This window comes from Equus caballus, chromosome 22 (genome assembly GCF_041296265.1).
Source record: "Equus caballus isolate H_3958 breed thoroughbred chromosome 22, TB-T2T, whole genome shotgun sequence".
Taxonomy (NCBI): Eukaryota; Metazoa; Chordata; class Mammalia; order Perissodactyla; family Equidae; genus Equus; species Equus caballus.
In genome coordinates, this window is record NC_091705.1 from 7,551,822 (window position 1) to 7,622,411 (window position 70,590).

Below are 70,590 nucleotides of genomic sequence, written 5' to 3' on the forward strand. Positions count from 1 at the left end.
GCAGGGCCCTGTCCCAGCTACTCGTGACTCCCAGGGCCTGTCCTGCACCCTCGCTACCTAACAGTTCCCCTAGAGAGGCCTCCTGGGCTCCAGGAGTCCTGCCTTCTATGCAAAGGGGCAGATTTGTGTGGCCACCACCACAGTCCACACAATTGCTATTTCAGTCCATCAGCCTGACGTTTTCTCAACCGATTCCAAGCCTAGCACACCATTTTAGCTGACGTGGGTGAGTGTTTCATGGGAACAGCAGATGGATGGGATGACAAATAGCAGGATGGTGGGGACAGCTGAGAAGTGCTTTTTCCTGTGCCAGAGCTGTTAGCTGTACACGTGCTCCAACGTAGTCTAGACACGCTGCGGAAGCAGCAGCATGTGCTAGGGGACATTGGACAAGCTGGCTTCCATTTCTTTCTTTGCTGCTAAGCATCCTCATCCATATATCCAATCATCCAACTCACCAACTGTCCCAGAAGCAGACCCTGAGACAGGAGTTAATTTAACCCAGGGGGTGTGATGTGGTCCTGGGGAAGTGAACCAGGGAAGAGAAGGGAGCCAGCACAGGGTGTGCTGGTGAGCAGGTTCCTGCTGGGGCAGCTGGGCCTCCAGCCAGCTGGGGAGCTCCAGGGGGCCACGTAGAACAGGCCCCAGAGTTGTCCCCCCCCCCCCCCCCCCGAGGACTGAGGAAGCTGGGCTGTTCATCCACCAACTCCTGTGTTTCGGTGGCTAAGGGTCACCCCTAGGAGAGTCAACTCCGGGGAACTTTAGCCTGCCCTGCAGCCAGACAAAGCCTTCAGGCAGTGCTCAGGTTCTTCTAAGAAGCCATCTGTCTCAGTCAGTTGGGGCTGCTGTAACAAAGGGCCATCGACTGGGTAGTTTACAAACAACAGAAATTTATTTCTCACAGTTCTGGAGGCTAGAAGTCTGAGAGCAGAGTGCCAGCATGGCCGAGTTCTAGTGAGGGCCCTCTTCCAGGCTGCAGACTGCCGCTGACTTCTCGTATCCTCGCTTGGTGGAAAGAGGGAGCTAGCTCTCTGGCTTCTTCCTATAAGGGCACTGATCCCATTCATGAGGGCTCCATCCTCATGACCTAATCACCTCCCAAAGCTCCCCCTCCAAATACCATCACATTGGGATTAGGGCTTCCACATAGGAACTGGGGTGGGGGGCACAGGCATTCGGTCCATTGCACCATCGTTTGGAACGGCAAGTGCTGAGGGAATACGGACAGGGCAAGCCCGCATTTGCTACACTAACCAGCACTGCCAGTGCATCTGCCACAGGTCAGGCACTGAGCTAGCACTGGGGGCAGAGGAAATATCAAACCGATCCTTGCTCATAGCCCAGCTGGGGAGATGCATATACAAGCAGCCGTGGTGAATGCTAATACAGAGGCCTGTGTCCAATGCTGTGGGGGGCAGATCACCACTGAGGGTACCAGGAAGCTTTGCAGAGCAGGAACGTGAGCTGGGTCTTGAGAGCCAGACACGAGTTCAGGGTTACATACATGTAGCTAACAGTTCACACAGCTTCTGCACTGATGGTGGTGCCTTCTGATGTTGGACGGCTGGAATTCCTAACTCTGTTCATGTCCCCCAGGCATTCAGACCAGGAAGCGATACCAGAAAGAGGTGGAGGCCTCACAGTCAATTCCATGTAAAACGTGAGCACAGTTCTTAGCTCACAGGCTGTACAAAATGGGCGGCAGGTGGATTCGGTCCACGGGCTATGGTTGGCTGACCCCCGATCTAGACTACTGCAATAGCCGTCTGACCCTTCTCTGCTTCCTGCCCCCGCATTCTGCTCTCCAAGCAAGACTGATCTTTTTGAAAGGGAATCGGATGACGTTATTCCCCTGCTTATCCTGCCTTTCCCTCTTACTTAGAACAAAATCCAAAGGCCTTTCATGGCCTGTTGAGTTTGACATGACCTGGCTCCACCCCCCGGCCCTTGAGCCTGAAATTCCTTCCTTTTCCTCACTGCTTTCTTTTCTTTTTTTTTTAAAGATTTTATTTTTTCCTTTTTCTCCCCAAAGTCCCCCAGTACATAGTTGTAGATCCTTCATTGCGGGTTCTTCTAGTTGTGGCATGTGGGACGCCGCCTCAGTGTGGTTTGATGAGCAGTGCCATATCCACGCCCAGGATTCAAAGCAGCGAAAAACTGGGCCACCTGCAGCGGAGCGCACAAACTTAACCGCTCGACCACAGGGCCAGCCCCTCCTCACTGCTTTCTGACCAGCCCTGTCTTCTTGCAGTTTCCTCTCCTCTGTAAACTCTCCTTCCTACCTCTAGGCCTCCCTGATCCTTCTGCTGGGAGGCTCTTCCTGTGGCTCTACATTGCTGGCCACCTTTCATCTCTCAGGTTCCATCTTATGCGCCAGCCCTGAGGAGCCTGCCCTGACCACCCAACCCAAACTTGCAATGCCCCTCGCAGGCTCAGAGTCTTTGTTTCTTCATGGTGCCTCTCAATCTGTAATTTCCTTACTACTTTTTTCACTTGTTAGTTGTTTGCCTCTCTTCTAGACTGTAAACTCCACGTCTGTCCGTAGCCTCATGTCTTGTACAAGCTGGCACGAAACAGACACTCAATAAACATTTGTTGGGCGAAGGGGTGAATTAACCTCTAACTTAGAACCCCGTGCTTTTTGCACCATCCTGTCCTCCTCTGTATTGCCTCACAAGCCCCATTTACAAGTCTTGATTTACTGTCTGACTCCTCTAGTTCTACCTATACCTTCCAATCACTGAGCTTACAAGTGAACCCACAGCCTCTTAGCAAAGGGCTGACCAGATGTCTCTAACCATAACGTCTCTGGTGGGCCATTCTGATCCCCAGCTCTTTTTCTGCTGTTCTGGGGCAGAGTGGTTTCCCCTTTGTTGTTTGTTTTGTCCCTTCTCTTCTCTCTTAAAACTGTTTTGTGTGGCTTCTGTCTACTTCTTTAACTTTCTTGATTTTGAATTCAAGATGCACTGAATCCTCTCATCTTGGGACCACCTATACCTTGTATTGTGTTCTGTAGTTATTACCCAAGTCTTGGATTTAAAAGAACCCCATACCTTATGTGTAACTACTGATCACGGTAATGGAAAAGGAAGCATTCACATGTGGGACAGTTCAAGCAGTATATATGTATTGAATGCTTCACATTTGTTCAGCACTGGACAGACAATATACATATGTCCCATGAGCAAGGGAGAAGATACACATCTGAAATGGGTAAGCAACAGAAAAAGGTAGAATACAAATAAGAATCAACGTGGGCGGTAAAAAACGGCACCATAGGAATTCCGTGAAGGGTGGAATCATCATGTGCTGATTGCAGTGAGCTCCGAGGAGGAGGAACTCATATTTGCCCAGTGCCTATTCCATTTCCAGCACTGGAACACATTGCCCCATGTTAATTTTTCTGACATCACCGGGGTCAGTGCTATCCCCAAATTACTGGTGTGGAAACAAACCAGCCTCGGGAAGGGAAGTGACTCACCCAACATCCCAGGGCTGGGATTGAACCCGTGTCTGCCTGATTCTGAGGCTCCTGCTGTCTGCACTACGCCGTCTCATTTCCTGTGGAGAAGGTAAGACTTGAGCTGGGCATCAGGTAGGATTGGGGTTCAGGTCCAAGCACTTGGAAAATTAAGATGAGGCTGAACAAAGGGATGCAGGGGAGTTATTTTAGGCGATGGCATAGGCACAAACAGCTTAGAAATGGGCGTGAGCCTGGTGCTGCGGGACAGTCTAGGTTGGCCTGAATGGATGCTTCTATCACAGCTGACCTTTGCTTGTTGTTTAGACTTTATTCTCTTTTTTTAGTTTTTAATATCCTATTAATTTAGTGACAGTACTTATTTAAAGACACTAACATTTCAGCAACATTGCTTTTTCTACACTCTTATCTTTCATGTACAGATCTTTTAAAATGTATCTGTCTTTGATGATTAATATCTAACATTTTCACGCACTCTTTTTTTTTTTCAAAGATTTTATTTTTCCTTTTTCTCCCCAAAGCCCCCCGGTACACAGTTGTATATTTTTAGTTGTGGGTCCTTCTAGTTGTGGCATGTGGGATGCTGCCTCAGCATGGCTTGATGAGCGGTGCCACGTACATGCCCAGGATCCAAAGCGATGAAACCCTGGCCCGCTGAAGCAGAGGGCGTGAATTTAACCACTCGGCAATGGGGCTGGCCCCTCATGCACTCTTAAATCGTGTTAGACCATAGTTTTAGAAGTCTCTGCAGCAGAGAGTCCAAGCCCCTGATTTGGAAAGAAGTTAGCCAGTCCTCTGCGGTGGTTGGAGGGAATGGCCCCGATGCGTGCACTTGACCATCTCTCCACTGGAGGGTTAGGATCGCTTAAGGAAAGCCTGCCCTGCTTGGAGCCGCGCTGCCAGTTTGTAAATAGCCTCATTCCTAATTCATCTCACTCCTCTTTTTCTCTTTTCTGAGCCAGTGACCCAGATTCATTTGGCTGTAAGAGACCACACAAGGCTGTGCAGACAAGTCTCTATGTAGCTGTACTGCAAAAAGCAAGGAGAAAGTCACAGCTACCTAAACATGGGGAGACAAGAATAGAATTCTCACCCAGTTGCTTTAATTCAAACCAGACCTGGGTCAGTGACTAAAATGCCCCAATTCCCCTGAGGTACATGTAGGCCCACCCACATTTGGCTTCTGCCCCATAACTGCAGTCTACTTCTCCCACCACTAGATGGCAATCCCGTTTTAAAGCAGATTTTATTCAAGCTTTATTTATTAAGCAGACTTATTTTGCTGTTCAAAGAAGCAAATATTAACTGTTTTCACCCTGTATTGGCCAAAAAAAAAAAAAAAAAAGTCTTAAAACTCTTGTGTGAATGAATATGTGGGAAAGCAGAAAATTTCAGAAACCACTGGTGGGAGCGCAAGTTGCTATCACCTTTTGGGAGAGGAATTTGGCAGTAACGTTTGGGCTGTGCATATGCTGTGACCCAGCAGACACGTCTGGGTTTGATCATTTTATGATGATGATGATGGCTAACATCTATTTTCTTCCTACGACATGTCAGGTACTGCTCTAAGCGCTTACTTCATTTAATCCTCACAACTCTAACAAGTGGGTGCTGTTATTTCCCCCCAATTTACAAAGGAGGAAATCAGGCACAGAAAGGTCAGGTAACTTGCTCGAGCTTTGAGAGCTAGTAAGTGGCAGCGCCACGTCCATATCCCACTTCCACTGCACTGCATGTGCCTCGCGTGTGCTGGGAAACACACACAGGGTGTTTATCACTGCAGCATTGTCTGTAGTAGCAAAACACTGTTAGCCTACCAGTCCAACGGCAAGACAAGCCTGAGGGAGTCCTGCACAGCAGTTAAATGCCATGCGCTACATCTAGAAGTGGTCACCCTGGAGAGATCTCAAAAACAAATATTCAGACCAAGTGAAAACCAAAACACAGAAGCAAAACTGTATATCCTTCATGGAGACCAGCACAGGTGGTCAAACTATAAAAGGATACACCAGAAAGATACACAAATTTATGATGGTTTGTCTCAGAGGAGAGAAAAATGGGATTCTAAGTAAAGTGTTCTATTTTTTTCCCTCTCTACCCATCTCTTGAGCAAAAAGGAAAAAACTTAAATCTCACTCTAACGCAGAATATCATTTTATCATGCGATCTTCACAAATTCGTCACTCAAACCTGACAACTACTATGGTCAAGGCTCGATCAGGGGCTTGTCCCCAGAGACTCTCTCAAGCTCCCTTCTATAGTGTAAATAACCCAAGAGGGTCTGTAGGTTAGACTCCCAGCAGCAGCACGTCTCTGCCTAACCTGTGGGCCTCTGAGGCGGCGGGCCAGGGAGGCAGGTCAGGTCAGGTCTGCCTTTTCCTTAGTAATTGATTGGTTTGCTTTAAGACAACGTTCCTCTTCAGGGCACCAGCTCCAAACAGATGAAGTGTTTCTTTAAAAATAAAAGCTCCAACTATTCCCTTCTTCACTTTTTTTGTGTGTGGGGTGGGGGAGGTTATAATGAAATGTTTAATTGCTCAGGTGGAAAGACACGGTGATTAAAACAAATTCCCCCTCTCCAACTCCTGTTAAAGCCGACAGGCAAACTGGTTCCCTAGAAACACTTCTGATGAACCCTCTTCCTGTGTTTACCAGGGTCCACACATATGAAACAAGAGGTCACAGGTTGACAAGCTTTCCTAGAACTGTAATAGGTTTATAGATGTTAATGTCCTCAGATTAACAGGGGCTAATGGCTCTAAGAGGCCAGATCTGAGGGGGAAAAAAAGGCTTAAAGTTTTTGGAAACAATTAATAATTGGTTTTTAGTGCCAGCAGGGAGCTTTTGTCGGCTGCTTAATGCATGAAGAACGTGTGGAATCGCAGAAGAAAAGGACATGCAGCTAGCTTTCAGTCTAATGGAGTCTCAAATCTCCAGACGGGAAGGCTCCCTTCTGCACTTTTGTGCGGAAGCCTCCTCAGAAGAGCAATTATACCTCCTTTAAAAAATATTTTAAGCCAGCCCCGATGGCCTAGAGGTTAAAGTTCGGTGCGCTACGCTTTGGTGGCCCAGGGTTTGGTTCACAGGCACAGAACCACACCACTCACCTGTCAGCAGCCATGCTGTGGTGGCGGCTCACAAAAAACTAGAGGGACTTACAACTAGAATCTACGACTACATACTGAGGCTCTGGGGAGGAAAAAAAGAGAGAGGAAAGAGTGGCAACAGATGTTAGCTCAGAGCTAATGTTTTCCAGAAAAAAATATATATATATATATTTTTTAATTACTACCCTTAATTAGAGAATCTCTCCTGACAAATCCTGTTTCATTTCACTGGAGTTTATTACACCATATATCACACAGGGGAACAGGTGGTTTCCAAAAATTACTAAGATTGATGTTAATTCTTGAAAAGTTGTGACTCATTTAGAAACTCAAATTTGGCTCTCTCCTCTTAAGGCTTAGCAGTGAAGATAACTCAACCAGAGGATTGAGACCTCTTTAATTGGTGAGATTTAAGGAGTATCAGGACTGCAGTGAGAAACTGGTATTCCCCTGTGTGATTCAGGGAAGCCTGAACCAGGCTTTCACCTGGGATTTACCTTCATTGTCCACACACCACCTCTTCATGGTCAGACTCTGAGGGACTTCCATGGAACTCGTCACGGCACCATCAGCTTGGGAGACTCAGCACAAAGTGAAATGTCCAAGGCACATTTACATTAACCCAAGAGAACTGTCTTAAAATGAAGTCTTGCTGGGTCTAGTCTTCTAAATTCTAAGGTGAGGCTTATCAGAGCAGTGTAGCAAAATCTGCTGGTACAACTTTTAATTATCTCACTTAATTTCCAGCTTCGGAAATTACAGGCTACAGGAATATATGCTACTTGAAAAAAAAATGCGGAAGTGTATAAAGTCAATAAAAGGTCTCCCTCAATCCTCCTCCCTCCCATCTGAATCTTCCTTTCCTTGCCAGGTGACCATGGTTGAGGACACCTCCTTCTTGTATGCATTTACAAAGAACACATACCAACGCTACTGGGCCAGTGGTAAACTTCTAAATCTAAAAACAAAATCTAAACAATTCTCAGGTTTATGAAATTATTCTATAAACACAGAACTTTAAATAAAAGAAACAAAACCAAAGCCTTATTACTTTACTCACATCTTATATTTTATTTCTTATAATGGCTAATGAAAGAAAAAAGTAATCGCAGCACCCAACTTTTTTAAGACAGCAACTGTAACTAAAATGCTAACCTACTCCATAAAACAGGGACTCCCCCCACAAGGCCATGGTAGGTATTTAAGTTTTCCAAACCCAGTAACAACTAATAATTTTTATTACTTATCAAACGTACAAAAAATTATTAGATTTTGTTGTCTTCCATAGTTGAAAAAGTCTACAAATGATACATTTTCTCTAGGTACATGATTCATTGACTCAAGCCAGAATATGGCTACTAAGATACGTACAATTACGATTCTCAGATTGGAGTCTGGCTACTTCTGGGGGTTATTTGGTGGTGTGCCATGGGATACTGCCAATGACATGGTAAATAGGCTCCATCTTTCCAGACAGCAATGTTTACTTGAGTCTAAGGAATCACACACTTATTTTTCAAAAATGTTAAATGAAATTTTTTTCCCCAAATGAAGTATATAGAAAGCCCCAATATATAAAACAAGTTTTATGAAACTGCACTGGCAGTAATAGTTGGCTGATGGGAGTTCTCCCTCCACATACACCCTGGGGGTGCATGGCCCCTTCCCTCCTGGCATACCCTGGGGAAATGCTTGGCACACCAAGCCTCACTGCCCTCCAATCTCAATCAGACACTGGGCGTCCTGCCCAGGACCCAGAAAAGTCTACAGGGAAGTCCAAGAGCCACCAACACTGTGCTAATCCTGCTTGCTCTTTCTTCAGGTAAATAACAGTCAGAGGTAACACAGTTGGTCTTTTATGTGCTGAAGTCCAGCTCTTTAAATCTAAACTTTTTTGGCTTTTCAGTCCTTTTGGATGCAAGAAATTTCAACAAATTAATACTTCTGCTTATGTTAATGTAGCGCTCAGATCCTGTAGCATCTCCATTTTTAGATCACAGTAAACAGTGATATACCTTCCCAAACTGTAGGAAAGGGCTGAATGTTCTCAAACAGCATCCTGACCCTAATCTGGTTTCTGACTATTCTGCTTCTTTTCCTTCTTTGTATATTCTTCTAGTCGAAGAAGCCACTTTGCCCAGTACTGGGAACAGAGCTCAGCATCCATGAAATGTGGGTGGGCAGGGGATCCATCTTTGTAGGCCACTACAATTAAGCCACACTGAACCTAGGAAGAAACACAGGGCAATTACAGTATTTCTACAGTAAGACCAGAGTTTAGATTCATTTTCTTCTTACTCCAGGGCAAACTCAGAACAAAACAATCTATAGTAAAATCTCCTAACTCAGTTTATACGATAGGTTGATGAAAGATGGCACTAGGGCACATAAGAACACAAAGACGACAATTAAGACATTGAAGAATGGACTGTGATCACTAAGGAACTATTAACAACAACAGGAAGCCCAGGAAGAGGAGGGGGGAAGGACTTTTTAAAGTGGTAGAAGGACAAGGAACAGATTAAGCAGTAGGATACAAACAGAGCAGAAGTTATAAGGAGTTAAGTAGCTATAAAAAATCATTCAGCAAAGCTTTAAGTAAGTAGAGGCTCAGTGTCCTGACCTGAAAGCTATAGTTGGCATCATGGTTTATGGCACCAACGTATGCCACAACTTGCAGTGGGTTGTCAAATGTATTTCGGATAAAAGGTTTTGGTTTCTCTGATGTCTTCCAATCAATCACACACAGCTTGCCCCTAAAGAGAAACCAAAGGAAGTCTTTGTACATAATAATTCAAACTGAGGTTAACCCTCTTCTTACGTGGTTTACTACCTGTCACCCAATGACTGTTGCTTCTATTCTCCACTTTCCAAAAACACAGCTCCCCTGAGCTTTACTCCTTAGGACTAGAAAGGTGTGATGTTCTCTTTCCTGTGAGCCCTTTAGTCAGGTCAGTAATGAGCCTGTCAGGGGTGTGACAGAAAATGTTTCCTGAAGTGCACTGATGAGAGCTCCAGGTGCAGGCACACATGGGAGTGCTGGGAAACAACTTTTCCGAAGTTCAAGTTTCTAAACTTTGTCGAAGTTCCTTTGGCCCTCCACAGCCTCCTTTCCTTTAACAGCTGACAGGGGAACAGAAACTACATTTCTCATTATCTTAGTTGATTTTGCTTCAAATGTCTATCAGAATGAACCACAACAGACGAGTAGCAAAGTTCCTATCATGAAGGACTATACATCATGGAGCCTCAGAAATTCTCTTGCTCAGAAACCAAAGCTGGGGTTCACATCCATCAGCATTTAATAGTCATCACCTATATGCAGAAATACAAATAAGGAGACCTGGTGCATGCCCTAAAAGTTTACACACAGGGTAGGGAGTCTTACTATTAGGGATATTGGGAAAATAAAACTCCTGCCACTTTTTTAAGTCAAATTACCAGTGCATTCCTTCCCACTCCCCCCATCCTGGTGGGATTTTATACTTCCCAACTGCAGATATCAAAAGGATCATAGGGCGAGTGGACTAATAACTAGTGACTCTCAAAGGGCTCTATCTATTCAATCTGCCTTTCATGACTTCAATTTCAAAATTAGCAGTTTAGAGGGAGATTTTGTACAAAGTATGTAAGTTACCTACCTGTCACCATAACTTTAGAGTTACAACTTATGCAAGTGAATATCAGTCTAGAGTAGCACTGTCTAAAAGAAATAAAATGCGAGCTACACGTAATTTTAAATTTCTAGTAGCCACATCAAAAAAGAAAATGAAAAAGAAACAGGTGAAGTTTTAATATTTTATTTAGCCCAACACATCCAAAATATTATCACTTCAACATATAATCAATATAAAAAAGTATTTAAAGGGATATTTTATGTTCTTTTTTTGTACTAAGTCCTTGAAATCTACTTTGTATATTTACAGCATACCTCAGTTTGGACTGGCCACACTCAAGTGCTTAATGGCTGTATGTGACTAGTCGCTACTCTACTGGACAGTGCAGATCTAGAGGTAATTTTTTTATAATTGTTTTGTAATATCACAAAGTTTGACAATCTATGCAAATGAAGAGAGGGCTTGAGTAACCCCAGGGACTAGCATTCCCAGTTCTCTTCCTTGAATAAATCAAAATAAACATTTCTAAAATAAAGAGTTCTGCCATGGACCACTGTTTCTAGCAACACACTAGTAACTTGTAGAACTTAATAATGTGAAAAAAAATCTTAATAGTATAAACCCAAATTAAAACTGCAAAAGGACTGGGGCTGGCCCCGTGGCCGAGTGGTTAAGTTCGCGCGCTCCGCTGCAGGCGGCCCAGTGTTTCGTTGGTTCGAATCCTGGGCGCGGACATGGCACTGCTCATCAGACCACGCTGAGGCAGCGTCCCACATGCCACAACTAGAAGGACCCACAACGAAGAATATACAACTATGTACCGGGGGGCTTTGGGGAGAAAAAGGAAAAAAATAAAATCTTTAAAAAAAAAAAAAAAAACTGCAAAAGGACTGTTCACAATTAGCTCTTAAACAAATGAGAAGATGCTCAACCTAATTTACATGAAATGCAGACTGGAATTACAACATACAATGTTATTAAAATTATTAAATTGTGTTATTAAAGGTGTGCAAAAATAAGCACACTCATATCTGTGATAATTTAAAATGTACATACTCTTTGACCCCACAATTTCCCTTTTAGGTATGTAGCAGAGAGCAATGGTTTGATATCCTAGGTTCAAGTGACAAGCGCCTGGAAATTTAAGAAGTATTCATGTCTAGACCTACTTCAGATCAATTGAATTTATCCAAACTGCGTGTCACCCACCAAAACAAACAAATGAACCTGGGCACCTGCCTAGAGAAACTCTCACAATAGTGTACAAAGAGACATGTTCATTGCTACAGTTCGTAACTGTGAAAAACTAGAAATCTGTCTATTACAGAAATCTAGAGTCTATTTAGGGCTTGGATGGTAAATTGTGGTTAATTTTGTTCAATATTAGCTCTTAGCATGGTAGCAGCTACGCACATATTCCTGGAGCAGCTTACACACAGCTTATGGCAGTCAGAATGGACAAAAAGCATCCAGTCCTCCAAATATCAGGGATCTGTGCTCTATCACTGTTTCTGACCACAGAGGTGTAGGCAAAGAGGAGGATGGCCATTTTTGTTGCCTCTCCCCCTACTGTTGCAAGCCCTTCTTCCTCTGGCTGAAGTGACTTCCAGGGGATTTAAAAGGCTGGCACCATTTCACCCCCTGCCCCTACTTCATTTTTCTCTTTTGGAAGTCAAACTCTAAAGACTATCACATCCAAAAGCAACTGCACATTTGGAGAGAATGAGAAAATGACTGTGCATGTCCAGGGAAAGGCACTGGCTCAGAAAAGAGCTGAGAAGATCTTAAGTTTACACCTTAGGGTTGACTTTTAGCACAGAGATAGCCTACAATAAAAATCCCAAAACAATATACAAAACCCAGCAAACCTCGGGGGTACAGAGAGACGAGGATTTCCAGTGTTACCACAATATCAGATTCAAATGTCCAGTTTTCAACAAAAAATCACAAGGCATACAAAGAAAGAGGAAAGCATGGCCCATTCAAAGGAAAAAAGTAAATCAACAGAAACTGTCCCTGGAAACGTGATAGCATATGTCCTAGACAAAGGCTTTTTTAGTTTTAAAGATGCTCAACAATCTCAATAAAGGTAAATACATGGGCAATTATAAAAGCTAGTATTATTGTAACAATGGCTTGTAACTCCACTTTTTTGTTCCTATGTGATTTAAAAGAGTAATACTTTTAAAAAGTTAGTCTAAAAGCTAGTATTAATGTAACTTTGGTTTGTATTTCCATTTGTTTTCTACGTAATTTAAGAAACTAATGCATCTAAAAAATCATTAGTTTATGTTTTGGGGCACATAATATATAAACACATAATTTTGTGACATCAACAACTGAAAGGGATGGGGACGGAGCTATCGAAGGAGCAGAGTTCGTGAATGTTATTGAAGTTAAGCTGGTATAAATTCAAATTAGAGTGTTACAACTAGCATGTTAAATGTAATTCTTGTGGTCATCACAAGAAAAATAGCTATATAATATACAAAAAAAATGAGGAAGGAATTGAAACATTTCACTACAAAAAAATGAACAAAACACAGTAAAATGCAGGAAATGAGAGAGAAAAAATCTATAAGGCATACAGAAAACAAAGAGAAAAATGACAGAAGTCCCTTCTTATATCAGTAATTACTTTAAATGTAAATGGGTTAAACTTGCCAAGCCAAAGCCAGAGACTGGCAGAATGCATAAAAATACATGATCCAACCATAAGCTCTCCACAAGAGACTCACTGTATATCCAAAGATGCAAATAGATTGAAGGTGAAAGGATATAAATAGATATTCCACGCAAAGAGTAACCGAAAGAGAGTAGGGGTGGCTCTAATAGCAGACAAATTAGACTTTAAATCAAAAAAGGTGACAAGAGACAAAGAAAGACATCCTATATTAATAAAAGTTTCAACACAGCAAGAAGATAGAACAATCATGAACATTTATGCACCAAATAACAGGTCGCAAGATATATGAAGCAAAAATTGACAAAATTGATGGGGGAAATATAGTTCTACAATAATAGTTGGAGACTTTAATACACCATTCTCAATAATGGATAGAACAAGCAGACAGAAGACTTCAAGCAACACCATAAACTAACTCGATCTACTAGACGCACACAGGACACTCCCAACAACAGGATGCAGACCTTCTCAAGCGCACACAGGACACTTTCCAGGACAAACCACACGTTAGGCCACAAATTAAAAAGACGGATATCATACAAAGTATCTTCTCTGCACAATGGGATGAAATTAGAAATCAATAGCAGAAGTAAAACTGGAAAATAACAAAACTGTGGAAATCAAACACATTCTTAAACAACCAAAAAAGACATCACAAGGGAAATTAGAAAATACTTAGAGACAAATGAAAAGAAACACACAATGTACCAAAACTTATGGGACACAGTGAAAGCAGTGTTAAGGAGGAAATTTATAGCTATAAACGCTTACACTAAAAAACAAGAAAGAATCAAATCAATAACATAACCTTATAACTTAAGGAACTAGAAAATGAAGACGCAAAGCCAAAGCTTGCAGAAGGAAGAAAATAAAAAAAAATTAGAGCAGAGACAAAATAAATAGAAAACAGAAAAGTCAATGAAATCAAAAGTTGGTTCTCTGAAAAGATCAACAAAATTACAAACCTTTAGCTGGACTGACTTAGAAAAAAGAGGGAAGATTCAAATTATAAAAATCAGAAACGAATTTGGAACAAACTACTGATTCTACTGAAGAAAAAACAAAAGGTATGGGGTTGGGGGGTACCCAGCCCCATGGTCAAGTGGTTAAGTTTGTGTGCTCCACTTGGGCAGCCCGGGGTTTTGCCGGTTTGGATCCTAGGCATGGACCTAGCACTGCTCATCAGACCATGCTGGGGCAGTGTCCCACATGCCACAACTAGAAGGACCCACAACTAAAAATATACAACTATGTACCAGGGGGCTTTGGGGAGAAGAAAGAAAAAATAAAATCTTTAAAAAAAAGAGGGTAAGAGAATATCATGAAAAATTGTATGCCAAAAAGGTGGATAACGTAGATGAAATGGACAAATTCCTAGAAACACAAAACCTACCAGGACTAAACCAGGAATAAATAGAATATCTGACTACATCTATAATTAGCAAGGAAATTGAATCAGTAATCAAAAATCTCTCAAATGAAAGCCCTGGACCTGATGGCTTTACTGGTGAATTCTATCAAACATTCAAAGAAGAACTATTATCAACTCCTCTAAAACTTTTCAAAAAAGGGCATAAAATAAGGAACTCTTCCTAACTCATTCTATAAATCCAGCATTACCTTGATACCAAAGTCAGACAAAGACACTACAAGAAAATAAAACCACAGAGCAACATCCCTTATGAACACTGATGCAAAAATCCTCAACAAAATATTAGCAAGCCAAATTCAGCAGCATATTAAAAGGATTATACACTATGACCAAGTGGGATTTATTCCTGGAATGCAAGGATGGTTCAACACACAAAAATCAATCAATGTAATATACTATATTAATAGAATGAAGAAAACTACATAATTATCTCAATTGATGCAGAGAAAGCATTCAACAAAATTAAATACCCTTTAATGATAAAAACACTCAACAAACTAGGAAGAGAAAGAAACTACCTCAACAAAATAAAAGCCATATATGAAAAACCCACAGCGAACATCAGTCTCAATAGTGAAAGAGTGGAAGGTTTTCTTCTAAGATCAGCAACAAGGCAAGGCTGTCTGCTTTCAAAGCCACTTCTATTCAACAAGAGTACCAGATGTTCTAGCCAGAGCAACTGGGCAAGAGAAAGAAATAAAACACATGCAAATTGGAAAGGAAGAAGTAAAATTATCTCTGTTCACGCATGATATGATTTTACATGTTGAAAACCCGAAGGAATAAAAAAAAAAACTGGTAGAACTAATAAATGAATCCAGAAAAGTAGCAAGATATAAAGTCAACACATGAAAATCAACTTCATTTCTATACATGAATATCAAGCAACCTGAAAAGGAAATTACAAAAACAGTTTCATTTATAATTCCATCAAAATAATAAAATACTTGAGAATTAACTTAAGCAAGGAAGTGAAAGACACCTACAATGAAAACTACAAATCACTGTTGAAAGAAATTAAAGACATAAATAAATGGAAATGGAAACACATTCCATGTACATAAATTGGAAGATTTAACTGTTACAATGTTCATACTACCCAAAGCAATCTATAAATTTAATGCAATCTCTATGACAATCCCAGTGACATTTTCTGCAAAAACAGAAAAACCCATCCTAAAATCCATATGGAATCTCAAGGAACTCCAAATAGCCAAAACAATCTTAAAAAAGAACAAAGCTGGAGGATTCACACTTGCTGATTTCAAAACTTACTACAAAGCTACAGTAATTAAAATAGTGATAGTAGTATAAAGACAGACATATAGACCAATGAAACAAAATAGAGAGCCCTGAAGTAAACCCTCGTGTTGAAGCAGAGTGCGCCAACTTGACCACTGGCCATAGGGCCAGCCCCACGAAAAGGCAGTCTTTCCAACAAATGGCCAATAAGCACATGAAATGATGCTCAACACCACTAATCATTAGGGAAATGCAAATCAAAACTACAATGAGATATCACTTCACACCCATTAGGATGGCTACTATCAAAGCAACAGAAAATAACAAGTGTTAAAAAGGAGTGGCAGAGTGGTTAAGTTTGCGTGCTCTGCTTCAAGGCCCAGGGTTTCGCTGGTTCGGATCCTGGGCATGGCATGGCACCACTCATCAAGCCATGCTGAGGCGGCGTCCTGCACACCACAACTACAAGGATCCACAACTAAAAATACACAACTATGTACCAAGGGACTTTGGGGAGAAAAAGGAAAAATAAAATCTTAAAAAAAAAAAAAAAAAGATGTGGAAAAATTGGAACCCTTATACACCATTGGTGGGAATATAAAATGGTATAGCTCCTGTGGAATATAGTATGGCAGTTCCTAAACAACTTAAAAATAGAATTACCATATGAACCAGCCATTCCACTTTTGACTATACATCCAAAAAAACTGAAAGCAAGAGCCTGAAGAGGTATTTGTATACCCAGGTTTATAATAGCATTATTCATGACTAAAACATGAAAACAATCCAAGTGGCCATTGACAGATGAATAGATAAGCAAAATTCAGTACATACATACGATGGAATATTAATGAGCCTGAAAAAAATTCTGACATATGCTACAACATAGATGAAGCTTGAGGACATTATGCTGAATGAAATAGGACAGTGACAAAAAGACAAATACTGTATCATTCCACTTATATGAAGTACTTAAGAGTAGTCAAATTCATAGAAACAGAAAGTAGAATGAAAGGTTGCCAGGTGCTGGAAGTAGGGGGGAATAGAAGGGGTTCCTAGTTCATGGGTACAGAGTTTCAGTTTTATAAGATGAAAAGTGTCCTGAAGATAGATAGTGATGCTTAGACTACATTATGAATGTATTTAATACCACTGAACTGTATACTTAAAAATGGTGAATTTTATGGTAAATTTTATGTCATGTGTATTTCACCACATTAAAAATATTTTTTTTTTTAAAGAGTAGGGGTGGGAGATTTACTTCTAGTAGCTTAAATTAACCAAGTCTATATATTACCCATTAAAAACTCTTTTTAAATTTCTAAAACCTTAGTTTCAAAAATGTGCAATGTTCATATTCTCAATGTTAATGCTCTTAACCTAAAGAGCAAAAATACCAAATAAACAGCAGTACTGTGGACATATTTTATAATCCCTATGAAAAGTGTTTGGTGTCAGTAACTTCTTGTAGGCCTTAGGTATAACTGATTGTATGTCTCCCTTGGATAATCTAAAGTGGAGCCAAAAATAGAAATTTCTAGGCACACATGGCTCTTCTTGGATATGAGGTACCTATGGCAGAAAACTGTTAGGTAGCCTAAACACAGTTTCCAGACTAATAAATATTCTGTCAATTTTTTAAAAATTTAAATTTTAACTAGAGTTCCAAGGGTTAAACTCACAGACTTTCCCCCCAATTCTGTTGTATTGCTCACATTCTCTTTTTGGAATAGGGGTATCTACAGGTTATATCCACCCTTGGAATTTGGAGTAAGTGGGAAAAACAGTAACACAGCAGCAATTAGAAAACTGTAGGAAGCTTTGGTAAGCTTAAAGTTCCTATCCATGTCAAACACTGCCTGGAAGCCAGGAAAAGAATGGATTTTCAGGGCTAACATATCAAGATGCTATTTTTAGGGCAACAGGAAAGAAAGTGCAGGAATTAAATTGGGTCTTCTGGCTGGTACCTTGCTTTGAGAAGAAACATGTTGGAAAACAGGCTATCCTAGAGATATTGAAAAATTCTACCTTTTCTCCACCAAACACTGTGATTTTGGAACACAGATTTACATGGATTACGTGACTCTTCACCCTGTATCTGTCCTTACCTCCAGCCCCGTTCCCAATTCTGTTACTTATCACATAGGTTTCGACCTTTCAGAGGCTGCACCTTGAAGCAGGAGTTAAGAGGAAAAGTAGTGTTTGACAGGCACCATCTGTCCCACCCTGCATTCACTCACTTCTACACTTTGATGGAAACAATCTAATACTTACTGATACTCAGCCACACAGTCCAGCAGACCTACATACTTCAAGGTCTCATGATGAACAGCGCTTTCAACAGCTCGCACTCCACTGACATCTTTCAGAATATGCTGGACACTTTCGATGTAGCCAGACTCAAGGAGATTCTCATCACTCTCTTTTAAGTTTCCCTGGGGTGAAAGTATGCTTTCCAAGGCTTTATGGAATCGTTTTCCTTGTAAAAATATGTCTGAAAGGAAAATCAGGGGAAAAGGAAAACCAAACAAAACCAAAGCTAGCACTAAAAAACAAATACTCTAAAAAACTCTGAACAGTAAAACTAAAAATTACATAAAAGTTACCTTTAAGTATCAACCCCTAACACACCACATTTCAAACTCTTGTGAAACCTAGGAATGCACTTTGAAAACCAAAGGGACTAGAATAGTTTAGAAAATAAAAGGGATTAAAATAAAGTATTTCTGGTAGAATTAGGCCAAAACTAGAACTGAAGATCCGGGTGCGATAGAATCCCACCTAGTTTATGGTACGGTGAATTTAAGTATCCATTTTAGTAAGTTAACTGGTTCTAAGAAAGAAATTTAGGGAATTGCACTTTTGTTTATACTTCTTTTTACAACCAAAACTTAACGATGAACATAGGTGGGGGAATCCTTTTACTAAGAGGCCTAGTGACTGGCAAGAAATGAAAATCGAGGCACCTACAAATTAAAAACAAGAAAGTAGATCTTGTGGGACTTGAGCACAGGGAACTTGTGATATTCTTCCCCTGCACTATTTTTTAGGGCTAAAACAGCCTAAGACAGTTGCTCTGTTCTGAATTTATCTGCTCATACACTTTTTGAGGGCTAGACAGTGCTGCTAATTTGCCCAAAAGCAAAAAGTTGGGCAGGCAGCCTGGCACACAGTCTATGTTCATTCCACTCTACCACACAGCAGAGTGAGGGAGGCAAACTCAGGGACCATTATTTAGATACACAGAGAAAAAGAGTAGGGGGGTCAGCCCCGTGGCCGAGTGGTTAAGTTCATGTGCTCCACTTCGGCGGCTGAGGGTGTCGCAGGTTCGGATCCTGGGAGCGGACATGGCACTGCCCCTTAGGCCAGGCTGAGGCGGCGTCCCACATACCACAACTAGAATATACAACTATGTACTGGGGGGATTTGGGGAGAAAAAGAAGAAGAAAAAAAAGACTGGCAACAGTTGTTAGCTCAGGTGCCAACCTTTAAAAAAAACAAAAAGGAAAAGAAACAGAGTAGGAAATCTATTTGTTTGGAGACAGACCTACAGAAAACGAGGAAAAGAATCTCATCGAATGAGGCAGTATCAAACCATATTACTACCAAGCAAACAGACAACTCATCTCCCACTGCAGACTTAACTCCTGGGTGGATTCTTCATGTATAAGAGGCAATGACATGGGGATCTAGATTACAGGATCCTTTAGATTGTAAGGCTCAGAACATTAAAAATGATTCAATTTGTCAAAATAAATTTAAAAAGATTCAAGATTTGCAGATACCATCAAGTCAGAGTATTCACTCAATAAATTAAAGGAATGAAAGGTAAAATGTTTTCAAGTCCCAGTATATAACATCCATTAAAAAAAAATAACGAATGTCCAATATTCTGACTGACAGAACTGATAGGATGGATAATATTTTAGGATTTAAAAATCAGTGTAGCAAAAAACTGCAAAAATAAACCCCAGCCCTTTCCACTATGATCAACACTTTCTTATCCTCAGCAATATCCAAGAGGTAAACTGATGCTTGGGAAGCTGACCGAGTGTTTGAGAACGCCAGCACTGGGCACATCTCTATGCCCTGGACTTTGGCAAGACCAGGCAGAAAAAAAATCTATCAGTCTAGTATTTTTAAAACTGCCACTCCTGACTCATTAATCAATTTTGTAGGTTATGAAACGCTCTTTGTCTTTCTTTCTTCTCCTTCCTTTTTTTGGGCCACAACACTAATCTGTAGGTGAGTGCCCCCTTATGGAAAAAAAAACCAAACCATGATTCTGCCTGTTTCTTAAGGTTGATCCTGAGTTAACTGCGAAACACATCAGAGTAGTAATCTAGATCAACAGTTGACTCTGGAAAACAACCATAGTTTTCTCTCTGCCTGGGATAGTGGGGCTAATTCATATTCCAAACAGAAACTCCTCTCCTTTATCAAAGGGGCCACCATTTCTTTATTTTGGGTGAAGAGCTACAGACCTAGGTTCCCACATGTGCCAACAGGTTTCTGCCTTTACATTTCTTAGAGTCCCACAAGCTGTGACATTCCTGGTTTAAGGAAAATCAAAAGAATTTCTCATGGGGAAATAATGTCCATTCTAAAATCTAGTTGTACAGAGAAAAAACTTAAGCTGTCATTAAAAGATTTTTTTTCATGTTGCTTGTTTAGAAAACAGAATAGTTTGGTCGTTGTCACTAATTAACTATCTTAAGAAGGCAGTTAGACCCCTGCATATACTCCTTGCCCCAAACAGCTGAGGAATGTTATAAGGGGCTAGGGCCTTGACCATTTTTGCCATATCCAGATGCCCTGCCACCTATACAGTTTTTTTCTTTAAAACACATGTGACCAGGTTTAATGTGTTATGCACACACATACAGTTTTTCTAAAAATACTTCAAAATAAGTACATTACTCTTAAAATTAAAAATAAAAGTGCTTGTGTACCACTAGGGGTACAGACACTGCTCTCTGGGAGGCACAGGTTAAGGGATGATCACAGCAAAACAACTTTAACAAAAGACAACTATATAATCCTGATAGGGACGAGCTAATTCACCAACGCCAATGTTTTTCTTTCATCTTGTTTTTGAACGAATCTGTTTTTTTTTTAAATTTTATTTTTTTTCCCTTTTTCTCCCCAAAACCCCCCAGTACATAGTTGTATATTCTTCGTTGTGGATCCTTCTAGTTGTGGCATGTGGGACGTTGCCTCAATGTGGTTTGATGAGCAGTGCCATGTCCTCGCCCAGGATTCGAACACAACGAAACACTGGGCCGCCTGCAGCGGAGCGCACGAACTTAACCACTTGGCCACGGGGCCTGCCCCTGAATGAATCTGTTTTAAGGAAGTTATTCTCACTTGTCTAAGAAGTTAGTAAGTTAGGAGTTGAAGGCTAAAGTTTATTTATTCCCAGTTCCTAATCAAGAGCATTTGATTATCTCAATTTACCAAGATCTAGATACAGATCATGTGTTCTGGTTTCTTGTTTACAAGTCAGTCTATGCTGATCAGTAGAGCAAGGCAGTATTTACTAGATTCTGAACAGAATGCTTAGCAAACAACTAGAATTCTATCATCTGGCTATTGACTCTTTTCCATAATCAAAGAAAACATGCAATTCTAATACTTAAGTTTGTAGTTACAAAATAAATGAATCTTATACATCATTTAGTCAGAGAACTTGATCTCTGTGCTTCAGTTTCATCTGTGAAAGGGGGATGATAGCATCCATGCTTCATGAGGTTGTCATGAGGATTAAGTGACTTAATACACATAAAGTGCTGTTTAATGCTAATTATTGTCATTCGAAAGTAGTTCCTCACTAGTTAAAAGTTAAAAAAAAAACCAAAACTCATTCTTTTGACACTGGTGTTCTATACTCTAGAAAACATAGTAAATCATATGGAACCAGGATTGAGGTAATTACTTGAAGTATATTCTGCAAAGCCATCCTCTCCCAGTTCCAGAATCATCCGCTGTTTCCACCTCTCCAAATAGAACAGCTGTTCCGATGTCATGGTCTGCTGAAGGATGCGGGTCACACTGGGAATCACAGTCCTTTGCAGAGGGATTTTCAAAGGGATTGCAGGATCACTTGCGGCGTGTGGGCTCAGCCCCCTCTCCGGACTGAAGAGAGGAAACCAGTTCTGCGGCGCTCCCGCTTCCCCACCGCGCTCTGGGGGCTTCCCCTTACTCACAGGCCCGTAGAGGAGAGCGTCTTCCTCGAACAAGGATTCCGGAGTCTGCGCGCGAGCTCTGGACGACAAGACGGACTGCACTAAATCAGAGTACTTCCCTTGGTCCACGTTTCCGTAAGGATTCACTGTTTTCTTCCGGCCCCACGAGCACGAGGAAGCGGAGAAGGCCGCGCTCGGGGCTGGCTCTGCAGGAGACCCGGGCGAGCGGCTCAGCCGCCTGCAGAGGCTCTGAAAGGCCTTCATCTCCAGATGCTTTTCACTTCCCTCTAGCCCACTTCAGCGCCGAGGGTCTTTTTAATTCGTGTCCCTAGAAAGAGAAAAGTGGTGTTAGATCCCAAACGTGTTGCACCCGCGAATCGTAGAGGTGAAGGCCGCACACGAAGACCGTATGCAGTAAGCTTTCCCAACATGTCCGGGCAAAGCGCTTTCAAAGACAGCCTCTGGGCAATACCAGAAGGACCGCGCTTATTGTTTTTTAAGATCGGCTCTGAGCTAACATCTACCGCCAAACTCTTTCTTTTCTTCTCCCCAAGGCGCCCCCCCCCCCGTCCCCCCGCCCCCACAGTTGTATATTCTAGCTGTGGGTCCTTCTGATGAGGATTATTTTAGGCTGGTTACTTTTAAAAAAATGCAGATGAGGAGGCTCTGAGGAGTGGAATTTGCTTGCCCTCTGATGAGACATTTGCATTTGTGAAGGAAGTCTCCCTCTGTGGGGGGGTGTCGCACTCTCTGCACCAGGAGGGAAGGGGGATGACCTTATCTCTGGAAACGCTTCCTGGGGAAGGCAAGGACTTAAGTTGTTTACTGTCTGGTAACCTCAAGTAAGTGACCCCCCCCAACATTCTCCTTTGTCTTTAGCTGAAGATAATATTTAAGGTGGCGTCTTCTGCCATTTACTTAATCCGGTTTGATTCTTATCTAAAAGTTATAAGACCACCCAATAACAAGACCCCACCTGCACTGATACCATTTTAATGACTTTTTTACATATTCTTTCCTTTGTCTTGTAAAGAGATAACTCACACACCTACACCTTAAATTTAGCCCTACTCTCAACCCGTGTTTGCAGGGGCAGCAGCAGCTCCTCCTGCCAGTGGGTCCTGTCCCCATGCAGCAGCAGCAGCTCTGACTGCCCATGGGTCCTATCCGCAAGCAGCAGCAGCAGCAGCTCTGACTGCCCATGGGTCCTGTCCCCATGCAGCAGCAGCAGCAGCTCTGACTGCCCATGGGTCCTGTCCCCATGCAGCAGCAGCAGCTCTGACTGCCCATGGCTCCTGTCCCCGTGCTATTCCACACTATTCTCTAAATAAAAGAGCACTACTGCCAGACCTTGAAAGTCCAAGAAATCTTTCTTTCGACTCTTCAGCTCACCGACCCGCATCATTTCTAGTTGTAGTATGTGGGACGCCACCTCAGCCGGGCCTGACGAGCGGCGCCATGTCCGATCCCGGGATCCCAACCGGGAAACCCGGGGCCCCGCAGCCAAGCGCGCGAACCCAACCACGCGGGCCCTGGACTGGCGCTTAACTGACGAAGAGCAGACAACTTGGGGCAGGCGCCGCAACACTCAACGTGCAGGACAGGACGCATCGGGAGGGAGACAGGGAACAAACGGAAAGCGCGCGCACAGCGGCCATTACGGGCAGTCACCCGTTACCCGCCGACCCCTGAACGCCGGGTTCCGTGCAGGGCATCCCGTGCGGAGACCTCTCCTGCAACCCACACGCTCTCCGGTGGGTACTACTGCGACCCCATGTAACAGCCGGCGGACCCGAGCTTCGGAAGGGACGTCAGGCCCGAGCCAGTAAGCGGCGGTCGGCAGGGCCCACCGCCGTGATCCCCAGAAGGCAGCCTCGCGGGCCGCCATGCGTGTGGAACCAAGGTGAGGACAGGACGGCTGTGGCCCCTCAGGTGGGAGTCAGGATTAAGGAAGCGACGGTTTAAAGAGAAGCCCGGCCAACGGCAGGGGTAGGTACCTCAGAAGCCACCACGCTTCGCTTAACTTCCAGAACGACAACACCCTCCCTGGACCTTACTTTCCTTAGTCCCGCGCTTTGGGCTCGAGTTAGGCCCCGCCCCAGAACGGCGGTCCCAGCACGCACTGCGGCGCTCACGCCCCACCCCTAGCTTCCGATCACCTTCATAGACTGGCGATCCTTGGGGAGTCCCTCCCCTCGGGCGGAAGCGCGGGAACTTTCAAATCGCGCCCTTTCGCTCTCGCGAGATCTTATTACGTCACAGCTCGCCGCCATCTTGGATTCTGGCTGAGCAATAAATTCCCCCACGCTACCGCGTAGTCTTTCTTGAAACGCTCCTCGTTGGCAGTGTCCGTAGCTCCGCGTCGCCGTGGTGCCCCTGCGGTCGGCGGTTTCCGCGTGGCCCGGAGCGAGGGTAGGCCCCGCGTAGCTTCTTTGCCCGGCTCCAAGATGACGGCCGCGGGGACGGGGGAGGCCGCTCTGGGGGAGCACGTGGCGTGCCGCTCGCCTTTCCCGGGGCTGCTGGGATGGTGGCGGAGTCCCGAGGCCTCCCACCGCCGTCGGGCAGGGAGGCTAGCGGAGGCGGGGCCGCAGCCGCCCCTGAGAGGCGCCCTGACGGCGGCCGCGGCCCAGCCTCTTCTTTCCTCGCGCAGCCAGACGGCCCCCGCTCGAGGCCCGCGTCGCCATGGCCGCGGTTCCCGAGTTGCTGCAGCAGCAGGAGGAGGACCGCAGCAAGGTGAGGCCCTCCCCGCCCTCAGGCACCAGGACAGGCGGTCCCGCAGCCCCCATTCCTTCCGCGACCCTGGGGGTTCTGGGGCTGCTCGTGCACCCGCCGGACCCCGAGCGCAGAGAGCTGCCCCCGGTCTCCCCGAGGAGAGCCGCGGACGCGGGGCCCAGCACCGAGCGGCCGCGTGGCGAGCCTCCGGCGCTCGTCTCAGGAGACCTGAGACTGTTCTTGGAAAAAGTTACCAAAACTTCGCTTGGTTTCGTGCAGACTGGACGGTGAACGGGAAGTTCACGTAAATGCAACAAACGGCCGAGTTTGGTTTTGTTGCCTCCAAACTGTCCCTTCCCCCCTTTGAGAAAAAACTTTTTGGCCCAAATACTGGGGAAGTTCCATCAAGTCAGCATCTGAAGCACGATCCTTACAACCTTATTAACGCTAAATGCGTCACTGCTCGAGTTCTGCAGCTTTTAGTAGGTGCTCAAATATTCGTTGGACTTGGTTTTTACTTTTAAAAGTTGCATATTTATGTAAATTATCCTCGTGTTGATTAAACCTTGAGATCTAGAAGGTAACTCATGCAGTAAATTCAGGTCACCGTAGCCAATTAAAGATTTAGAGACAAGTCTACGCTCTTTTATTGGTCCTTTACGTGTAAATTGCTTTCACAGTTTACGCGTAGAGGTGGTGTGAGCCACAACGTTGTGTGCGGAATCTTCAACAGGAAAGTTTTTCTGACGGGAAATGGAAAAGAAATGTAATGTAAAAATACAAGGCGCGCCCAAATTTAAGTAACCTGGAAGTCATCTTAAAAAGTTAAATCTGTTTAAAAGTCAAAGGCGCCTTTCATCCACAGTACCTTTCAGGAGACTGTTTTTCATCCAGTAAGTAGTGAAGTTCACACCCAGCCGCTGGATTGTTGCAACAAGGGTGTTATTGCTGTCTTAGTTACCAGAAAGCCATGTTGTGCGTGAAGGTGTGGTCTTAGTTGGGGTATTCTTTGAAAGTTGAAAGAAGTAAATTGTTCTTTTTTTTTTTTTTTTTTTTAACTAAAACAAAGTGGAAACTCAAGACTACTATTCTTTCTAGAACATTCTCCGGGTAGTTTTCTCTAGAAGTTTAAATGAATAGGAATTTTGATAGCAGTTAAAAATTTGTTTTTCTTGGTACCTTCTTTGCTTGATCCAGAATCTGTTTTAGACAGCTATTTAGAAGGACTTAACTGCTTTAACCGACCTTCCTATTTGTTAGTACGGTACATCGTTGCTGCTTTTTAAAGTAATTTGCGTAACACTCGGATCCTTCAGCAAAACCTGAGTAGGATTGTGAAGGCTATTTCCTGCCTCCTGGCTTTAGTGGCTACAGGAAAGGATTATATATAATTATTTTCCTTCTGATTTTTTAATTACAAAAATAAGGAAATAATAAAAATTAAGTATTACCTTAATGCACGGTTGCATTTTGCTTGCTGGTCTCTGATACTACTGTGCTGTGGATCAGCTCTAGGTGGTTTTTACTTTTCACCAAAAGGAAGTTTGAGACGAGTGAAATCACAGGAGGCCAGATCTTGGGCAAACTATTCTTTCTGTAGTACAGCTTTGTTAGTCAACTGAAATATTTTACATTTTTACCAAAATGTCTTAAGTTTAAACTTTGATTATTTGCTTTGGAATTTCCATGAGGATAGGCGTTCCTGGGGCTTTGACTCACTAATAAAGTAGGGGACGTACTTGATTCTTGAGGATTTTGAATCCTTGTACAGTACTTGTTTTGGGCTAGTTGAGCAAAACTGGAAGGAGCATTAGCCTGTATCTGGCAGCCTGACACTGCATTTAGTTGCATCCTTTAGTTGAGGGTGTTGGGATTTGTCCCTTTTCCCAAAAAGCAGTTTAGGGGAAGAGTTGTGCGATTAACTTGGTTTTTAACTAGTCTTCTACTGATAGGAAAGATTGTATTTTGATCTTTAAATTTAGAAAAGTATGGTTTTACCAAAGCTGGCTCCTGAAAAGGTTAACTGAAGTATTAGCAACATTAGGCCTCATCTTCATGATAAAGTAGTACTGTTTAGCGCCCTCTGCCCCCAATGGATGAAAGTTGTCCGGTGTCTAGAGTTTTCAGTAGGTTGAGGGAAATAATTGGAGATTGTGCAGAACCTTGTTCCCATAAAAATTAAGAGTTACTCTGGTCTTCAGTCATTTTGCGCCTTCTAGGTCTCAGGCCTTCTGTTTTACCAAAAAGTCATTTAAATAGCTGGGCATTGTGGATAGGTTCCCACTCACAGATTCAGTGTGCATCTTAATGTGGTGATGTGTCTCGTTCCCGTTAGTCTGGCAAACCTATGGCAAATTGAACGTGGCTCGTGATTGCCTCCCAAGACTTTTTATGATTTTTAATTGCTAATGGACTGGAATAAGTTGAGCAGCTAGGAAAAGCTTTGCGTAGGCTAGATGATAGCCCTTACAGCCTGGTGCTATTACACTTTGGCCTTAAGTTTGACTAGGTGGTTACACAGGCTTTGGGTGGATGGTTTCTCTTCGCAGAGCCAGTCATTAGTGCTCTGGTTTGCAGCTAGCTTTTTGTTAACTCATGTGGAAGTTGTCTCTAAGGATACTGTACTCTTCACTAGCTTGGATAGAAGTGTCCTACAGTTTGTTAGTATAGAAGCAATCCTGAACTTTGCCCACTACTGCAGCAAGTCCAAATTCACTAATTTTTATGGACTATAAAGTTTTCTGTTACACTTAATTGCTTGGGTTCATTTTTCTTTTTTGAACTCAGGAGGCATGACTTATCAGAGCTGCCCAAGCCTTAGTTCTGGATCAGTAACTTGCACACAGTGTCTTGAGATCCCCATTTGTGAATACTACTTAAGCAGGGCACGATCTGCTCACTTTTTTTTTTTTTTTTTTTTTTTGACTGTAGGAAGAAATGGCCAAGGGAGGCTATTATAGAATTTTCTAGATTCTGAGATCTAAATTCTCGTTTGGTGTGAGATCTAGTAAGTGACTAACATCTAGTGTAGTCTTTAGTTTAACCAGGATTACTCAGCCTGCACACTGTTGGCGTTTTGGGCTTGGTAATTTTTTGTTGTGGGGAATTGTCGTGTGCAGTGTCTAGTGTTTAGCAAGATCCCTGGTCTCTACTGGGTGGCAGTAGGTCCTTTCCCTTCAGTAGTGACAGTCAAAAATACATGCAGACGTTCTCAAGTGTCCCTTGGTTGAGAATCACTGGTTTAAACTCTTCTAAAAAGGTGTGATGTTATGGGTGACACAGAACGTATGACAGGCTAATCTTGTGTGCCAGTTTGTCTCAAGTTTTTTCAGGTCTGCGATTGATAAATTCTAAGAAAATAGCGTGCTGTATAGAACATAAGCATAATTGACTGTCTTTGGTCAATTATTGGGAATTAGCTTCCCCCCTAATACTGAGGAACCCTATCAAAAAGTGGTTGTCCTCAGCGGGTTCTCGGCAGTTGAGGGTTACAGTGAGACAGCCAGGCGGTTCCTATGTTAGAGTTCATGCCCACTTTGGACAAGGGAAACCTGAAGCCCTGATGCCACAGCACCCGCAAAGCATTGTGGCCCAGAGTTGAAGCTCACTGAGAAATGTGCTGCAGGGTAAAATTTGGCTTAAAATCCTCCTTTTGGAACAATTTGCTTTCTGTGTTGTCAGGGCCTCATTGCTTGAGAAAGTTAGGCAAGATACCTCCCATAGGTTAGTACCCTGAATGCTCCAGATAACCAGTGGGAAAGGCACATGCAATGAAGTTAGGTAGTATTTAGGGAAACAACGTAACTTTTACTGAACCCACTTATTTTGAGGAAAGTATTCCAGAGCTTTGCAAGTTCTGTCTTTTTGAAACAGTGAAGGAAGATGGCTATAGGATGTTGTGTCTCACATGAATGTGGCAAACTTATTTTTTAAAGTATAAATTGAGAAGTTTCTCTGCGTGATCTAGCTTCCAAAAAGCTGCTACTTCACCGCCAACACTTACTTTCTGGTTGGCCATTGACTTACTCTTAAGAAGACATCCCTCCTAAAAGAGGGACATGGAATTTGTCAACTGTTTCATGACGGTAAATACCCAGGGAGGAGTGTGTAAGTTTCAGTTTGAGAGGTAGAGGAAGGACTGAACTGAACTCGGTGGAGAAATTGGGTCCTTGGCTTGACACTCCCCCTTTTGTTTCTTTTTGCAAATTTGATGTAACTTTTTCAGGCGCTGCTATGTGGTCTGGAGAGAAAAGTATAATTTTCTCTGAAATAGCTGCTTATGGTAATCTGTGGTATGCATCTTCTGTCTGAAGAGTTTACAGTTTACGTGTTTAGGCAGACCCTTAAGCCTTCATTCCCATCAGTGTAAATGGTGAGGAGTACAAATGCAGCTATCACCAGCTTTACAGCTTTCTCTCGGTCTTTCATGAAGAGCAGTACAAAGCTGGAACATTGTCCTAGTGGCTGTCAGATATCCGAGTGATAAAATGAGGTAGTGGAATATTTACATCTGAATGATCTGGGAAATGTATAGTACCTCCCACTCAAAGTGGAAGAAATCCCACCACGAAGCAGGCATCCTTTTCTCTTTCATGCCAATTGTGTCTCAAACACATGACACAGGCTTAAGCTCAGACAGCTCTATCCATCCTGCTGAGTCATCTTTGTTGGTAGTGAAGGTAAATTGTTTTTTATTCTCAAACCTGTTTCTATTTCATCTTGGGTAGATCATAAAGGTCAGGCAGTGAATGTTCTTAAATAACCCTCATCAACAATGAGTAATGTGTGACGTGTCAAATTTGTAGCAGAGTACTGTGAACTTAATACCCCAGGGAACTTTTGGGAGGGATGCTTGGTGGAAGTGGGCAGTAAGTGAAGGACTTCAGCCTTGAATGTAAGAAATTAGTTTTTCATTTGTTGTAGCTGCTTCCTCTAACAGTGACGTGTTGACTCCAGTAGAATTTCTGTGCTAGGAGATCTTACATCCGAATAATTCAACTCTTGCTTTGTTAATTCATTTGAAGATAATCCAAGTATCTAGTAACTAGATGGATTTTTTGCATTGAATGTTATTTAAACCAGGAATTTAGTTTAAACTTCTTTCTGGTTCCGTGTTGGGATTTGACTAGTAATGGGCTTGCAGCCTTGTGAAATGATGATTCAGTTTATCCATTCGCTGAGTGCGCTGCACTGATCTTCTTCCAAGCCTCGGTTCCTGTTCTAGGAACTCGGGGTTACGTAGCCTCCAAACACCCGGCAGTCTGTGGTGTTCTACTGTGGACAGCTTGTGTGTTGGTGGACTACTGGTAAGAATGGTTGGTGTCAGCAGGGATGGGTCCCTTGGGGTCTCATCTCACCAAGATGAGTGGTGGAAATCTGATCACTTGCTGCAGCTCTTTATCTAATTTTTCAAGCTTATGACTAACTTCCATAGCTGTTACCAATGTTAGTAGACTGAGATTTTCTAGAAGTCTTTGGTTCTGTTGTCCTTGTGGACTAAGATATTTATTGGCAGGTATAAATTATAGGAAGGGGAGAACCGCGTCGGGGGAGTGGGGCAGGAGATGAGAACAAATACCTGTGAAATCAGAGCTCCTATATTGCTTATAGTCGATTCAGTTGTTTTGTACGCACCAGTGCCACTATGAAAAGCTGGGATAGAATATAGATAAACAGGTTTTAGTTACCTTCAGGATGGAAGAAAACTAACATTTCAAGTACAATAAAGGGATTTGGAGAAAGGATATGGTTTTAAAGTTTCTTGTAGAGCACTTTCCTGTTGAGTTGAAACAGTAACAAAGTAATACATGTTGTTTCATAAGTATGTATCCAGTGAGTCTTGTTTTTGGAAATTAATGCATACATAGAGTGTGTAGTGTAACATTTTTGGATTTATTTCCTCATTAGTGAGTATTGGACTAGGCAAGGTATGCATACCTTTCTAGCTGAGATATACCCTGTTTCTTGCTTCCTGTGACCAAAAGAAGGCAGGCTTCTTGCCTCTGTTTTGGCTCCATGCTGCCAATTTACCATTCATGGATGACTTGTCATGTTGGCCCTCTTCCTGGTGTAGGGGTCTTAGTTCTTTGGGCCGTGGGGTAAAGGATAACAAAACGAAATCCTTAGAGAGGCGAGAGAAACAATTTGAAGGGAAGACACACTAATGCAGCTTGTGTGGCTAAGTGCATTTCTGCTTTGGGAAGGGACACTAGGAAGTAATTTAAATGTATACAAGTAGTCTTTATTTTTTTTCCCTGTTTATAGTAGTTTCCTTGCAGCCGAGTTAAGTTGACAATGTGGGGACTGGCATATTTGACTAGTTAATATTGTGTACAAAACTGGTTCGATTTAAATTGCTATTCAGCTAGCTCCCATTCTGGCAGATCAGTGTGAGTGTGGAGATGATTTCTTCCCATTGTGTCTTGTCACATTGGCCGTATGGCACTAGTGTAAACTCAGGTCTGTAGTCACCGTAACAACATTTTTTACCTTCTGTATATGTCTTCTCTGTTCCCACCTTGGGTTTGCATTTCAGAATCTAGCCTTCTGTGTTGTCCAGTCACATAGATGCCCTTTGCCATCTGTGAGCCATGAAACCCCTTGAAGAGGGAGTTTTGCAGATTGTGTTCAGTCTTGTAGCAAAGTGAGTCATAGTGAGATTCGGACCAAAAGTGGTCCTTAGCAGGGAGAGTGCCTGTGGAGTTGTGTGGCAGCCAGTGTCAGCTGCCCCAACTGGGAGGCTGATGAGCAGGTGAGGAAATGCACAGAAATTTTTCTATCAGTTTTTTTCCTTTTTAGACTCTCTTACCAAGCTTTCGGATTTCTTAAAAACACTTAAAAATTTGCTTTCCAAATGAAGCAATGCTTGTTTACCCATTTGTTTTCTTCTGTCCTTACTATAAGGATTAATCTGGAGGAGGGAAGTACGTTGGGGACTGAAACTCTGTCTAAAACTTTGGGTATGTGATGCAGTGGCTTCAGTAGGAATCTATGAAAAGTCAGTTTTAAAACTTAACATTCCATCCTTTGAGAGTAGGTATGTTTTAAATTTGGTTCTCAGAAGTGACCTAAGAGAACTGGGAAATGGAAAAATCAGCATACATACATAAGGTTGGGCTTGGTTCTGAATCCCCACTGATTTAAACAGCTATTCTAGCAAGGCATTTTGACATCTATAGCCCAAGTCAGACTCACCCTTGTCCAGCAGGACAAGGTAGTACTCTAGGTGCTTATTTAGGATAGGGGATAAAGGTGGCTATGAGAGAAGTATATGGTAGGGTGCCACCCACTCCTTCCCTTCCATCCTGGTGATTTATTTAGCAAGTACTAAATATATGAATATAAATATAAATACTAAGTAGCATGGGGCTCTGGGATGTTGGTTTTATTGACTAAGCAGGAGGAATGCTGAGCTTTTAATCACACTTGGTGCTTCCGGAGTGAGGATACAGCACTGACTTTGAAGCTTTAAACATTTCACAACTTTTTACTCCTTGATGATTTATCTGCTTCATTGTCTGGAGGTTTGTATGCTACAATGTGAGGAAGTTAGTTAACTTGTGAATGGGGACCACTGAGTTGGTCATGGCCTGAATGCTCAGAATTTTGCCAAGATCTTTTCAGACAATTCCTTAAGGCCCAAATGCAGACTTTTCCATGTTGTCTATATTTTGTGTTGTGTTGTTTTGGTTTTGGGTGGTTAGGGCTATCGTGTCATGTGATTGGATTTTTGTTTGAGTTGACTCTTCCTCTGGTGATAGGTCCAGGCAAAAAAGCTTACTGCTGGAGAAGCTTGAGTGCTTGATTATCCTGTTGTAGGGCAGTCTTTCAAAACCTCCATCAGTTGTCATTATTTTTTGTCCTCATTGCACTCTTATACCGAAAAACTATTTCTGTGCTGACAAGGAAGGAAGATAGTTGTATAGTAAATAGTCTGGACTGTTACCTCAATAACAGTTGGGAGTATGGGGAAAGAAGTGAAACCAGAAGATAATTGTTCAGTGGAACGAAAAGCAGCTGGTAAAGACCTTTGTAGCTTTGACTGGTGCTTTAACGAATGCCATTTACTAGATTACGTTCCCCTTGGATCCTCCAACCCTGATTCCAAAGGTGGTCCTTGTGGAGCTCTCAGGCTCACTGATTTTGCTTGGCTTGTAGTGAACCAAAATGGATTTGTCAGCATGTTCAGAAACTGAGAGATGGCTAGAAACCAGGACTTGTGACTTCTTTAGGAAACGGAGTCTCAGGAAACATGGTGGTGTTGCTGAGCTCAGGGAAATGCACCTTAGATTTGTCCCTTGGGCTGCCGTATCTTTCCACCTGTGTCTGTTGCCCCTTTTATACCTGCCCTGCTTTATTCTTGTACTGACTCTGACAGCTGTCAACATAAGATAGGTGGGGTGGTGAATATTCTCTACGATCAGATTTTAGTGTATATTTTGAGGTCTTTTTGAACTGTATTTGCCCAGTGGTAAATTATCAGAAGGAAGGAAGCTTTTATCAGAAATAAGTCAGAGCTAGAGTCACAGTTGTGATAAAATGAAGTATCCTTGACCTTGAAGCTTTATCTTTGTTTGCAGAGATCTCATAAATGGACATGTGGAAATTAAGCCAAATAAGCAAATAGTTCATAGGAGTCATCAAGTATTCATTTGAAAGAAGTATTTAGGTTGAGATGGGAGGGACTGTTATATTGTGATCTTGACCAACATCTGATGTTAAAATCATGTTCTGGTAACAGAACTTGAAGCTTATCTCCTAGAGGAAAGCCATTGTTGTAGGGTTAACTCTGGTTTTTGCAATTAAAAACTTTTTTGTGTGTGAGGAAGTTTGGCCCTGAGCTAACATCTGTGCCAGTCTTCCTCTGTCTCACGTGGGATGCCGCCACAGCATGGCTTGACGAGCGGTGCTGGGTCTGCGCCTGGGATCGGAACCTGCGAACCTCTGGCTGCCGAAGTGGAAGGCACGAACTTCACCACCACACCATCAGGCCAGCCTCTGTTTAATCCTTTTATATACGTGATTCAACTAGTTTTTCTAGTTTCACAAGTTTAAGTTCATCAGTCCTTCGTCTTGAACTTTTTATTTTGAAGAAAAGAATCCAAAGGGATTTAGAGGGAAATACCTCAGTATTGCCTCGTCTCTCATCCTTTTAATTCCAGCCTTCACTGGGCATTTGCCCTGTGTTCAGTAGTCTACAGTGTTGTGACAGCTTTGCTTTAGTACTAGCTTACAGTTTAAGAGGAGAGGCCAGGAGGACGTGAGATGCTTAGCCCATGAAGTTTCTTATGCCTCATCTGTGGCAGGTCCTCAGATTGACCGTCAGCTTTGTCTGCTTTAAGAATTAGGGAATTTATCATACTTTAAATTTAGTGGGAAAACCATTTTAATCACTTGTTCATAACGTTCCAGTTCTCCCCAAAATTCTTTTTTAAACTGTCAAAAATGGAGTTGGGTGTTATTTTCTTCTGAATTTCCAACTCACAAAATCAGTTACTTTTGCTTCCAGGACAGTGTTCACACTTGTCACTTACGTGTAATCACGGTGGGATTCTGCTAATTAAGACCTTCGTTAGTTTTTACAATTCACCTCTTGTGTCTAGATTTTTCATCTCTTTGAAAACAGTCCCTGAATATAAATAGGTCCACTCTTGAGTTGGATTTTTCTTAACTTTCCACCCAGGATCCCATACCACATGACTGTTCTCTGTGCCTTCTCTGCGTTTTCCTGGTCTCTAAACTTCTTTCGGATAGATCTACACTCTGATCAATGTCTCTTGAAGGTTCTTTGTTTGGGCATTTATGTAGGAAGTTCAAGATTTCATTCTATCTAGTTCAGGCCTTAGTCCAGTTTAAGTATTTGATTAAATGTATTTTTCATGTAGACAGAAAATGTAACAGACCTGATAATGGAATCATATAGTTACTTCATTCTGATTACAGGAATACTTGGGATCCATCTGTGCATTTAAGAGCAGGTTTCCCCACACTTTCAAATAAACTTAGAATATGTCTCAACTGGCTTGGTTCTAAATGATCTTGTAGACACTGCTTTTTAATTACTAGCTCCTACTTTTGGAAGAATACTTTTTTTTAGGAATAAAATGAATTTGAGACTAATAGCCCCCCCAAAAATTGTATTTCAGCTGAGATCTGTATCTGTGGACCTGAATATTGATCCCTCGCTTCAGATTGATATACCTGATGCACTCAGTGAGAGAGATAAGGTCAAATTTACAGTGCACACCAAGGTAAGTGACAGAATGACTTCAGTCATAAAAACAATGCTGGGTTACAGCTTTGTTATTCACAGTGGATGTGAAAGGAGACACCCTGAACCGAAATGGTTGCTATTTGTTTGCAGTGTAGCACTGCTGCCAAATGAGAACTTCCCTTATCTTTCTTGTAGTGAGCGTCAGATGAGTGCTCTTGCTTCAGCATTTTCCACTATGGTGGAGCCCTAGGGCTGTGGGCATTGCTGATGTAATTAAGTGTGGCTTGAACTCTACTCCATGAGGAAGCAAACCATGCAAAGTGATGTGTGTGGAGCCACCTGTCAGCACAGCTCGAATCTTCCACCTTTGTTTTTAATTTGCATGCCTAGGAAGTGCTTGCTTTTCCCATGTTTACTAAGTTTCTGGCCTTCACCCCAGCTAATTTTTTTGCTGAGGAATATTAGCCCTGAGCTAATATCTGTGCCAGTCTTCCTCCATTTTATATGTGGGTTGCCACCACAGCATGGCTGATGAGTGGTGTAGGTCTGCACCCAGGATCTGAACCTGCAAATCCTGGCTGCCAAAGTGGAAGGTGCCGAGCTTGACTGCTATGCCATGGGGCTGGCTCCATCCCCCTATTTCTTGTGATGCAAAAGACTTTTTTCCTCCAAATTTTTAATTTGACAAAAGCAATATGCCAATCTGAAAAACATGGAAAGTTTTAATTTCTCAGAGTCGGTCCTTCCAGGAACGTTTTCAGCCTCCTTTATCTTCCACACTAGTTTAAAAAAAAATACATTGAATGCTCTGTAACAGCCTTATGATGGTATTCCATTATCCCCATTTTACAAGTGAGGAAACCGTGGCCCACAGTTAAATAAAGGACGTGGCTACCGCACAATTTGAATCAGGCAGTTTGATGCTAGAGCTCTTGGTGTATGCCACCTCCAGCATAGATCCGTGCTGTCTATAAGGTCCTTCCCCACGTGGTTTTCTCTTAATACATTGGTGGCTTGATTAGCATACCTCAGTTACTCAGGAGGCAGCGTGAAGACTACACGATTATATCTGTTTGAGTTGACCTGAAAGGTGGAGTTTTGTGAAAAGAATTCCTTAAAAAAAAAACTGGAATCTTTCGCGATGACTTTCCTAGTGGCAGGGAGATTATGTGTTGCTGCTTTTTTATTTGCTGGATCTCAGTGTGATGTTTTATTCAGAGTTTCCTCATAGTGCAGCCGGGGAAACCCACTCCACTTATCTAAAAGTGGTTAGCAGTTAACTCCTCACTCCTTTCTCTACAGACCACGCTGCCCGCGTTTCAGAGCCCGGAGTTTTCTGTTACGAGGCAACATGAAGACTTTGTGTGGCTACATGACACTCTTATTGAAACTACAGACTATGCTGGGCTTATTGTAAGTGCATTTTGGAAAATCAAATAATTACTGAAGCTGTTTCTTCTACTTTGCTGTTCCTTTTGCTTAAAGAGACTTTTATCTACTTTTTGTAATGGATTGTGAAAACAGTGATTTCATCTGCCAACTAGACTATGTACTGTTTCTGGTAAAGTCTAAAATATATAAGAATAGTGTTAGCAGCTATGAGATGCAGCAGAGTCTTACATTCTGTACAACATACGAGGATAAACCTTTTCATGATTTGAGTCTTATACTTTTGAGTTCGTTGTTTCTCTGGCATTTTCCTTTAGGCATCAAGTAGAATTGATTTCTAGGAAAACCTCAGTATTGGCGATGGTATGCAATAGGTTTATCAAAAGTGTTGTACTTGACTTAAGGAGTGATGAGGCACTTGTCTTTGTGCTCAGCCCTTGAGAGCTGATGTGTGGCTATGGGATGAGACTTAGCCAGTTTTAAAGAATTAAGTGTGGCTTATCCTGCCAGACAGACTGAAGAATCCGGCCAAATAATTAAACAAAATTAGTGCTGATGCTTGTGTTGAAGAATGTTCTGTTCATTCAAAATTAGAATCTTTTGATTATCCTCTGGAATTAAAAATTCCTCTTGAAGGCTAGAGACTGTATGATCTTGATGGTATTTCATCAGCTTCATTTTAGCATTGATTGTAATATATGTGTTTTAAACTGACATTAAAGCAGGATAAACGCTTTTGTACCCTACCAATTGTCTGTAATGGGTAAACTGAACAAATGATATCAAAGTTAGCGCCCAGTTGTGGGGAGGACACTTTTAGATGGCCAAAGGAATATGGTTAAGAGAGGAGCTGCTGGACTAGCTGCCTCCTGTGCATAGGCACCGACTAGAACAGCAACTGCTGGGGCGAGGATGCTCATGAGTTTCCTGCCTCTGCTGCAGATTCCACCTGCTCCTACAAAGCCTGACTTTGATGGCCCTCGAGAGAAGATGCAGAAACTGGGAGAGGGTGAAGGGTCTATGACCAAAGAAGAATTTGCCAAGATGAAGCAAGAGTTGGAAGCGTAAGTGGGTTTTCTTGATGGGGCTTAAATCTTCTGAGGAGAAGAAAAGTGGTGATGTACAGAAATAAAAAGAACCGGATAACTAACTTTGTAAAAGTATAGCAGTTAATTAGTTGCCTAGTGCTGTCTTCTAAAACTGCGTCTTGTGGAATGTGGAGCATGGTCTTTGTACTTTAGACGTCGACTCCCTGAGACTAGTGGCACTGGGTAGACTAGTTGTTCTCCCTGGGTTGGTGGTACTTGTTATGGAATCCTGGTCTGGCATAGTGAAGAAGTAAATAAACCTTCCTATCTTTACTAATCCTTTTTGTTAGTGTTTTGTTTTCTTTTCTTCTCCCCAAAGCCCCCCAGTACATAGTTGCGTATTCTAGTTGTAGGTCCTTCTGGTTGTGCTGTGTGGGACGCTGCCTCAGCATGACATGATGAGCGTTGCTAGGTCTGCACCCAGGATCCAAACTGGTGAAACCCTGGGCTGCCAAAGCAGAGCGTGCAATCTTAACCACCCGGCCACAGGGCCGGCCCCTTCCCATATAAGTAATTCTTCAGGCTTTGGATAATATACGAAGCTTTCATCCCTGAAGCTTGGTTACTAAAAGTATATTTGAAACTAGATTGCAGTGAATGCAGTTACAAAGAAAGTCTAAATAATAACCACATTCATGGTTTGAAAGAAGTGCAGGCCCACAGGAAGCGTATCTTCTATCTGTTGTGATTTAATTATTTCAAATAAAAAAGGATTCTTTATTCTGTATCATAGTTGGGGGTTGCGTTAAAGTTTGTTCTGAAACCATCTTTGGACTTGTTTACCTTGGCTCCCGCCCCTCTTCCACCATCAGTGTGTTGGAATTCCGGTGCCCATTTCCGCAGGTCTCTTCAGGGCTCTGTCCCAAGCCCTTATTATGTAGGGCTGGCGGTCACACGCCTCCAGGTACTGAATCATTCAGCACACACTTGAGTGTCTGTAATGCTCAGCTCTGAGGATAAAGCATCAGCACCAAGGGCTCAAGTTCCTATCACTGGGTTGTTTAGAGTGATCTTTAGTCTCTAGATTGAGTTAAAGTCACTTTATAATTTCTGATAATTCCAAGCCTTGTTAGACTCAATGCTGCGTCCATGGCTGCCAATGTAAAGGGTGTTCATTGTTTTAAAGACACTAGCGGTCTTTGGCTGCTAGATACAGGGATTGTGTCTAGCAGGAATTGCATGTAGGTTTGGGGCTTCACAGACTTGTTCTGTCAACTCATTACAATACCACGTTTCCCTTTGGTTAGCTCATTCCACAGATTGCAAAATTTTCAGCTTGCCTTTTTACCTAATTAGATAGAAAGTTGTGCTAAAAATGTTTTGGTCCACTTCAGCTATTTTGCTTAGTGTCATGAGCATAATGATGAGATAACTGGGGTCGGGATCGGTCAGTTAGTTGAGAGGTGCCAAGTGAATGCCTGTGCACTTCTCTTTCAGTGAATATCTTGCTGTCTTTAAGAAGACTGTGTCCTCCCACGAAGTCTTTCTTCAGCGGCTCTCTTCGCACCCTATTCTCAGTAAAGATCGCAACTTCCATGTTTTCCTGGAATATGATCAGGATGTAAGGCACTTTTGTTCCCTTTCAATGATTGAGTTAAAATGTACAAAGCTATACTTAAAAGTATACTTTTTAAAGATCTGACTTACCAACACAATGGAAGCCCTTTTTAGATGCCACTTTCCCCTCCACATAGATCCATAGTGTAGGGATTTTCATAAAACATTGCTTAAAGATTTTGAACTTTCTCGAAACCCTTGTAAAAACTCGTTTTCTCCTCCAGTTAAGTTTGGGATTGTTGGAGGGAACTTCAGTTGATCCACATTTGTTTTCTTCTTGGCTTTTTGTTGAAAGGAGACTTCTATGCTTTTTTAAAAATAAATATGTTTCTTGTTACTTAATATGTATGAGGGTAAGACCTGACTTAGAAATTTCCTCAACGTCCTCTAACCAGTGAAGTTTGATAAACAACATAGACAGGACAATAATTCTACAAGGATTTAAAAGCCCCTGAGTCTTGGTGCCTAGATAGTTTTTCAAAATACCTCTTAAGCCACACTTCTAGAATTATGCCCTGCGTTTAGGTTTAGCTCTTTATTCGGTATTTTAGATCTGGTGGTTAAGATGGACTCAAAGTTAGCTTATGTGTATGCCTGTACTAGTAAACAGTATTACTTGGAATATACTCAGGATGTCTTTAAAAGAACCTAGAAAAATATACATACCATAAACTCTTATTTTGGAATTCTCTCTCTTCAGCTAAGTGTTAGGCGGAAAAATACCAAAGAGATGTTTGGTGGCTTTTTCAAAAGTGTAGTGAAAAGTGCTGATGAAGTCCTTTTTTCTGGAGTTAAGGTAAGTGGCTTTCACTGTTTTAGAAAATTCTTAATGTGAATAGATGGCCTTTTATTTCTTCAGAAGAGAGATTTGTGAAACAAGTACTATTAACCTCAGAAATGTAAATAAATTTGAGAAGTTTTCATCTACTCATTGGATTTTCACTTACTTTCCCAAAATACCCTGTTCTCTCCCAGGAGAAAGGGATAAGAACCTCCCCACACTTAAGTCTTTATTTTCTCCTTTTCTGTAAGGAGAGAGATTACTCCATTATTTTTTTAAAAGAAAAAAAACAAGCTACAAGATCAGTATTTCATGCCATTCTCCATAACTACACTGTCCATTTTGGTATATCCCCAGTAACATGTGGCAGTTGATATGTAGATAGCTGGTGCGATTAAGGGATTAAATTTTTAATTTCATTTACCTACTAGATTTTAAAGACTTGATACCAAGAGAAGAATGTAAAATATCTCACTAATGTTTTGTGTTTCGGATATACTGAGTTAAGTAGAATATTAAAAGTAATTTCACCTGTTTCTTTGTATAATGTGACTACTAGAAAATTTTTAAATGGCTCGTGTGGTTCACGTATTTGAATTGGATAGTGCTGTTCTAGCAAATGAAATCAATATACAATCTCTTATTACCTTCACAGGTGCTATTTATTTCTTCACTCCTCAGCCGCACTTCCCTCCCCCTTAAAACTAAATTACCTTAACAGTTACTATCTGGTGTCTGCCTTTGCCACTTTAGGGTTTGAGTAAGGTGCCCAGAATATAGGTGCTGAGTAGAGAGGGCATTGTCAGAAATTTGGAAACTCTTGGACTATCTCATTGGTGTAAAGTGTACAAGACTGTCCTGTTCTTGTGCATTGCAAAATGTTTGGCATCCCTGTCCATGCCAACCAGGTGCCAGCATTGCCTCCCAGTCTGGAACCAGCCACATCCTCCCCCACCCCCAGGTTTTCCTGGGCATTGCTAAATGGCTCTTTAAAATGGTTCTCTGTTGACTTATCCTGCCAGCACTTGATTTTTGCTAATCTTGAATATGAAATGGTATCTTGTCAGTTTGTATTTCCCTGGTCTGTAAAGGTTATACTTGTTATGCATAAGCTTATTTCCTTAATGTTTCTTCTAATACAAAATACGTATAGTCTTAAAAGTTGTGCTGCTTAAATTTCTTTTTTTTCCTCCCTTTTAGGAGGTAGATGACTTCTTTGAGCAAGAGAAGAATTTCCTCATTAACTATTATAATAGGATCAAGGATTCGTGTGCAAAAGCTGACAAAATGACCAGATCTCATAAAAGTAAATAGAATTTGCCCACTAGCCACTTAGCTTTGCTAATGTACCAGCTCTGTTCCTCTAAAAAGGGCTGTCCTTGTTTCTGCAGATGTTGCAGATGACTATATCCACACTGCAGCCTGTCTGCATAGCCTGGCTTTAGAAGAGCCCACCGTCATCAAAAAGTAAGTTTGTGTTGGAAAAGCATTTCTCCTAATCCCTTAGTCGAAAACCACTGGGTGGTGTAATGAAAAGTCTAATGAGTAATAACTATATAGTTTCAGTTCCGCTCTTCAGTACAGGCTCATCAAGTGTAGTCGATAGTCTCCCGCACTCAAATCTTACACACCCTCTGAACGTAGCAGACACTTCTAGGACATTTGTCAGGGACTCAGCACTTCTATACCAAATGTGGTATCATTCTTTTGATAAACCAAAATCATGTGTTTATTTTCAGGTACCTCTTGAAGGTTGCTGAACTTTTTGAAAAACTTAGGGTAAGGACTTTTATGTTGGTCTTCATAACACGTTTCATAATCTGTAGCATTCTGCCTAATGATGGTGACCTTTCCTTTTTTAAATAGAAAGTAGAGAGTCGTGTCTCCTCAGACGAAGATTTAAAGCTGACAGAACTCCTTCGATACTACATGCTCAACATAGAGGCTGCAAAGGTAAGGCAGGAGTTCTTTAACTCTCAGTACTGCGAGACCACTTTGCTGTGACCCAGAAGAGGTCTTGTGTTAGTGATGTATTCTTTTTGTTAAAAATGAAGGAAGATAGGAATTTGTCGGGATTGTTTGTATAAGTGATATCAACCTAACGAGATAAACTGAGGCAAGCTCAAGTTACCAGAAATTGGGTTTATTCAGAAATAGCAGAGAAATTGTGATTCAGGAAACTTAGGCTGTAGCAAGCTGCAGATGAGTCCGTTGTGGGCTTGTGGTGGGCTGTATTTGCGGTCCAGGAGCACACATGGTAGGAAGTTCAGCCTGAGTCCAAGCGGTAAGTTCATTGGTTCAGAGAGGAGTCTTGGTCTTCTGTAAATCAGGTGTTTTATGGGAAATCAGTCTCTCAGTTAAATTCCTCTCTGAGGGCACATGCATGAGATTCTCCATTTCCTATCCTCCAGTCCCGTTTTAGGTTGAAATTTTTTTTTTTAAGATTTTGTTTTTCCTTTTTCTCCCAAAGTCCCCCAGAACATAGTTGTGTGTTTTTAGTTGTGGGTCCTTCTAGTTGTGGCACGTGGGATGCTGCCTCAGCATGGCTTGACGAGCAGTGCCATATACACACCCAGGATCCAAACCTACGAAACCCTGCGCCACCGAAGCAGAGGGCGTGAACTTAACCACTTGGCCCCGGGGCCTGCCCCAGGTTGAAATCTTTTCATGGGGACATGCCTTTTTGTTGTATTGTGTCCTTACTTTGTATTGCTTGGGATCAGGAGGGATGGTGCTGAGTAGACAGATAATAGTTTGGGGGATAATAGGTTATTACATGCGGGACATAACTAAACTCAAGCCCAAAGGGCCATTTCTGAGGCAGAAAATATTTTTCAGTTTGAGTTTTTCCTGAATTGCAGTTATCACCGCAGCCTTTGAGTCCTAAAGCATTATTTAGCAGAAGCAAGACTAAGTGATAAACAGGATGACCTTTGGGAGTGAAACATGCCTTCACTATCTACGCTGCCCTGAACAAAAATGTTTCAATTAGTTTCGTACATTATACTAAATCAGGCAACGTAAAATTACACAGGCAAATATCTAAGGAGAAAACATCAGGAAGTAGAAATTCATTATTTTCCCCATAGTTTGGTTTATTGTAGTTAATTTGTCTTTCATGTTTCCTTAGTCTTATATTTGGATATTTTTTATACAGTTTAGACTGTATCTGTTATAGTTCATCCTCTACTTTAATGGACTTGAGAGCGGACAAAAAACATAAGTTTTTTGAGTGTGCACAACAGTAGACATAGTTGTATATTGAACCTCATGTGTCTGTCATACCTCATTGCCCCCCTGTGCTCTAACGGCCTCGCTTGACTTGCCCAGCAGTAACTGTACGTGTTCTGATACACAGTGGTTAACTTGCTGAAATTACTTAAAATAGTTGAATCAACTAGGAAAAAAAATCTTTTCGTCTTCACTGTTGGGGGTTTTTTCTTGATCCATATAAAGAAATCTGAAAAAGCTCTCGACGGTGCTGTAAGACTTGCTGTTCACAGCCTAATCTTGAGATTAAAAATAATAAGAATAATGGGGAGGGGTAGAGTTAGTTGGATTCTTGTGGTCCAACATTTCAGGCAGGGCACTGGCACTGTGGTACTTGGGCTATTTTTTGGAGTAGGTTAGATGTTTATTCTTCCTGTTTTGTTCTCTAGAGATTTTTTAGGATAGGTTTAACTACCATGTCATGTATGTTAATTTTCTTTTCAGGATCTCTTATACAGACGCACTAAAGCCCTCATTGACTATGAGAACTCAAACAAAGCCTTGGATAAGGCCCGGTTAAAAAGCAGAGACGTCAAGTTGGCTGAAGCACACCAGCAGGAATGCTGCCAGAAATTTGAACAGCTTTCTGAATCTGCAAAAGAAGGTTGAGCAGAGCTACTCTTTACTTTTTGCTTTTTATTTGAAAATAATTTCAAGCTTACAGAGAGAAATGGCACAAATAGTACGAGGAACACCCGTATATCCTTGGAGTCACCTAGCTATCCGGTTTGCCCCTTTGTCACTTGCACATGCACGTGTGCTCCCACATGTGTGTGTTTATGCACACATCTGGCTTTTTGTTCTTGAACCATTTGAGGTTAAGGTGTACACACCGTGGTCCTTTATCCCTAAAATTTTTGTTGTGTGTATCTCTTAGATCCCTACAGTACAGTTAGCAACTGTGGTGAACTTTGATACGATACGACCTACTGTCTGTATTCTCACTTTGTTGTCCCAGTAATGTCCTACAGATTAGGATTGTGTGTAGATATCATAGCTCTTAAGTCTCCTTTAATTTAGAAGGAACCCTTTGCAGCCTTTTTTTTTTTCCAGTGACATTTGCCTTTTTGAAGACCGTAATAACAACAACTTGCAAATAGAATGTTTCTCACTTTGCAGTTAGTCTGTTTCCTTATGGTTAGATTCTGATTATGCATTTCCAACAGAATGCTACATAAATAATCCATCTTCTTAGGGTATCGCATCTGTGGGTGTGTTGTGTTCATCTTTCCTTTATTTGTGGTGTTAATTTTGATTACTCATTCAGTGTTGTCCAATTCTCTCCATTGTGTACCTAATACTTTTTTTCCTGTGCCACTAATTAGTCTGAGGAGACAATTTAAGACCATGTATATATCCTACTCCTGATCACTCTTCCTCCCCAAATTCAGCCTGTGTTGCTGATTCTTGCCTGAGCCAGCCTTTGCCCTGGTGGTTGCAGGAAGGTGGTTTTTGCCTCCTGCAGTTCTCGCTTTCACTTTCCAAGTTAGCACTTGGCATTATCCTTTAAGCACAAGCCTTCCCTTTCCCGCATGTCCTTTGTCATCTGTGTTAGAGTCACGGACTCCTATCTTTGAAAATAGTGTTAAAATTCATTGTACTAAGTTATTTTGGTGCTCAAATTGACCAGACTTAGCCAGTGGGAAGACCTTTAAGTTGGCATGTCCCTTTGGTGGTCCCTTTGTTTTGCGCAATTAGTTTTATGCTAATCTTACACCTTTCTCCTCTAGCCCTCGAAATCACCATTTCTTCCAAGTTCTTTTTACTTACAGAATAGTAACAAGATTTGGGTGCTAAGTGTGCTCATTGCTCCTGGGGTGTCTCTGCTTCTAGGCCCTTCAGCTGCCTTCCAGGAAAAGTAGGAGTATATGCACATACACATAGCTAAACACACACTCTTGAGGAATCAGGCGTCCATAATGATGATTCAGTTCCAGTCCCTATCTGCAGGGTTCTTTCTTGCCTTCCCCCATTCCAGAGTAGGAGGCTTTTTAATATAGCTTAAGTGTATGGGGAGATGGTGTGCCATTTCCATTAAATATCAGTGTGATATGTAGTCTTTTCCTTGGGGGAGCTCACTGCCCTCTAGTTCTCAGGGGCCATAGAACATGCCAGAGCATAAAGTGTAAAGACTCCTCCGGGGGGCGGCTCCGTGGTCGAGTGGTTAAGTTCGCACGCTCCACTGTGGTATCCCAGGGTTCGGTTGCTGGGCGCGGACATGGCACCGCTCGTCAGGCCACCTTGAGGTGGCATCCCACAACTGGAGGGATCTGCAACTAGGATATACAACTATGTACCGGGGTGGGGCGGGGTGGTGGGAAATAAAGCAGGAAAGAAAAAGGGGGGAAGATTGGCAACAGTTGTTAGCCCAGGTGCCAATCTTTAAAAAAAAAAAAAAAGACTCCTCCGGAATGTGAATGTAATGGTAGGACTCTGTACTTGATTGACCCTCAGAATGTTCCTCCACCCCCTCAAAACTCAGTTTCCATGAGAAATCCCTATCTCATTTTAAGACTTTGTTTTCTCAGAACTCTATAGTTCCGAAATGTAGGCGTATTTGGAAATGTCCTGATAATAGCAGTGCACAGAGGTCTATTCCTTTGTCTCAGCTCATTTCTATTCAGGATTATCATGCCTTAACTGTAAGAGGCAGCTTCTCTCTATGAAAACTTTGCAAATGGCTTGCAGACATGCTCACGTGGCTGTCTTGGATTCTTTCAAAGAAAGCACCTCCTTGCTTCCATATTCTTAAAATCTTGCCCTTTTGTAACGCCTAATTTAAATTTATAAGGAAAACACAGTTCATGATTAACTGAGTGGAAATCTTAGGTTATTATGTAGGCCAGAGTTTAGTGGCTCTGACACTTTTAGAAGAGTTTAAAGAAAAACCACAAAGCTTTAAAATGGTGCCAGTGTAGGCCTGCCTGTCCTTATTGCCTAAGGTTTGTTCCTGTGTTAGATTTTATCTTCTTTATTCAATATGTAAGCCTGGGTGTATATTTAAAAGTACAGCATTCTGTAGAATGCTGAGTTGAGTGAGTCTTAGCCTGTCTGCTGTTGGTCCAAATTCCTTCTAAGATTTGTGGCTGAACTGATTAATCAGTTGAATGAACATAGTACAAACAATGGTGTGGGGGGAGATAGGTGGGATAGCATTGAGTCCTGGTCCTGAGGAACAAGGCCCAGAGGGAGGAGGCGAGTTTATCTTGACACCTGGGAAGACCTATTTAACCTCGTATATTCAAGGTATTGTCATTAACACGTTACTATAAAAATCTTTTGTGAGTTTTTACTTGTTAATGTGGCTGCTTGTGTTATATTTCTGCTGGACAGTGCTGTGTACTTGTAATGATACAGGAGGGTGAGTTTGCTCCTGAGTGCCTTGGAGTACCAGCTTGAGCTAGGGAGGGTTGTGACCAAAGGAGTGATGTGATGGTGAAAGCTGCAAGGCAGAGAGCTTCAGTTCACCAAGTTTTGAAAGTGTAGAAGGGAGTAAGTACATACTTTTGGTTTAGCCTAATTTCTAATAGGGTATTAATACTGAATTCTGACAGTGGCAGTAGGAAAGGAAAGGATAACTGTAAAGGTAGCATGTCCTACAGATTGTATCTACCAAAAAGCTGTCTGAACATGAGAGTAACAGTTTTCAAAGTTTAAAAATAATACATTAAAAAACAAAACCAAAGAAGCCATTGGCGCAGGCACAGTGGTGCCATTGATGGCTCACATCTCCCCAGCCCTCTCTCCAGGTGTTGATGCCTAGAGGTTAAGGGTGAGGCTGCCCAGTTCAGAATTCTCCAAGTAGTCAGTGGCCATTCTCCAAATTTCAGTGCTCACGTGAAGACAATGGCAAGCACATCACTGGTGTCCCCAAAATGTCTGGTATGTGTCCCAATTGCAGCGATAGTAAAAATATGGTGGTACATCAGAGCTTCAGAGATCATTTATTTGTAAGAATGGTATTTGGAAGTTAAAGATGAAAATTTTCAACTTTTCTTGGTAAACTTTCTTTTGTAGAACTAGTCAACTTCAAAAGAAAGAGAGTGGCAGCATTTAGAAAGAATCTAATTGAAATGTCTGAACTGGAAATAAAGCATGCCAGGGTAAGTGTTTTCTTCAAAGCAAGCCAACAGCTTTTTCGGGGTTTTTTTTCTAGTTATTTCCCAATTCACGATCCCAGTTTCATCAGGCAGGTGGGGTTTGCTTTGTGGTTTTAATCCCCTTTATTGTAGGTGAGAGCCATTTGTTGAAGTATTTTTTCCACTGAAAATCCATAATGTCTTGATGAAATACTGCTTTTGACAAGAACAGAGCTCTCTTGATGGTGGCTACCCTGCCTTCCTCAAAGTTCTTGTGGGCCACACTCTGGAGAACCTGTTCTAATAATTTGTGAACGCATCCATCATACCCTTTATAAGCTCTTCATTATGTGGAATTTTCATGGAAAACCTTTTTCAAAATAAATAGTTTGCTAAGTGTCTTCTGATACTAATTACTTTTTGGCTTAGAAAGGAAGAAAAACTTCCTTATGTAGTTAATATCTGTAATTTAATTTAGTGCAGAAAAGGTAGAGAACAGTGGTTCTCAATGTTGGGTGCACATTAGAATCTATTAGGGAGCTTTTAAAAGAATTTTGGAAGCCCAGACCCATTCACTCAGAATTTCTGGGCATGGCCCTTTGGGTGGGTGGCTCCTGGGTGGAGCCAGGATTGTACTGCAAAGTGCAGTCTGGTCCAGGCAGCCAGGGTGGCCCTTTGGTCAGCAGGGAGCCGTTGGAGGCGGGAGCTGGCACTGGCCATAACGTTGGTTAAAGCAATGCTGTGTATGACCTTTTAAATTGGAATTTAAAGTATGATTTATATATAAATCGTACCCATACTGTTCTGGGTGTTGTAAGTTTTCTAAAAGTGAGAACTTTGTAAAGCAATTTGTTCAAAGTTCTATGTGAATATTTATCTTTTGTTAATCTCATCCATAACTAATTTTCAGCAACTTTTTATCCAGTCTTTCCAGGGCCTTTGATTTCACAGAACAACTCATTTATATAGCATGTAGGTTAAGTCATAGTAAGTGCAGTTGGCATGACTGTGTTGGGGACACACCTGGGGTGGGGGCGGCAGAGGTGTTGGAGGGGTGACCGCTGGCTCTTTAGCGGTGAGCCTCCCCCAGGCAGCACTCCCAGACCCTCTGAGGGAGAGGAGCTTGCCAACAGGAAATTGGGGCAAAAGGTTTACGTTTGTGACTCAGTTGTGATTGGATGAAGAAAAGCGTCAGCCCACTTTAGTTGGCTTCAAGTCACTTGTGAAAAGCTGAGTTGGTGAATTTAATTCTTACAGATGTATAGGAAGTCTTGGACTCCACAGCGATTCATTGCTCTGCTTTGTTGTTTTTCTTCCAGAACAATGTCTCCCTCTTGCAGAGCTGCATTGACCTGTTCAAGAACAACTGATCTCCTCTTCTCCGAATGAAGGACATGAATGTGAAGAAAGCCAGCATCACTTGCACTTAAATCATTGCCACGGAAGATTTATTACCTTCGACTTTAGTTTAAAATCATGTTGTGAATAAATATTTTGATTTCTAAAAATCTTAACTCTTAACCATGTTGGTTTAAAAATATTTGTATTGCATGCTATTTGGACATAACTAATCTTTTCCTTATACGTTTAATACCTCAAAGTGGGCAGAATCTAAATACTGGATTCTCCTCTAATTTGTCTTTCGTTGTTAAGAAACGGTGCAGGAAACATGTGCCTTCTGGAAACAAGTAGAAGCAAATTGCCTGGCACGCGTTGTCTTGCTGTTTGATGTGCCCATGTCCCTGCAAACCACTTGCTTCATTGCAGCCAGTAATTCAGCTTCTTACAGGTAACATAGACATTCCGTTCCTTAGTTAGATGATTTCGCCCCCTTCTTACTCGTGCTTCTCTAGTCACCTGAAGTGTTTGTACTATAACAAGAGAAGGAAAATCTCATTTATCTTTATACACCCTTTGCAGCTCCGTTTTTGTAGTTGGGATATAAATACTTGAGGGGAGAGGCGTATCTTAAGAGTATAAAAACAGTACGGGCTGCTTTAGAAGATCACCAGGTCTGCATTAAGATGTGAAGCCCCTCCCTAATGGTAGTGGGGGTATGAGTGTGTTTGGACGTTTTATAAAAATGTATAATAAAGTAATAAACCATGCTACCATATGGAGTGTTTTTGTGGGAAATAAGGCCAAGTGGGTCCCTGGGCTGCCGTTGAGCTAAGCCTGGGCAGTGGTGAGAGCTTCAGTATCTGCCCAGACTTCTGGCCCCTTCTTGTCTTAACACTGTTGAGTCCTACAGGCCAGTTGTTAGAAGGTCCCCAGCGCTGGGCTTGCCTGTCTGAGCATGGTTCTCTTAAGTGATGCTGTGTCTTCAGAAGGGATACCTGTGTCCTGTCGTCGGTGATTACTGAGCACCTAACACTGGTGTCTGCCAGCTTTTCTCCTCTGAAGTTTCATGTCTTACCTTTGTAATTAACTACTGAGGAGATGCTTTGAGAAACATACCGTTGTTGGCCTCTATTCTTGTTTTAATCGGTTGTGACTGGTATGAGGATTGCAAAACATTGGTGTTTGAACACCACAGGGAGTTTTTTCTTATATTGATGTGCTACTGAGGTCTTGCCTCCCAGCCAGTTACAGGTGGCTAAAACTTAACTATACAGGCCAGACATAGTTTCTACTCCCTTCGTGTTACGCACTTGGAAAGTATGCTGTGCAAAATGAGTGGATAATTTTTTTCTCTTTTTGAAGGAAGATTAGCCCTGAGCTAACATCCATACTTATCTTCTTCTACTTAATATGTGGGATGCCTGCTACGGCATGGCTTGACAAGTGGTGACATGTCCGCACCCAGGATCTGAACTGGTGAGCCCTGGGCCGCCAAAGCAAAACGTCCCTGCATCACTGGGCAGGCCCCTAAGGATAATTTTTTAGTTAGAATTGTGTGTGATGGTCATTCATGGAATTCCACAGGGTCCTGAGTGGGTGAGGGATGTTTGTGGCCCTTTCCCTTTCCCACCCATGTCGAAGAAGCGATTGCTGGTGTTACGTGTGATCCTGTGCTCAGTGTTTGTGAGGAACAAGGTGAACTGGCTGAAGCGGCAGCCAGCATCCTGAACTGAAGATAAGGCTGTGGGACTGGATGCCGCCGTGTCCTGCCTGCTGCTGAGCCTGTGGGGGTGGAGCACAGGCCAAAGGGGAGGGCTTCAGTGTGGGCCTCAGTGGGAGGGGAAGCTGGCAGGGCAGCCAGCTGCTGAGGGGCCTTCCTGGATTGCAGGTGGGCTTCAGCCAAACATTCTGAAAGGTTTCTTAAATCCCCAATGGGTGACTTGAGACAACTTAAGAGTGATATGTGGGGAGGCTTTTTGGGGTGTCTGAAAGCCTCAGCAGGAGTGCTGTTGGGTTGATGCTTTGAGAGGCTTGACAGCCAGTGATCCTAGGAGTTGATGGGTAAGGCATTCTCCCCAAAGGAGGAGCAGGGGATGCAGACCCCCTCTGGTATGTAAATCTTTGGTAGAAAGTCAAGGTCACTTGGTGCCTTTGTTGCTGTTAGTGGTGACAAAGCATAAGCAGTAGGCCAGCTACCTCATGTGTTTGCTTGTTCCACCCCCCATTTTTCTGGGTCTGTTTTCTCAACATTTGCCATGCCCACCTTTTGGGGTTGGTTGCCAGGTTCATTTGAGGATGCCTAGACCCAGCTCTGTAAGGGGTGGGTTTCTGTTTGGAAGCTGTTTGCAGCAGTCAAGGAAGTAAGCACCTTGCACCCTCAGCCTTCCACCTGTAGGTAGCAGAGGTGTCCAGGCCAGCCACGTGCCCACAATTTGGGGGCCTCTTCTCTGGGTACAGCTGGGGAGAAACCTCCTGTTCCTGAAGGGTTGCTCAAATGGTTATCTTGAGGCAGGAAGAGAAAAGTCATGGGATCCAAGATTTGAAGTTCTGTCCAACGGTCTTCCCAGACCAGCAGTCCTCTCTAGGATTTGTGTGGACCTCAGATTCCTGGGGACCCGAGACACACCTCTGTTGGCTGCAGCTCTTCCTCCTGTTCAGGGGACTCGCCTGGGCCTGGTGTCAAACAGCAGTGAGGTAGAGGCTCAGGGCTGGGCCATGCGCCCTGCCTGGGAAGACGTGACTGAAAGGAACAGCCAGCCAGGAGCTGAAAGGTCCAGGGGCACCGCCCTCCCTCCCTCATCCCATCCCCTCCGCACACAGATACACAGGGCCCCCTTGCCTGGGTGGGCAGAGCAAAGGTTTGGTTTTTCGCTGTTCAAAGGCATTTACTTTTTGTTTTTCGTCTTTATTTGTGATTACAAAAGCAGTGCATACTTTAAGGAGTTCAAATAATACAAATTTATAAACGAGAAAGTAAGTCTTCTGTTATACCACATCCCATAGTCAGTTATTAAATATGTTTCTGATTTTTTCTTAATCTATGTATCTGGTGTATTTTGCAGAGAGTCAGGATGCCAGAGTTGGGTGGTTTCTGGAGGTTCCCGACTGCTAAGTGCCTGTCCCTTTGGAATGGTCTCCATGGTCCAGAGATCTGAACACCTCTTTTGCACCCTTGTCTTTCCACCACCTGTCCCAGCAGAAAGGGCAGGACTCCTTGGAGACGACCTCCCACCCTCGGCCCTCCAGCAAGCCTCCTGTGAAGGCTTCATTTGTTAGACTGTGACTGACTTACATGGTATTTTAGGAGGATTGTAATTTTAATTGGGTCTTACTTTCATGCGCTACAAAACTCCTTTAAAGCTTGTGAAACCAGGGGGCCTATAATCTTCGAAACACTCAGGAAAAGGAGAGCCTATAATCCCAGCCCACAGCCGTTTTTATTTCTGGTGGTTGCCCTCCAATTCTTGCCCACGTGCATTAATTAGTCTGGTGCACCCTCAGCTTTATAGTATCTGTCAAAGAGGGGAGAGATTTGGGGGGTCAGGGTGTAGGATTTCCGCTAAAGATGGCTGCAAAGATTTGGAAGGCTGGCCAGCTGCTTATGTTTTAGGAACTGTTTATTGCTGGACTTATTTTTTAGCTGCCACGTCACAGATGCTTTCCTGTCATTTTGGTGGAGTTTGGAGATGGAATGGGCATCATGTGTCTATTCTTTGTCATGTCGCCACCACACTGCAAAACACAGGAGGGGACTATTGGATGATCAACCTGAGGCAAGGCAAGATTTTGAAACAGCAAACAAAAATGATGCTGCAAGGGTATTAGGCTAGTGCCAACTACTGATTCAGGCCTGCTACACACGGTAATTCTTGGCATAGTTGATATTAGTCCCAATTCCCCACTGCCCCTGTGCTGCCAGGGTAAGGGAGGTTTCTGCAGCGCGTTTGGGCAGTTTGCTCAAGTGTGGAAACTTCTAGCTAGAGTCAGCCTTCAAGATTCCAGCTGGGGCTCCCGAGGCCTCTCTGCTCCTCCGAGTTGTTGACTGTATCATGAGCCCATGATTCGGTGGTGGTGGGAGGCAGTGGCCGGGCATGTATTTGGGGCAGGAAAAGTGGCAGGAGGAGGAGGAATACAGGAAGAGGACTCTCGGGACGAGAGGAGAAGGAGCCAGGGAGCACACGCAAACAGGCAACAGATAAAGCCACATTCCTTCCGTCCGTGCTGCTGATCTTGGCCTGCTCGGCCAACGCCCCAGAAGACAGGAAATCCCGAGTCTGGGCGGCCGCGGGGGAAACTTGAAATGCATGCTGGGAAGCCCTACAGGGCTTGCACAAAGTGTTTTTCTAAAGTTTGGTTTGTGTCTGTGGTGCTTTTGACCCCTTTTGCCCTGTTTGTTAAAGCACTTGTCAGACTACAAGGGGCAGGGGACATGAAACTGACTGGATGTGACTGGCCTGGGAGAGGAACCGGCGTGAGGAGCTATTGGAAGTGTCCTGTTGAGCTGAGAGGGAGGGGCAGGAGGCTGGGATTGTCATGGTGCTCCGGCAGCTCCAGGAGCCCGGGGGTCTGAGTTCAGCCCAGCCACAACCTAGATAAGCTCCCATCCCTCCCTTCGCCCCTTAGGTTTCATTTTAAAACCTAAGTCTGTTCATGATCTCTCTACAAAAACCTTTCCATGACTCCCCGTTTGAGGCAACATAAAGGCCCAAGTCCTTCCTAGGACTGCAAGGCCCCGCCTCATTTGCTGCTCCCACTGAGAGGTTTTATTTTTCCAAAGGTGTTCACAACAATGTTCCGATCCCATGTGTTCTTCTGGAAGGTGACCTTCCCACTTCCCCGTCACAGGAATCTAATTCCCCTCCCCTAGAATCTGGGCTGGCTTTAGTGAGACGTTTGTAATCCATGAAATGGGACAGAAGTGACGCTGGGCGTTCACTTCCCAGTATGGATCAGAGGGAGCCTTGCTCTGGATGCTTGCTCCTTGCTCCCTCAGGTCTCTCTCTCTCAACCAGCTGCCATGCTGGGAGAAGCCAAGCCACACGTAGGAGAGGCCATGTGTCCCAGCTCAGCCCAGCCTTCAAGTCGTCCCGGCCCGGGAACCAGCCCAGTGAGTGAAGTCTCTAGAGCAGCCGTTGATGGAAGGTTGTCCGTCAACCTTCTGCGTGATAGCAACGTTCTATATTCGTGTTGTCCAATACAGTTGCCATAATCATGTGTTAGCTAGGGCTTAGATAAAACACAGAAAAGCTTGTTAAATTTGAATCTGAGATAAACAATACTTCTTTAGCGTCAGGACGTCCCATGCAACATTTGGGATATACTTATACTAAAACGTTGTTCGTTTATCTGAGATCCAAATTTACTGGGCATCCTGCATTTTTATTTGCTAAGTCTAGCATGTGGAATGTGGCTAGTGCAACTGAAGAAGTGACTTTTAAATTTTGTTTAATTTTAATTAATTTAAATTTAAATGGCCACATGTGCCTTGTGGCTCCTGTATTGGACAGCCCACTACAGAATTTCAGATCCAGTCATTCTTGTCACCTCAAGACAGTCACACCTCCCCGCTGAAGCCCCAGACATTGTGTAACAGAGGAAAGCCATTCCCACCAAACCCTGTCCAAACACTCGACCCGCAGAATTCCTCACTGTGATAAGATGGTGGTGGTTTCGTGCACTAAGTCTGTGGCGGCTCATCACTCAGCAGCAGCAGCTGGAACTCCTCTGACCTCTCTGACCTTCTCTCCTTGGACCCCTCCCTCATTCCACGCCAGTGAAGCCCAGGCACACTTCTACCTCAGGCCCTTTGCTCCTGCTGCTCCCTGGGCTGGAATAATCTCTCCTATATTGCTTTGGCTTGTTCCCTCAGCTGTTTCCTATGTTTGCTCAACTCCCACCTTGCCTTGAGACCTTCCCTGAACACCCTGTTTCATTCCTGATTCACTTTACCTTACTCTAAGATCTTTAAAAAATTTTTCTTCACAAACCTCGCCTTTACTCTTTATATGTATAGCTTATTTTCCGTCTCTGCTGGACTTTAAGCTCCAGGAGGGCAGGCAGGACTCTTCGCCTCTGGTGTTCTCTGATGCACCCCAGGTGCCTAGAAGAGAGCACGGCCATCACACATGGTACTCGGTAGATATTCCTGGAACGAGTGAACGAATGTGAAGTGGATGCCCCTCGAGTATGACTGCCGCGGTTCACTGCCCCAGAGTCCCTGTAAGTTTAAGGTTCTGTTCTGTTAAAACATTCATTCAACCAACACTGTATGCCAGATCTGTCCCAGGCGCTGGGGGTACAGAGGTGGCTGTGACAGATGAGGGGCGTGTCCTCAAGTAGCCTCTCTTCTAGAAGGATGAGGGTCTGGGAGGGCAACCCCGAGATGGGCGGTTTAACTTGGTGTTGGTGATGTGAACCAAGGGGTTGTAGCCACTTTCACAGGCACGGTCTAGTCTCCACCGGGCTGTCACTGTATTAAGTGCTGTTGCTGGGGCCCACCCCCAAAGCTTCTGGGTGGTGGGGGGTACAGTCCACATGTGGGTCATTTACAAGATTCACCTGGCGGTTCTGCTGTACAGGTGGGATTAGAACCACTTGTTTAGGTGATTCCTGGTCATTGCCTGTGGCCAGGGATTCTCACCGGCCCCATTTTACAGGTGAGGAAAATGAGGCTCGGAGGCTCGGCCAGGTGCCCAGACTCAAGGGAGAGAAATGTGCATCTGGGGCTCCCTTGGGTCCTCCCCCTGCCGTGAGGGGATGGGGTCTGACCAGAAGGCAGAAGCTGGGGGAAGGGCCCCCTGGGCTTCGGAGGGGCCCTCCATCCCCCAGGAGGTAGATAACCACCCCCCAGGGCCTTCCTCCCTGCATGGGGCCTCTTACCATAGCTAATCAGGCTAATGAGAGGCTCTCGACCACCCACTTTTGCTGACAGCCCTTCTCTAATTTTATTGCCTCCCCAGCAGTTTCCCAAGACCTGGGGGCTCATTTCCAGTGGGAGCCCCCCTGCCCCCGCTTAATGAAAGGGGCTGCTTTCCTGCCGTCGGCTGACTCTCCTCTCCGGAGTCCGACAGCTTGTGGGAAAATCTGTGGGCAAATGTTTTAGGGTAGGAGGCAACAACCCCTTCCAGTCCCCTTCTCCACACTTTGTCAGATGCTTCTTTAGAAACTTCATGAACTAGTAGAGAGGAGGGGAAGGCCGCAGGAGGAGGAGTGAGCGGGACATCTGGGTGGTGCCCAAGGCCTGGCTCTAGGCTGTCGCCTCTCCTGTATTACCGCCTTGTTGGGGCTGAACTTCTCTTGCTCATTTTCCTCCTTTTTGGCCCCACTGGACCGTGGCTGCTGTGGGAAAGGACTTTGTGATGCTTTGGAATCATCCAGGCGTTGCCTGGCTTGGTTTGTGCTTCACTCCCCGCAGTGGGGACCGTGGACAGACTACTGAGGCCCGCTCCTTTCCACACCTGTGAAGTGGGGGATTTACTCTGAGCACCAAAACAGGGTCCAGTTGGTAAAGTTTCTGCCTGCCCTTACCTGACCTCTTCCGTCTAAGACGAGGATAATGGTTCAGACTAGCTCGAGGGGCTGTGTGGACCGAAGCGGGGGTTCATGCTAAGCCTTTAGAAGCACAGGGCCTAGAAGTAAGGCTTAATGAACGTGAAGTTGTGGTCACGTTCCAGGTCCCTGGCCGTCTCCTGGCTGCGGGCTGTGCACATGCAGACTCTTAGTCAGTGCTGTTGGAACCGGTGGTTTGGAGCCATTTACTTGGGGGATCATTCTAGGAATCCCATCTCTGCCAGAGAGTCCCTACCTCAGGGTCCACAGTGTAACCAGAGATGACAGGTGGTGGCTTGGCTGTGGCTAGGCAGACAGCTCCTGCCATGGCCTGGGCCCTGCTCCCTCAGATCGTGGAGCTGCCCTCCGAAAGTGCTGAGTTCGCCCAGGTGTCTTTGTGGGCAAAGCCCCTCCTGCTCCTGGCCTGGGTCTTCTCTGCTGAAATACTCCCCCCGGAGCCATTCTTTGATCTCTGTCCCCTGGGGCACTGCAGGTACCTGGGTTAAACAACACTGTTATCAGTTTCCTCCAGGGCCCTGGCCCTGAGGCCCCCTGCAGCTCATTCCTGCACACAGACTGGCCCTGCCTCAGGACCTGCGTCTCTGTCCCAGGCCTGCCTGCCTGCAGGGCCTGCCCCGCCAGCCTGGGAATGCCCGCAGTCAGTGCTCTGGGAGTGGCCCTCCCTAGCCAGGGGCCGGAGCTGGTGTGTCCTTGCTGGAGGTGGGCTCCACACAGTCCCTGCTCGATGACCCAGTCTCACCTCCACACCCCTGCCGGGGCTTCCTAGGGCCTCCTCTCAAATGAAATGCTTACACCCAGATCCTCCTCTTGGGTCGGCTCCTGGAGGAGCCTCAACTAAGGCCACCATTACTGAGCGGTCACCAGTGAACTCCAGAGACCCGCACTCTGTGCTTTCCTCCTGTTACCACGATTTTCCCTGGGGCATCCAGGAGGGAGGGAGAGAGGTCGAGGTGCAGGTAGGGGCAGCCCGGAGGCTGCAGGGGAGCCCCTTTCCTTGCCCCTCTTCCTTAGTCTCTCTCAAGCTCTGAGCCTGCCGGGGGCCCTGGCTGAGATCCAGCAGCCCCTGTTGCGTCCTTTTCCTTTGGTGGATTCATATTAAACGATGTTAAAATTCAACTTAATGAGGTGCTGGGCCCATCAGAGGCATCTTACCGTGGGGAGGACCTTCCATCTCTCCATGTTAGGGACAGGCCAGGTTCCAGTGAGGGCTGGGAGGAGGGGAGAAGGTGGTGCCGGCCCTTATATCAGTTCCCCTATGTTAAACCCAGCATATATGGCGTTAAAACCAAAGCACTCTTTCCCTGCTTACTCCCTGGCTCTAGAATCCACTATCCGTCATGGAGGCGGACAGCCAAGGTCTCCCACCTGCAAATTTTGTTATTATCCTCCTCTCTGCAAACAGTCTCCCAAGGCTGAACGCAGGCTGGTGGGAAAGCTCTGACCAGCCAGACCACTGACTCCCCCCGCCTCTCTACAGGCAGCCACATTCCTCACAAACCTTTAAAACTCCTCGCCTCCCCTCTTTTGGGAAGAAGAGACAAAATGAGACAAATTTGAGGGCTAGCTCTTGTCTGCCGGCTGATATCACCTGAAACAAAAACCCTTTCCTTGCCATAAGCCTGGCGTTTGAGGTTTTTTTTTTCTTTTTTAGGAAGATTAGCCCTGAGCTAACTGCTGCCAATCCTCCTCTTTTTGCTGAGGAAGCCTGACCCTGAGCTAACATCCGTGCCCATCTTCCTCTACTTTATATGTGGGACGCCTACCACAGCATGGCTTGCCAAGCGGTGCCATGTCCGCACCCAGGATCCGGGCTGGCGAACCTCTGGGCCACCAAAGCGGAACGTGCGCACTTAACCTCTGCACCAGTGGGCGGCTGGCCCATGGTGTTCTAGTTTTTATTTGGCCCCTCTTATGTGGCAGGTAAAGAACTTATGTTTGTAGGTGCTAACAAAAGCTTGGGGTGGGATCTCCTGGCTGGGGGGCCTGATGGGGCCCTGGGCACTAGCAGGAGGTACCTCTGTCCATTGGTCTGAGGGAGCTCTGGGCAGGATGTGCATCAAAATACCCTAATTCCAAGCCACTCAGCCTCTCTTTTCTCATCTGAAAAATAGGGGTGGGAGTATCCCTACTGGCAAATGGAGGGAAAGGAGGATCGAACAGATGATGGTGGAAGTCGCTTTACACTCTAAAGGGATTATTCAAATGTGGGGGCCACTGTGACTCTGGGAATGAGGGCCCAGAGCAAGGTGGGCCAATGGGGGGAGCCCAGAGTAAATCTACCACGTGGTGGTCTGCGAGCAGCTGGATAGGAATCACTAGGGTGTGAGATGAGCTCATTCATTCATTCCACACAGCTGAGCCCTTCTAGGTCCTGGGCCCCAGGAGAACAGTAGACAACACAGAAAATATCCCTGACTTCACGGAGCTTGCATTGTGCTGCGTGTGTTGGGGCAAGAGAGACGATAAACAAATCAGTCAATGTGTGAAGAGGTGAGTGATGATGAGTGCTATGGTGAGATAGGTATCAGGGAGCGTGAGCAGGAGTGGAGGTGTTATTTCATGTAGACCAGCCAGGGGTGGCCTCACTGAGCAGAGACCTGGGGTGAGGGGGGAGAAAGGCATGTGGACGTTAGCAGGAAGAGGGTTCCAAGCTGAGGAAACGGCAAGGGCAAGGGTCATGAGGTAGGGACATCTTTAGTGTGTATATCAGTCAACTATTGCTGCATAGCAAACCACCCCAACACTTAGTGGCTTAAGATAGCAGCTGTTGATTTTTTTTTAAGATTTTGGTTTTTTCCTTTTTCTCCCCAAAGCCCCCTGTACATAGTTGTATATTTTTAGTTGTGGGTCCTTCTAGTTGTGGCATGTGGGATGCTGCCTCAGCATGGCTTGATAAGTGGTGCCGTGTCCGTGCCCAGGATCCGAACTGGTGAAACCCTGGGCTGCTGAAGCGGAACACGAGAACTTAACCACTCAGCCACGGGGCTGGCCCTGCAGCTGTTGATTTTTAATGGCTGGGCTCAGCTGGGCAGTTCTTTAGGTAGCTGGGCTCACTCAGTTGTCTGAGGTCAGCTGCCAAATGATCTGGGGCTGGTGGCTTAGAGTGGCCTCAGCTGGGGCTGGCCCTGTGGCATGGTGGTTAAGTCCAGTGTGCTCTGTTTCAGCAGCCTGGGTTCTTGGGTTTGGATTCCAAGTGTGACCCACACCTCTCATCAAGCTATGCTGTGGTGGTGACCCAGATACAAAATAGAGGAAGATTTGCACAGATGTTAGCTCAGGGCTAATCTTCCTCAAGCAAAAAAAGAGGAAGATTAACAACAGGTGTTAGCTCAGACTGAATCGTCCTCACCAAAAAAAAAAAAAAAAGGAATGGCCTCAGCTGGGATGGCTTGTCTCTGCTCCATGTGACCTCTCATCTCCCAGCCGGCTTGTGCTCATGGCAGCTGGGCTAGCTTCCAAGAAAGCAGGTGAAAGCTTCAGGCCCTTGAGGCCCAGGCTTGGAACTGGCATGCCATCACTACTGCCACATTCTGTTAGCCAAAAAAACTCACAAGCCCAGTCTAGATTCAAGGGGAGGGAAAATCGACTCCATTTTTTTTGATAGGAGGAGCTGCAAAGATTGTGGCCACTTTTGCAATTTACTATAATCACCCACATTGCAGAGGAGATAGCAGGGCTGAGGGAGATAAAGGCACAAGTCACTTGCCCACAAGTGCTGAGGCCAAGGCCACACAGCTGCTGAGATTCAAACCCATGCCTGTTTAACCTCGCGGTTGGTACCTCTTCTAATATAAACTGCATCTTGTCCAGTAAGTTTCTTAAACTGATTTTTTTAATTTCACCAAAATTACATGTTTAGGTAGAAAATACAGAAAAACAAATTAAGTCACTGCAATAGCAGGATCCAGAGGTGATATGCCAGAATATCCTTCCAGCCTTTTTTCCCCGCACAGGCGAGTGTGGACCTCCACCCCCATTCCAAACGCACGCGCACGCACGCACACACACACACACACACACACACACACACACACACTCTCTCTCTCTCTCAAATACTTTTTCAAAAGAAGTGGTAGCTTCTTTTTTTTTTAAGACTTTATTTCTTTAGAGCAGTTTTAGATTCACAGCAAAAGTGAGGGGAAGGTTCAGAGGTTGCTGGTATCTTCTTTATCCCACGTGAGAATAAAGTAGAAGAAAAGAGTGGCCACAAGTAGGCCCAATCTCTAGGAGTATTTACCTTTTTTATCGCAAATAATCAGAACAGGCTATAGAATAATGATCAATTGCCAGTAATATTTTTGGGGGCAAGATTTAGATGAATCTTAAACACCAAGAGTGAAGATTCCAATGGCAGGTAATGGGGAGCCATTAAAGGTTTGAGTAGGGGAGTGGCCATGTATGATGAAGGGTAGGTGTCCACGGCTGGGCAGGCAGCCAGTGTGGGAGGGTTTGGAATTCTGGGCAGAAGAAGTGGGAGTGCTGGGCCCAGGGATACACCGATGTGAGGGAGTGGAGTTTGGGATGGTCAGCATCCTTTAATCAGGCAGACGAGAGGAGAGGTTGTTCTGGGTGACACCAGAAGGCAGACCCAGCTGTGATGGGTGGGAGAGACAGGGAGACAGGCTTGGACTCGATTCTGAAGAGCACTGATCATCAGAGCAGCCCTCCCAGTGGGTGAGCCCCTTATGATATCAGGAGAGAGGAAGTGGGCTGGGTGGACACGTGCTGGGTTACCCTGCTGCCCTCCGTCCTTGTGGCAGAGCCCCTCTGATTTTCCCGTGGGGAGCCTCTCCTCCATTCCCAGCCCCGTCCTCTGGTGGAGTTGACCCCTCTGCTTACTGAGGTCTGGCCCAGGAGAGACTTCCTCCTCCCCAGCCACAGTGATTGGCCCACAGACAGGACATGACCCTATGGGCAGATAAGAGGCAGCCCTGGGACTTTGGCTGGGCTGCTGGTTTGGGGCCAAGCTCCTAGTCTGTTAGAGCTGCCAGGTGGGAGTGCGGTGAGCGAGGCGCTACAGAGAGACTCCTGATGGCATCGCTCCAGCACCTGTGTCCTCGTGCCAGCCCCATGCTGCTGTGGGGGTCCAAGTTTCGGTGGTTAGTCATACTTCAGTGTGGCCAGTGCTGGGAGAGAAGGAGGCCCAGGGGCTGGGGGGCCCCAGGGCTCCTTCCCTGGACTGGAGATGGGGGTCAGGAAGCCTTCCTGTAGGAAAGGGTTAGACCCCACGGCCCAGAGGGGTTACACTTTGGGAAGGAGGGAGGGACGAGCATTCCCCGCCAAAGCCAAGGAAGCAGGTCTGACTGCTCCACTCGCAAGGCTGCGGAGAGGTGAAGTGGGAGCCAGAACCTGGGGCCCTCCTCCCTCCGTGTGGCCAGAGAGTTGCGCCCTCTCTCTGGGCCTCAGCTTCCTTTTCTATGATGTGGGTCTAGCGGGCCTCACACCTGAACAGGCATCAGAATCACCAGGGAAGGTGCTAAAAATGCACAGGCCTGGGCTTCATCCCTGAGGTCTGGAGGGGCTGATGTGGCGGTGGGTGGGGCACAGGAAGGTGCATTTCACCCAGCACCCCAGGGACCTCTGATGAGAGCCCTGTGCCCGCACCTCGAGGAGCTCCTCCCGAGAACACCACAGGCCCTTTGGACCAGGGGATCTGCCGGGTACCCTGCCAGAGCAGGACCCATGTTTACCCAGGACCTACCAGCCCTGGAAATCATCAGATTGCGGGTGGCCCCTTTGAGCCACACCTTTGCCAAACACTAGCTGCTGAACCCCTGGTGTGGCTCACCGTCCTGGCCACCTGACCCGGAGTCCCCCAGGGGCCTAAAGCATCAGCGGAAGGCGTCAAAGATTCTGTAACAGAGGCCTGTCCAAGGGCCCTGGGGTTTCCTCAGCGATCTCTCCAGGGGGTCCTTTCTAAGCCACGCCCCACCCTCCCCGGGCCCTCGGACAGCTGGCCTGGTGCTGCTCCTCACCTTTGTCAATGTTTACTTCTTCCCTGGCCTTCAACAGCCTGGCATTTGCTTAAAGGGAGGAGCAGACACAGCAGACCTTGCCTCCTTGTCTTGCTCTCTGCTTCCTGGCCTTTCACGGGGGCTGCCTTGTTCTCTGCAAGTGGGCTCGCCAGGCAGCCCTGCCTCTGCCCTGGCTTCAGCATGGGGCCGAGGGCTTGCAAGAGCTTTCTCACTTCACTCTTGACTCCACTGCCCTTCAGAGACACCTTGACCCTGTCCTCTGCCTCCGCACACACCGTGCCTGGCCTATAGGCCTAGAACTGAGGTCCTAGAACATTCTAAATGTACCAAAAATACTCGAGATTACAGCACTGGCTCCTGAACCAAATTCAACAAGTCACAAAGGGGTTGTGGGAAAAGGTTATGTAGTTTGAGACAGATGCGCCCATCATTTTCTATGAAATCAGATCCCAGTGTTGGGTGATGCCACGGCATGGGCCTGGGAGACCTGAACGGCGAACATGGCGCCACTAATCCTATTGATAAATATACGACTGGCCCTCGGACAGAAGCTGAACATTTTTTCTGCCAAATCTATTCAGATGAGCTCTTGGAATTTTTGCCTCCCTGAACCAAGGTGGGTGTTTCAGACAGACGACACCCCAGTCCTTACCTCCCCACTCCCACATTTCAAACTATTTTGAGATCCATTGCTTCAGTTTTGAGCATTGCTCAAATCAAGTCAAATGTGGTGACTGTTCATTTTCTGATAAAGACGTTGCGGACAAACTGGATGTTTGCTGCCGTTTCTTTAACTTTTTATTTTGAACTACATTTAGAAAATGGTAGTAGAAAGAAGTGGCAAACGCTGCCAGAATGGCATACCCTCCCCCAGCCTCCCAAACCACAGCCCCGGGATGCAACCCAGGACAGTGACCTTGGTACTAACACCCGTCAGCAAACTAAAGACGCTGCGAGAACCCCCCATGCTTTCCACTGATGTCCTGCTTTTGCTCCAGGAACACATTCAGGACCCACATTTGCCTCTCGTTGTTTCTTCTTTCTGGGGTCCTGCCGTCTGCAATGGTTCCTTACTCAATCCTTGGACACCCACAAAGAGTATTGATCAGTTACTTTGCTGAACGTCCCTCAATTCAGGCCTTTGTGGGTCTTCTTGTGATTGGGTAGAGGTCATGCAGCCTGGGCGAGGGGACCACAGATGTGGGGTGCAGTGTACCGTGCCAGAGGGGTCATGGCATTGATTTCTGCAGCGATGGCCTGGATCTGTGGTCAAGTGGTCTCCGGAGGGGCGTTTCCTCTGTAAGGTTATATTTACGCTCCCACTCCTTCCGCCTAGTCAACAAACTTCTCAGGAGAGATACCTTGAGGCTGTTCAAACCCTTTTCTCCTCAAACCTTCCACAGATTCTTGCATCTATCCGCAGATCTTGTCTGCAGCAGTCGCCTCTGTGGTGTTTGCCCAATTCAGTTTCCCCTTCCTTCCCTCTCTCCTTCCATATTTGTCGATTGGATTTCCATTGCAAGAATGAGCTGTCACATCTGCTCCATCGATTTATCTGATCAAGTAGTTACTGAGATCAGTAGGGACTCATGGACACTTTATTCTATGGGTTATAATCCCATACTATAAGTGCTTATTTTATTATTCGCATTGTTCCAACCCTGGCCATTGGGAGCGCCTTCAGCGCTGCTGTGTTCTTTCAACAAACCCCCATCTTTGTCTGGTTCCACACAAAGTTCCAAGATTTTTCTGCTGGTCTTGCTCAGCTAACTGTTAGATATTTCCTTTGAGTTCTGCATAGATTGTGAGTTACTCAGGCCACAGGTCACATCTTCTGCTTGATATCAATTATGGGCCAAACTATGCTAAAAATATATTCCTTACTTGATTGATGGGTTGACAGAATTGCTTCTTTGGAAGAAATTGAAATTTGGAGGTTGGAAGTTGTGATCGTTGTGTTGGGAGCAGCTAAAACCAGGCAGGACCCAGGTAGGCGCCAATTCAACTGTCTTTTACGGCTTATGTTCCTTCTGCCTAAGTCCCCACAGTGCACACATAGAGTTCAAGAGCCCAGGAATAGCCAGCTCGTGTTGACCTGTAGCTCCGTTTGCCTGGCATACAGAATAGTGGCAAGATTTCATGATGATAACCTTGACCTCTGTCTGAGAGCTTCGCCTGATCTTACCAACAACTGAGAAAATTGGGAAGCTTCTTAGTTTGGGTTCTGCCAGAAGGTGACCTTGTTATAAGGATTCAAGTGCAAGTACTTTCTATGGGAGGTGATCTCAGTGGGGAGTGGGAAGGGAACGGAGGGCAGCCATTATTGGATTATCGTGTTATCAAGCACATCATCACCATGTGCGCCTGGGGCTCAGTCCTGCTGGGGATGCCTGGGAGACCGTGTAGAAGTCATGCCCGAGACGTCTCCTGTCCCTCGGGAGCTGGGGTGTTTGTGTATCAACCCCCGTTAGTGTGTGGCTGAGGGCCGCTCCTGGGCACGTTACTTCTCTAGCACCTCTCAGCATGCAGGCAGAGTGGGCTCTGCTGCTGGAGAACGTCCCCAGGCAAAGTTGGGCTCAGAAACAATGAGGGTGTACAGGACATAGGTGGGGCACCAATAACACCCACTACAGGCATATTGCCATTTTACAGATGAAGAAATCGAGGTGCAGAGAAGCTAAGTACTTATCTGGGGTCTAGAAATGGTACTGAGAGCTGGTACCTGAAGCTGTGAATTTGCATAAGGATTGTCTTAGATGGCTCTAGTCTCCACTCAACTCTGAAATCTTCTGCCTTCTTGCCTCTGCTTCTCATGCCAGGTTCCTCCTCTGCTGCCTGCTTTTGATGAGGTGGACTGGCCTGGAAACGGCCTCCTGGGCCTGGCAGAGTGAGTATTTGCACAAAGGCACGCCCCCACAAGACGAGCAATGGTTTGGCCTGGTGTCTTGGGAGCTGCAAGTTCCTTGTTTAGTTGGATGGGGACAAGCCCCTGTATTACTTCAGGAGGCTTGAGCTATGTCACTAGTAAGGTGTGAGTTACGTCACTAACAAAACACTAATAAGCAGTGTTAGGAGATCAGGCGAATAGATGGAAGAAACTTCTGGCTTCTTGTTTGCTTAGACTTTGGGCTGACAGAGAATCTGTTTGTCTCTGGTCCCAGCTTCCTATGATACCTCCGGAAGATAGAATTTCCCAGCCCTGAGCTGCACTGTGGTGTGTCCCAGTTTCTCACTGTTCCCTTGTCCCCTCCTGACCTCTCAGATGTAGCTCTTAGTTCTTATTGTGACTACCCCTCCCCACCCCCCCGCCCCTCATATAGTCCCAGCCTGTTCCCCTGGTGAACTTTTGCACCTGGCCCATCCTTGTGAGTCTGGAGGGGGAAATCTGGGCCAGGAGACCTGGTCCTGCCAACAAGTGTACGTGTGTGGGGGGCTGAGGTGCAGCCCAGCCTCCATTTCTCACTGGCGGAACAGTAGCGTTGAAAGAGGAAGTCACCCTGCCCAGTCCACCTCCTAGGACTGCCTAGCAGACAAGGTCACAAAAGGATTGTCACAACCCAGGGCCTGGCTGACTTCCTGGGCTCCAAGAAACGTCTAGACGACAATAAGCATAAACAAAGAAGCTCCACCTCAGTGGTATTCAGGAAGATGGAAACTGCAAGAAGATACTAGTGATGGAGGAGTCTGGCCCCTCTTGGGGCCAAGTTGACGCTATCTATTAAGATAAAAAATGTCCATATCCTATAACCCAGAGAATCACTCCTTCAAATCTACAGCGGAGAGACCCTTGCACACGAACATAAGGAGGTAGGTGTGCACGAGGCTGTTCACAAAAGCAGCGCTTCTCGACAATTTCTAGGCAAGTTCTAGTCTTTGTTTCCAGTCTGTTATAACCCTGTACAGGTTTACTTTTACAGAAAAATGAATTACTAGAGAAATGAAATTTTAAAAACCAAAGACTTACAAAATAGAAGCCCCCGATTTTCATTTGGGGATTCAACATAACATTACTCTGCCAAATCGCTATGAAAGTTCCTCAGTGCTTACCGCCAGTCTCTGTTCTTATTTCATCGTCGACTGCTGATAAACAGCTCGTGGGCTGTGCTGGGCGCTGGACCGCAGACTTCAAGCAGCATTGCTCTGCTCTGTTGCTTCCAAAAACAAAAAGAAAAAAAACCCAAACTGGAAAGGACCTAAATACTTATCAATAAAAGAGTAACTACATAAACATATTATGGCCATATCCTAAAATCCATGTAACAATAAAAAATAAAGATGGGAGATTTGTAAATCCTGACGTGGAAGGCTGTCTGAAACACATTTTTGAGTGAGAAGAAAAGAAAACCTGCAAAATGATACACAATTTTCTCATAAATTAAAGGTCAAAAAAGATCCACAATATGGGGCTGGCCCCGTGGCCGAGTGGTTAAGTTCGCGCGCTCCGCTGCAGGCGGCCCAGTGTTTCGTTAGTTCGAATCCTGGGCGCGGACATGGCACTGCTCATCAGACCACGCTGAGGCAGCATCCCACATGCCACAACTAGAAGAACCCACAACGAAGAATACACAACTATGTACCGGGAGGCTTTGGGGAGAAAAAGGAAAAAATAAAATCTTTAAAAAAAAAAAAAAAGATCCACAATAAAACAACACCAGGGGGCCGGCCCTGTGCCTGTGTGGTTAAGTTCACACGCTCTGCTTTGGTGGCCCAGGCTTTCACCAATTTGGATCCTGCTCGCGGACATGGCACTGCTCATCAGGCCACACTGAGGAGGCGTTCCACATGCCACAACTAGAAGGACCCACAACTAAAATATACAACTATGCACTAGGGGGATTTGGGGAGGAAAAGCAGAAAAAAGAAAAAAGATTGGCAGCAGTTGTTAGCTCAGGTGCCAATCTTTAGGAAACAAAACAAAACAAAACAGAACACCACCATGTATTTCCTATGGGTACATGAATATGTATGAAAATATACAGAAAAGGGACTGGAAATGGATGCCTCTGGTATTAGGAATGGTGGGTAAAGGGTGAATCTTTTGTAATGGTTTAATTTTTATGAAAAGAACGCACTCAAATACTACTTGTGTAATTTCAGAAATCTAACATCTAGGCAAGGTTGATCTACGGCAGGCCGAAGCCCCTCCCCACCCCTTGAGTTATGCTAGAAACCGACTTTTCTGGATTCTTCCCTACCTCCCAACAGAGGGACCCACCACCCACTCTGCTATGTAGGTGGAACGTGGATTAAAGGGATGTAAGTATCAAGGACGAACTCACTGGAAAAGAAGGCGCCCTGGCCCTGGGTGCAGCCTCAGAGGCTGGGACAGAGGTTGGCTGGTTGGCTAGCCCCATAGGAGCCTCTTGCAAGGTGGCCAGAGGTGGAAGAAAGAATTTGGGTTTTAGATTCAAATGTAGAGTAAAATTCTGGCCCCTGGTTCCTGAGTTGAGGGTAGATTGAGCACAGACAGTCTCGGCTCCTCCTGAACCCTGGCTCAAGAGACAGAAAGGGAGACAAACCCACAAAGATGAGGAGAATGGAGCTGGAAGGTGGGTGGAGGAGTGGTCGGTGACTTAGCAGTGGTGAAATGCAAAGTTATGTGAATTACACCACAGAACCCCCCAAGGGCCCTTTTATTTTCTCCTCTCTGAGTTCTTTGACCCCAGACTCCGGACATTTCATGATGATTTTCCCTCATACGAATCTTTCAATATGGAAAACTACTTCTTTTCATTCCAGTAGTCTTATTATATAATATCCTTGATGATCTCCTCCCCCACTGTTTTCTCTGCTCTTTCTTTTTCAGGAATTCTTCTTAGCTGGAAGGCAGACTGCCTGGATTAACGCTGTATTTTTCTTACATTTTCTTTCCTATTTACTAGTTTATCATTTTTTGGTTGCTGTTCTACTTTTGGAAACTGTCATTGGCTTTATCGTCTTATGTTTCTATCAGATTTTTTCAATTAGACTTTTTATTTTGAGATCATTGTAGGTATACATAGTTGTAAGAAATAATTCAGAGAGAACCTGTGTACCCTTTACCCCTCCCCCCAATGGTAACATCGTGCAAAACAATTGTAAACATCACAACCAGGAATTTGACAATGATATAGTCAAGATACAGAACACTCTGTCAGCACAAGGATCTCTCATTTGCCCTTGTATGGCCACACCTACTTACCTCCCGCAGCCATTCCCTCCTTAGTCCATTTCCATAACTCTGTCATTTCAACAAAGGAATCATAAATGGAATCACACAGTGTGTGACCTTTTGCGAATGGCTTTTTTTCACTCAGCAGAATTCTCTGGAGATTCATACAGGTTATTGCTTGTATCAATAGTCCATTCTTGTTTATTGCTGAGTAGTATTCCATGGTATGGATGTACTACCATTTCTTGAACTATTTGCTCCTTAAAGGAATTTGGTTTGTTTCCAGTTTTGGCTATTAGGAATAAGGCTGCTATTAACTTTCCTGTACAAGTTTATGTCTGGACATAAATTCTCATTGCTCTGAGATAATTGCCCAGGTCTGCAACTGCTGTGTCATATCAGATTTGCATGTTTAGATTTTTTAAGACCCTGCCAAATTGTTTTCCAGGGTGGCTGTTCCGTTTTACAGTATCACCAGCAACATATGAGAGATTCATTTTCTCTGCATCCTTGCCAGCATTTGGTGTTGTCACTGTTTTGTATTTTAGCCATGCCGATAAATGTGCTATCTCATAGGTTTCCGTTTGCATTTTCCTGATGGCTGATAATGTTGAGCATTTTTTCATGTGCTTATGTGCTGTCTGTATGTCCTCTTCAGAAATGTCTCTTCATGTCTTTTGCCCATTTTCTAATTGGATTGTTTGTTTTCTTACTATTGAGTTTCGAGAGTTCTTTATATATCCTTGCTGCTAGTCCTTTGTTGGATAAGTGGTTTGCAAATGTTTTCTCTCAGTCTATAGCTTGTCTTTTTATCCTCTTAACAGGGTCTTTTATAAAGCAAAATATTTTAATTTTGTTGAATACAACTTACTGATTTATCCTTTGATGGACAGTGCTTTTGGTATCAAGTGTAACTCCTAGAGCCCAGAGAGTTTCTCGTATGCTTAATTCTGAAAGTTTCACAGTTTTCCATTTCATATTGAAGTCCATGATCCATTTGGAGTTACTTTTTGTATTAAGTGTGAGGTTTAGGTTGATGTTCATTTTTTGTGCCTATGGGTGTCCAATTACTCCTGGACCACTTGTTGAAAAGGCTCTCCTTCCTTCATTGAATCACTTAGAAACCATTGTCAGAAATCAGTTGGGTAAGTCTGCGTGCATCTATTTGTGAGTTCTCTGTTCTGTTCCGTTGATCTATATGTCCGTCCCTTCACCAATACCATAAAGCCTTGATTACTGTGGTGTTATAGTAGGCCTTGAAATCTGATGGGTTGATTCCTCCCTCTCTAATTTTCTTTCTCAATCGTTTTAGCTATTCTAGTTCCTTCGCTTTTCAATGTACATTTCAAAATACTCTTGTACAGGTAAGAAAAATCTACAAAAAAGTCTTGCTGGGATTTCGAGGAAGTTGCTTTAAACCTGTCTATCAATTTGTGGAGAATTGACATCTTTATTATGTTGGGTCTTCTAATCCGTGAACATATTATATCTCTCCATTTATTTAGATCTGGTTTGATTTCTTTCATCAGCATTTTGTAGTTTCAGCAGACAGATCTTTTTTTTTTTTGAGGAAGATTAGTCCTGAGCTGACATCTGCTGCCAATCCTCCTCTTTTTGCTGAGGAAGACTGGCTCTGAGCTAACATCCATGCCCATCTTCTTCTACTTTATATGTGGGATGCCTGCCATGGCATGGCTTGCCAGGCGGTGCCATGTCTGGCTGCACCCAGGATCTGAACTGGCAAACCCCAGCCCACCGAAGCAGAACATGCGAACTTAACCACTGCGCCACCGGGCCAGCCCCAGCATACAGATCTTGTATAAGTTTTGTTAGATGTACACCTATTTCTTTTTTTGGTGCAATTGTGAATGATATTGATTTTTAATTTTAGTGCCCACTATTCATTACTAGTATATGAAAATACAATTGATTTTTGTGTGTTTAACTTGTATTCTGAGACCTTGTTGCACTCACTTATTAGTTCTAGGATTCTTTTTTTTTATTAGACTCCTTGGGATTTTCTAGAAAGACAATCATGTCATCTGCAAATAGGGACAGTTTTAATTTCTTCCTTTCTAGTCGTATGCCTTTTATCCCTTCTCACTCTTTTGTTTTGCTTTGTTTTGTTTTGGTTTTGCCCTATTGCACTGGCTACAACTTGGCTTGCCTTTTTCCTGATCTCATGGGGAAAACATTCAGTCTTCTGCCATTAAGGGTAAGATTAGTGGTAAATTTTTTGGTAGATACTCTTTATCAAGCTGAGAAAGTTTCCTTCTAATTCTATTTTTCTGAAAGTTTTTTTAAAATCATCAATGGATGTTGAATTTTGTCAAATGCTTTTTCTGCATTGATGTGATCATGTGATTTTCTTAAAATTGTTACTATGGCAAATTACCTTGACAGACTTTTTAAACGTTGAGCCAGCTTTGCATTCAAATATTTTATTGTTTGAAATAAACCTTACTTGGTCATTATGTATAATTCAATTTATATATTGCTGAATTTTCTTGTTATTTGTTTATTTATTTATTTTCCTTTTTCTCCCCAAAGCCCCCGGTACATAGTTGTATATTCTTCATTGTGGGTCCTTCTAGTTGTGGCATGTGGGACGCCATCTCAGCGTGGTTTGATGAGCAGTGCCATGTCTGCACCCAGGATTCGAACCAATGAAACACTGGGCCGCCTTCAGCCAAGCTCACGAACTTGACCACTTGG

The 70,590-nt window shown here is 44.2% G+C and overlaps 2 protein-coding genes and 1 non-coding gene across 8 annotated transcripts; 2 read left to right on the forward strand and 1 right to left on the reverse strand.

Moving 5' to 3' along the window:
* Nucleotides 1-7,632: 7,632 nt before the first annotated feature.
* MGME1 (mitochondrial genome maintenance exonuclease 1) lies at nt 7,633-24,390 on the reverse strand. 3 transcript variants are annotated; one of them, XM_001491106.6, is made up of 5 exons: nt 23,910-24,390; nt 21,501-22,078; nt 17,840-18,059; nt 9,212-9,344; nt 7,633-8,815 (listed from the first exon to the last, which is right to left on the reverse strand). In XM_001491106.6, the coding sequence occupies exons 2-5, from the start codon at nt 22,012-22,014 to the stop codon at nt 8,654-8,656; spliced, it is 1,029 nt and encodes a 342-aa protein (XP_001491156.1). In that variant the 5' UTR covers nt 22,015-22,078; nt 23,910-24,390; the 3' UTR covers nt 7,633-8,653. The 3 variants fall into 3 exon arrangements, with proteins under 3 accessions (XP_001491156.1, XP_023481843.1, XP_005604520.1); XM_023626075.2 differs by having other exon boundaries at nt 23,101-23,988; XM_005604463.4 differs by having other exon boundaries at nt 23,748-23,939.
* SNX5 (sorting nexin 5) lies at nt 24,011-48,950 on the forward strand. 4 transcript variants are annotated; one of them, XM_023626074.2, is made up of 14 exons: nt 24,011-24,162; nt 24,401-24,483; nt 34,608-34,712; nt 35,978-36,088; nt 37,007-37,128; nt 38,590-38,713; nt 39,410-39,505; nt 40,691-40,796; nt 40,882-40,957; nt 41,230-41,269; nt 41,357-41,443; nt 43,205-43,364; nt 46,778-46,863; nt 48,159-48,950. In XM_023626074.2, the coding sequence occupies exons 2-14, from the start codon at nt 24,433-24,435 to the stop codon at nt 48,207-48,209; spliced, it is 1,215 nt and encodes a 404-aa protein (XP_023481842.1). In that variant the 5' UTR covers nt 24,011-24,162; nt 24,401-24,432; the 3' UTR covers nt 48,210-48,950. The 4 variants fall into 4 exon arrangements, with proteins under 4 accessions (XP_023481842.1, XP_070103193.1, XP_070103192.1 ...); XM_070247092.1 differs by lacking the exon at nt 24,401-24,483 and having other exon boundaries at nt 24,029-24,162; XM_070247091.1 differs by lacking the exons at nt 24,011-24,162; nt 24,401-24,483 and adding an exon at nt 24,750-25,355.
* On the forward strand, nt 29,610-29,846 carry LOC111770083 (small nucleolar RNA SNORD17). Its single transcript, XR_002803027.1, has one exon. It is a non-coding gene; the product is annotated as a small nucleolar RNA SNORD17 (small nucleolar RNA).
* Nucleotides 48,951-70,590: the final 21,640 nt, after the last annotated feature.

Excerpts from the sequence above, each read along its gene's own strand:
- MGME1 (XM_001491106.6), bottom strand. The coding sequence starts at position 22,014 with ATGAAGGCCTTTCAGAGCCTCTGCAGGCGGCTGAGCCGCTCGCCCGGG. Across the intron at positions 18,060-21,500 it reads CTTTGCAGAATATACTTCAA|ACATATTTTTACAAGGAAAA; the intron begins GTAATTACCTCA and ends TTTTCCTTTCAG. Across the intron at positions 9,345-17,839 it reads GACTGTGTGGCTGAGTATCA|GGGCAAGCTGTGTGTGATTG; the intron begins GTAAGTATTAGA and ends GTTTCTCTTTAG.
- SNX5 (XM_070247090.1), top strand. The coding sequence starts at position 24,771 with ATGCAACAAACGGCCGAGTTTGGTTTTGTTGCCTCCAAACTGTCCCTT. Across the intron at positions 41,444-43,204 it reads TCAACATAGAGGCTGCAAAG|GATCTCTTATACAGACGCAC; the intron begins GTAAGGCAGGAG and ends TTTTCTTTTCAG. Across the intron at positions 46,864-48,158 it reads TGGAAATAAAGCATGCCAGG|AACAATGTCTCCCTCTTGCA; the intron begins GTAAGTGTTTTC and ends TTTTTCTTCCAG.